Source organism: Eriocheir sinensis, chromosome 63, assembly GCF_024679095.1.
Source record: "Eriocheir sinensis breed Jianghai 21 chromosome 63, ASM2467909v1, whole genome shotgun sequence".
In the NCBI taxonomy this organism is placed as follows: domain Eukaryota; kingdom Metazoa; phylum Arthropoda; class Malacostraca; order Decapoda; family Varunidae; genus Eriocheir; species Eriocheir sinensis.
Window position 1 is genome coordinate 9734218 of NC_066571.1, and position 70895 is coordinate 9805112.

Here is a 70895-nt window from a genome sequence, read left to right on the forward strand (position 1 = left end):
AGGAGGAAATACAGAGGAAGGACAAGTATACGTAGTTATAGATGGGTGGTTTAGAGACTTGAAGGAGGAGACTGTTTGACTCTTCTCTTGGTTATGTGCTGTGTTAGGCAAGAAAAACGTGATAACATGAATCGCAAACACACACACACACACACACACACACACACACACACACACACACACACACACACACACACACACACGGTTCATGTATATGCCCTCTGTTCGTCTCTGTCTATTCCTTTACGCTAACACATCCTCTGTTTATCCTCCTATATTGCTTTACTAAAATATATTATCTCCTGTTTCTGTCCTACGAATCTTTTTTTAATCAGATATATTACGTTTGTCTCCTTAATTATTTTGCACGAGTATATCCTTAGTTATTTTTTTTTGTCTACATTCCTTTACTCAAATACAACTTTCTTTCTTTTGAGTTATTATCCATTTACTTTACTATGTCCTCTTTTTAATCTTTGTATCCTTTATCCTCGTCTCCTTCATTCCTTTACTCAAATACATCATCCCGTGTTCCTCTCCCTCCATCCCTTTCTCGAGTGCGATCTCCGTTTTTCTGCCTCGATTCATTTACTCAGATATATTCCTTTGTTTCTTTCCTTTCTTTCTTTCCTCCCCTTTCCTTGTCTCCCCTTCCCCTCCTTTTCCTCCCACATTTTACCTTCCCTTTCCCCTCCCTCTCCATTCCCTTCCTACATGCTGAATCCTTGTCCTCCTCTCATCCTCCTCCTCGACTCCTCTCCCCCAGTGGTAGACCAACAGAGCAAAGAGGAAACACATGTTGATCCTCACGAATGCAGGGCGTCGCGAGTGTGACCTTGCACGCAACACACACACCCAGGGCCGCCGTCTGCCGCCCCCCACCCCCAGAAGAGAGAGAGAGAGAGAGAGAGAGAGAGAGAGAGAGAGAGAGAGAGAGAGAGAGAGAGGGGGGGGGGGAGGGGGTTGGAAGGGGGGATTGTAAATGAAGAAAGCGAAGAAATGGGTACAAGGGAAGTGATTGCCAGAGAGAGAGAGAGAGAGAGAGAGAGAGAGAGAGAGAGAGAGATAAAGGAAGTGTACAATATCTTATTTATTTATTGATTGATTGATTTTTACGTTGCAAAATATTGCTATCGGTCCATCTTTTTCGCTTTTTTTTTATGATGTCACACACACACACACACACACATACATCCACACACACACACACACACACACACACACACACACACACACACACAGCAGAGAGGTCCTTTAAACTGTAGTGACGCCACCCTCAAACTAGGTTGACCTTATGAACACCCTCCCCCCCTCCCCCCTCCCACCACCCCCACCACCACACGCCACCTTCCAGCGTCAACCTCGGCCTAAAAGACACCAGCTGCACCCACGCCAGAGCACAGCAGGCCACCTTACCGCCACCACCAACAACAACGACAACCCCGATGCCTCACCCTTACAAATAGCCATGGCGTCGTGTATGACCCGAGTGTTTGCCGCGTGGGCCATCGTGGTGATCCAATGCCGTACACTGACTTGTTTGTGGAGGGAAACGTTTAATCTTCTCTTTGCATGCTTACTGTTAATGACTGTGATACGCAGTGTGACGCGACAGATCAATTCACGTGTTTTTCGTTTTATATTTCCTTGCTTCGCGTGTTGTCAGAAGTGCCAAAGCAGGTCTTGGAGTGCTAATAAATAAGAAAGGGCGGGTCTCAAGGCATGCGCTGAATACAAGGAAATAAGTCAACACTGCAGTCAACTCGAGTTCACCATCTTCCTTCTGCTCCCTATCATGACGCATTCTGTCGGACCTATACAAGAGCTGGTCATGCGTTGATAATAAATAATAAAAATCAATTTGGGGGTCAAAAGAACGCATGATGTATGAGGCGATGAAGCAATAATAAAACCAATTGGCTGCCACATAAATAAGTGGATCAAGTCGCTGACACCGTACCGCTACACCTGCAGTGGAGGCTCTGCAGGACCTTATTGGAGTGTGTGAAGCGTAGGTATGCTGCCAGGCACGATATTGTATGTAACACCACCAAGGCAGAGTGCACGGCAGTCATCAGCACTCATCAGCACGGCTCAATGGGTGTCGCTTACAATAGTGGATGGACTCACATACATGGGCCATTTCATTAGCCAGCGAATTACTGATGGTGATGACATGAAGACGCAGACCACCAAGCGCACGGTCAACGGCAACACGCTGCTGAGGAAAGTCTCCCTCTGCAGCCACGAGAAGTTGGAGTTATTCAGAATACAGGCACTGCTGTTCTCTACTGCACAACGCTGTGGGCGCGGTACAGGGCGGCCTCCCTAATCCGACTCTCACAGGATCCTCAAGACTGATAAAGTTGTAAGAGTGTAAATATTTCACGAGATTTAGTATCAAAACCAATTGATGTCCTGCAGTTATACTTTTTATACTTTTTTTTTCTTTTTTACTGTTGTCTATATGGCTTGGAACGAAATAAAATTATCATCATTACATTATCATTATTATTATTATTATTATTATTATTATTATTATTATTATTATTATTATCGTTAGCTATTATTATTATTATTATCATTATTAATATCATTATGTTCATACTGATAATTATAACCAGGGACTTTCATTAATAACAATTTTTCCCACTATCGCCGTGCCTTGTGTTGCTCATCGCTGGCCAAATATGTTTTCAGGAATCCCTCCTCTACGCAGTAACCCAAGACCCAATACGTATGTTCGGTTATTCTCTTTGTTTATGTATCCTGACGGCAACCTCAACCACTCTTTTCCTGCTATCCTCTTTCTCTACGCCGCCTGCATGTTGTTGCGCCCATACGTATTTTCATTTATTTCCTGTCTTTGTGTGTTATGACATTTGACCCAACGCTTCCTTCCGCTGTCTTTCTTTACGCTTTCTTTACTTGTTATTTATTCTGGTGCATCCTGACACCAAGCGACATGTTCTTCACTTCTATTCTATCTTTCTTTGTCTCAATTTACGTGTTCGTGACGCGAAACCGAAAACGTTTGTTAACCGGCTCCCATTATTGTGCATTCCCGTCCCACTTGAACACGTTTTTCCCTCTTTCATCCTCCTCGGCGCAGCTTAATGCAGCAAGGAATATATATCTCTTTGTGTATTATACTTTTTCTATGTCAAACCTTACATTTTATTCACTCACTTCCCGTCCCACTTCAACACGTTTTTCCTTCTTTCATCCTCCTCGGCGCAGCTTAATGCAGCAAAGAATATATATCTCTTTATGTATTATACTTTTTCTATGCCAAACCTTACATTTTATTCACTCATTCTACTATATGCATTTTTAATTAAGTTCTCTCTCTCTCTCTCTCTCTCTCTCTCTCTCTCTCTCTCTCTCTCTCTCTCTCTCTCTCTCTCTCTCTCTCTCTCTCTCTCTCTCTCTCTCAATACTGGAAAAACAAAGCGTTTCAAAAACGTTTCAAATTCAAATGTGATACGTTTCTCCCTCTATCTATCTATCTATCTATCTATCTATCAGTGTTTTGTTTTACTATAAATTTCCTAAGACTTTGATATAGCGTACCACACCTTGATTTATCTATGCGTTATTTTTTATATTTCTCTCCTTTCTGGATGACTATATATAAGCTATTTTTTTAACCACATTATTTTGCTGGTGATAACTATATATATTCACCTTGGAAACAACCTAACATACCTGAATATATATACCTGTGTTAATGACTAATCTTTTATACATCTTTGGGTATTCATGGCATTTTCTTCTAAACAATACCTTGCTTTAGTTTTGACTGCTGAGAATCTTTGAGGTGGACCCGACACACTACGTAAGGGAAGGGAAGAGCAGGATAGGCTGTGTTAGGTCAGGCAGAGGGATGGATGGACCGACCGATATATTTTTGCATACGAGACACCACCAAGAGAGAGGAAGCAGACAGGTCAAATTAGTGAAGGGAAAATGTGGAGGGAAATAAATTAAATAGTGGAAAGAAAAATGTCGAGGGGAATAAAGGAAGATAGAGAAAGGAAAAAATGTAGAGGAATATGAATAAGTGGAGTGAAGTGGAAAATTGGAGGGAAAAAACGAAATCAAGAAAGAGAAAAATGTGGAGGAGGAGGTAAGGAGAAGGAGGAGGTGAAGACAGGAAGAGGAAGACGAGGAGAGGAGGAGGAGGAGGAGGAGGTAAAGGAGAGGAGGAGGTAAAGACAGGAAGAGGAAGACGAGGAGAGGAGGAGGAGGAGGAGGAGGTAGAGGGGAAGGAGGAGATAAAGACAGGAAGAGGAAGACGAGGAGAGGAGGATGAGGAGGAAGAGATAAAGACAGGAAGAGGAAGAGGAAGGCGAGGAGAGGAGGAGGAGGAGGAGGAGAGGTTAGCTACAGGTGTTCACAGGTACATAGGGGAAAACAACAACAAAAAAAACAAAAAAAAACACACAATTAACAATAAAAAAAACAAGACCTCGTACCACACTGCCACATCTCTTTTTTTGTGTGTATATATAACGACAGGTGAGTTAGCTACAGGTGTTCACAGGTACATAGATGAAAACAACAACAACAGAAAACAAAAACAAAACCAACAATAAAAAAAACCTCGTAGCCACTGCCACATCTCTTTTTTTTTGTGTGTGTGTGACGACAGGTGAGTTAGCCATAAGTATTCACAGGTGAGGAAAACACACACAGGTAGCTCCTCCTTTTCACCTGGACGCAAACAACTATATTATCTTTTCTCCTTTCTTTAGCGCCTCCACGCTGGCTGTTTGTCCCTTCGCTTCCTTCACCTGACAGATTCTCGTTGTTTTTTATCTTTTTTTTTTTTTTTTGGGGGGGGGGATTGTTTACTCTATCGATTTGGCATTGGTGGTGGTGGTGATGGTGATGGTGGTGGTGGTGGTGCTTAGACTATTCATGTGTTTATGGGGATGATTTCATTTTATTTTTCTCTCTCCTTTGTATTTTTTATTATTTTGGAGTGAGTCAAGTTAGTATTATGTTGTATTTTACCACCTGTGTGTGTGTGTGTGTGTGTGTGTGTGTGTGTGTGTGTGTGTGTGTGTGTGAAAAACGTACATATGCCTCAGGGATATACAATGGAAGAAAAAAAAGTGAAATTCTGCATTACAGGAATTTCTTCGACTCAAGGTTATCGATCACACACACACACACACACACACACACACACACACACACACACACACACACACACACACACACACACACACACACACATTCGTTTTCGGTCACGTGCGTGCGCAGAAAACTCAATCAATTAAGAACAGAAGCCTCGAAGGGTGATGTCACGCGTTTAAATGCCCGCAGCTGGAGGAGGAGGAGGAGGAGGAGGAGGAGGAGGTGAAAATACAGGACGATGGGGCAGAGAAGGTAGACGCAGAGGATAATGGTGACGTAAAGGAAGAAGAGAGAAGAAGGACAAGGACGAGGAGGAGGAGGAGGAAGAGGAGGAGGACGAAGTAGAAGTGGAGGAGGAGGAGGAGGAAGAGGAGACAGGACGGGGAAAGTAGAAGAGGGAAAAGTAGATAAAGACAAGGAGATAGAGAAAGAGTGGGAAAAGAAGGAGGAGAAGGAAGAGGTAGAAATGGAGGAGGAGAGAGAAGAGGAAGAGGAGGCAGTAGAATTGGAGGAAAAGGGGGTGAAGACAGGAAGACGAGAGGGTAGAGGAGGAAAAAACGAAGAAGGATAGGAGGAAAAGGACGAGAAGAAGGAAAAGGAGAAGATGGAGGAGAAGAAGGAGGGGAAAAAGCAGGAGGCGATGGAGGTCACTTTGCATGATGGCGTCAGTTTTTGCCAGCAGGACCCACTTAGCGTTGAGGCGCGGCAGACATTGCGAGGCGCCGGGGACGTCAAACAACATTTCCCCTTGAAGGACAGGTGGAAAGGTCCGTAAGAAGGCAAGACTAAACCGCCGACGACGTGTGGCAACGAGACGGGAGGGGGTGAGTGGAGGATCTGCTATATAAATGAAGGAATCGTCGGGGCAGGCCACAGTCCCCGGTTACGTTCCCGCCTTGTAAGCGTCCAGCACCTCACACACACACATCACTACCATGAGTTCCGGTGAGTGCTAGCCTGTATGCTGCCGAGGAGTGCCTGTTAACTAGAGGCGTATGTGTGTGCGCGAGACTCAAAGTGCTGAAAGAGTTGAGTGCATCGGTTTGGAGTGAGTGGAAAGAGGCGTGTTATTCCTTTAGTTTCTTTATGTACGCAATACTTAATGCTAAAAGAGTTGAGTGAGAGGGAAAGATAAGAGAGTTGTGTACGTACGGTTGATATGCTATAAGATTATACATATTGCTTGATGCTTAAGAGTCGAGTGCATCGGTTTGGATTGAAAGGGAGAGTTGTGAGCGGTTGTTATTCCTGTAGTTTCTTATACATAATACTTGAAGTTATAAGAGTTTAGTGCACTGGTTCAGAATGAGAGCGAAAGAGGGGGAGCTGTGTGCGGTTATTTTTTTAGCTTCTTATACAGTATACTTTATCCAGACGATAGATGGAAGGAGAGTCGTGTGCGGTTGTTATTCGCTCAGTTACATAAATAAAATGATTCAAACTACAGATGGTTTACAGCGATTCGAATACGTATAAAACACAAGACATCAATTTAGAGGAGACACAATGGGGAACGTGCAGTCATACCAAGACAAATTGTATGGACATGTCATAAGAAGACACGTTGTAGACAAGGTTCAAATACTGTTGGATGCCTGGAGAGGTACAGGATATTCTCCAACCCTTTTGTATCTAGCGAACTTTTTGTATATTTTTCTTTTGTCTTGAGTCTTAAAGTTATTACCAACTCAAAAACTAACGGTAGCTTCAAAACTCTTTTCGCATTCGTTAAGTGCGATATTCTTTGATTCCAGTTGTATTTTTTTTATTTGACCTATGTGTGCAATACCATTTCTTACAACAACAAAAAAATAACGTTATATGTTGCCGATAATCGCGTCAAAGTGACCCATATGAAGCGCGCAGGGAACGGGGTCAGGCACACTGGTTGTTGTTGGAATTGGTCTCAGGGAATAGCGCCGGAGGGAGAGCTTGTAACATGGGCGTAAATGAAGTACCACGAAATTCGTCTTGCCATTTTCACAGGAATAAGAAGGAGCGATGATTGGAAGCAAAAAGAATTGAGAAAAATAATAAATTGTAACAAAAGAGCAATAGTTGAAATCTGAAAATAATTATAAACTATGGAAAATGGTTGAAAAATGCAGGTTGTGGTGATGGTCATGACTTGAGAAGAATATTGAAACTGAGAGTAAGAAAAAAATGTGTAGGAAAACAATGGGAAAACGAATAACTTAAACCTCGCCTCAGAGCACGTGGAGGATGGGAATGAAGGGAAATATTGTACTGTTTAATTACAGTATACGCGATGAAGAGGAATGAAGGGAAGAATGTTATATTTGACAGCAGAATACACAAATAACAGGAATGAACGGAAGGGTCGGAATGAACGGAAGGGTCGTTATGATTGCAAGGAATGAACGGAGGAACTGTAATGTTTGACAAGAGTGAACAGAAGTATTGTCATGTTTGAGGGCAGAATACGTGAATGACAGGAATGAAAGAAAGAAATGCAATGTTTGACAGGACTGAACGGAAGAATTGTAATGTTTGACAGGAATGAACGAAAGAAATTCAATGTTTGACTGCAGAATACATGAATGACAAAAATGAAAGAAAGAATTGTAATGTTTGACAGGAATGAACGAGAGAAATTCTGTCTGATTGCAAAATACATGAATGACAAAAATGAAAGAAAGAATTGTAATGTTTGACAGGAATGAACGAGAGAAATTCTATGTCTGATTGCAAAATACATGAATGACAAAAATGAAAGAAAGAATTGTAATGTTTGACAGGAATGAACGAGAGAAATTCTATGTTTGACTGCAGAACACAAGAATGACAGGAATGAACGGAAGAATTGCAATGTTTGACACGAATAAACGAAAGAAATTATACGATTAAATGCAGAAGACATGAATGACAAAAATGAAAGAAAGAATTGTAATGTTTGACAGGAATAAACGAAAGAAATTTTGTTTAACTGTAGAATACAGGAATGAACGGAAGAATTGTAACGTTTGACGGAAATGGACGAAAGAAATGTAATGCTTGATGACAGAATACATAAAAGAGGAATGAACGAAGCATTGGAATGTCTTGACTACAGAATACATCAAGGAGAGGAATGTTATAGTATAGCTTCATTTCCTTATACTCTGATTCCTCTAAGCCCCACCTTCTCTTCTTTTCCAACACTAACACATTGCAAGCTTTAGTAGATATATAAGATTGAGTGAAGTAACAGGATAGAAGGAAAAAAGTGGTATAGTTAATTTCAGTACAGGTTCGTATGTTACATACCGAACGAATCCCTTTGAACCCCACCTTCTCTTCTTTTTTACGTTATTGACACATGACAGGCGTTATATAGCACGTGTAATAGATGAAGTAAAGAAAATGAATAGTAAAAAAGGGTTATAGTTATTTTTAGTCTAGTTTAATTTTCTTATACAAGGCAGATTCCCTTGAACCCCACCTTCTTTTCTTTTTCACATTATTGGCACATGGCAGGCGTTATATAGCACGTGTAATAGATGAAGTAAAGAATGTGAATGGTAAAAAAAGGGTTATAGTTATTTTTAGTCTAGTTTCATTTTCTTATACTTGGCAGATTCCCTTGAACCTCACCTTCTTTTCGTTCTTTATACTAACACACGGCCAACTTCAATAGTTATCAGGAAACGTACAAAGAAGGAAACAAGAAGAGTGCATTACTTAGAGGCAGATGGCATAAATCGAGGTAAAGTTTGGCATATGCTATAGCTGCGCGTGGCCTCGGTACTAATCTCCGTCACATTGGGCCCTGTGTTTGTGCCGGGAAAGGGAGCAGCAGGATAGACTGTGCTAGAGCTGGCGGAAATATTGACAGATTGAACGATTTATATTTGGTTTGAAAGATACGGTAGTCTGTGTTAGGATTGATGGATGAACTGACTGATATTCACTAGGTTACGTCAATACTAGCGGATCAAAAGAGTATAAGACAAGAGTAAAATATATATACACTTAACAATTTCTTATGTGGCCCTGACTCCGGATACCATATGGAGTGATAAAGGAAAATAGAAAGAAAGAATAAAAGACGAAAAATAGATCAACACTTATTACCAATGGGGTTCAAAATCGTGACACCAAATGGAAAAAAACGAAAAAGAAGAAAAAAACACACATTAACACTTATTCCCAATGTGGTCCAAATTCCTGACACCAGATGAAGTAACGAAGGAAACATAAAGAAGGAAAAAAATATCGACAGTTATTTCCTGTGTGGTTCTAAATACTGACACCAGATGGAGCAATAAGGAAATAGAAGAGAAGACGAAACAACAACAAAAAAAGCATAAACACATACTCCCAAGGGTCATACTTCACGGCAGCCACTATAAATAAAATTCGTTTGCGCCACCAACAGGCTGGGTCGTCCAAGAGACCTCTCAAGAAAGCCTACCGGCGATATAGGCAACCCCTTAAAAAATATCTATAATTCTAACTCATAACATTAGACTGAGATGAAGAAAAAGCTGAATAAGGAAGGAAGGAAAGATGAAGAATAAGCTGAGTAAATAGAAGGAAGGATGGAAGGAAAGATGAAGAAAAAGTTGAGTAAAGAAGGAAGGATGGAAGGAAAGATGGAGAATAAGCTGAGTAAAGAAGGAAGGATGGAAGGAAAGATGGCGAATAAGCTAAGTAGAAGGAAGGAAAGAAGAAGGAGAAGGAGAAGACGCTTGCTCTGTCTGCCTGGCGGGGGAAAGAGGAGGACGAGGCTGCGAGGTCAAAGAATACCGGCGATACAGGCAACCCCTTAAAAAATATCTATAATTCTAACTCATAACATTAGACTGAGATGAAGAAAAAGCTGAGTAAAGAAGGAAAGATGAAGAATAAGCTGAGTAAATAGAAGGAAGGAAAGGAAAAAAAGAAGGAGAAGAAGGAGAAGCTGTCTGTCTGGCGGGGGAAAGAGGAGGATGAGGCTGCGGGGTCAAAGAACACGACCAGCCAGCCAGACAGTCCCCAAGGCCGTCAGCACGCATGCGGCGGCGCTGTCTGGCCCTAATGCTCTTGGCTGGACCTAATCAAGAATGCACGACAGTCTGAGGGGGGAGGGGACAGGGACAAGTGGAGGAAAGTGGGATATAAATAGTAGCAGTGGTAGTTGAAGTAATAGAGAGAAGAAGGAAGAGGAGAATTATTTATAGTAGAAGTAGTAGAAGTAGTAGTAGTAGTAGTAGGACGAGGAGTAACTGTAGAAGCACCAGAAGTAGTAGAAGTAGTAGTGGTAGTAGTAGTAGTAGTAGGAGTAGTAGTAGTAATAGTAGTAGTAGTTTTAGTTAGATCTTTAAAATACATTCCACTCCCAGTTTTTCATTTAACAGTTATCCTCATCTTTCTACCGAATAACAAGAAAATACACCAAAACTTCGCAGGAACTCCGTCTATCCATCAAACGTATTATAGGATCGCGTGAAAAACTCTACGGACATCCCTTTCCCAATTTCACACCACCTACTACGTCTTATTGTCAGCCAAGGATTCTTCTAAATGCCATTCTCGAGGCTGTACCATGTCGCAAGGGACTATTTTAACCTGAGTCGCCTTTCCTTCACTGATAAATAACTAGATACCAAGTAGCGTCAGACATACGGTTCTTACCTTTCAATATCTTCTTTGGAATAGGTGGATTTATAATATATTAGCTGTCTGCCTTTCTTCCTTCGTCGCTGACTCTCGTACATTTGTTTATTTTCCCTTTCACAACTCTCTCTCTCTCTCACACACACACACACACACACACACACACACACACACACACACACACACACAACGCCCTCCTATCAGAAAGGTTGCAAATAGGTCGTGAAAAATTAAAAGAATGTAACAGGCATAATAATAATAATAATAATAATAATAATAATAATTTAATCCTTTCAGAGGCCGAAGTCAAGGTTGCTGAGGAGACGAAGCAGGAGGAGAAGGAGGAGGTGAAGGAGGCGGCGAAGGAGGAGACCAAGGAGGAGGCGGCGAAGGAGGAGAAGAAGGAGGAGGACACGAAGGAGAAGGCGGCAGAAGAGACCAAGGAGGAGGCGAAGGAGGAGGCGAAGGAGGAGGTGAAGGAGGAGGCTAAGAAGGAGGAGGAGAAGGACAAGGAGGAGGGGAAGGACGGTGCGTGAGTATGAGACGAGAGGAGCGTCATCGGGTTGTCGTTTTTTTCCTTCTTTTTTTCCTTCCTTTCTTTTTTTTATAATCATTTTTTTCTCGTTATTTTTTCCTTCTTTTTTTTCCTCCCTTTCTTTTTTTATAATCATTTTTTTCGTTATTTTTTCCTTCTTTTTTTCCTTACTTTCTTTTTTTATAATCATTTTTTTCGTTATTTTTTCCTTCTTTTTTTCCTTCCTTTCTTTTTTTATAATCATTTTTTTCGTTATTTTTTTCCTTCTTTTTTTTCCTCCTTTCTTTTTTATAATTATTTTTTTCCTTCCCTTTTTTTATAATTATTTTTCTCGTTATTTTTTCCTTCTTTTTCCCTCCCTTTCTTTTCTTTATAATTATTTTTCTTGTTTTTTCCTTCTTTTTCCCTTCCTTTCTTTTTTTATAATTATTTTTCTCGTTTTTTCCTTCTTTTTCCCTTCCTTTCTTTTTTTATAATTATTTTTCGTTGTTTTTTCCTTCTTTATCCTTCCTTGCTTTATAAACTTTTTCTCTTTTACTCATTTTCCTATTTTTTTTTCTTATTTATTTTTTCCTGTAATTTTCCTTGTTCCGTATATTTTACTCTATTTTTATCTTTTTTTTTCTTCCTATTCTTTCCTTTATAACCTTTTCTTTTTTTATATTGATTTTCCTGTTATTTTTTTATGATCGTTTTCTTCCTTTTTTCCTCCAATTCATCTTTCTTATGATTTTCCTTTTTTCTACAAATTTTTGTCCCCTTCCTCTCCTTTTATGATCCTTTTCTTCCTTTTTTCTCTACTTTATCTTTCTTACAATTTTCCTTTTTCTACATATTTTTTTCCCTTTTCTAATAATACTCCTCTTTCTTTTCTTATTTTGTCTTCAGTTTTTTGTCTCCATCTTCCTCTTCTCTTTCTCGTTTTACAATTATTTTTCTGTTATTTTTGTCTCCTTCATTTATTTATAATACCGTAACCTTCCTCTCTTGTTTATAATCACTTCCCTGTTTTCTCTAATTTATCTATTTTTGGAACCTTCCTTTTCTGCATCCTTATTCTCTCTTTTCTATAATCATTTGTTTTTCTTCCTCTTCCTCCACTGCTTTTATTTTTCCCGCCTCTTTTATAGCTATAGATACCGTAATATATTTTGTTTCTTTACCACCTTCTTTTTTACTATATACTTTTTTCTTGTTTCTCTTCTCTCATTAAAATCACTAGATACTATTACTATGGCACCATTCCTACCGTAGTATAACATAACGTTAATATTACCTTGAGAACAGTTATCATTCACCGTTCAGTAATACTCGTCGTAGGTACGTTAACAAGACAACCTTAACCGAGTCTTATCCTCCTTTTTTCCGCCGCAGAGAGTGACAAGCCCGCTGAAGACAAGCCCGCCGAGGAGAGCCCGGCGGCCCCTGAGGAGACGAAGAAGGAGGTGGCGGCGGAGGCACCCAAGGCGGCGGCAGAACCCGAGTCTTAATACCGTCCCTCCCTCCCTCCCCCGCCACCCTTCCTCCCTACCTTTGGGCGCCACGAGCTGCTTTGGTCCCCGCCCTCACCCCCTGGGAAGGTCCTACGAGTCTACTGCTTCTTCGTCTTAGTGGCATCAGTTCGTTCTCAATCACTGCTGTTTGAGTTGGCGAAATTGTTCCTCTCTTTCGTTTTACTTATTATATTATCTGCTACTGTGATTCCCCTTTCCCTCTTTCTCCGGATCAGTCTCCTTCCCTCTCCCTCTTCTCCTCCTCCTCCTCCTTCCACTCCATACTCTCGGGCCTGGGAAGTCTATATATATATGTGTTAAGGTGAGGGATTCATAGACACAACACAATGCTTTGTAAACCCGTCATGCATTCCTGCCACATATAAACTCCTTCCAACCATACCTATCAACAACGGTGCTCTCTCGGACGTCGTTCACTACATACAGCAAGGTGAAAAAAAAAGGTTTTAACAGCAATAATCTGTCGAGCTTTAAGTAGGTGAGGCATTATAGTATTCTCCGTTTCCTTTATCCCCTCGTTCGCATTAGTCTAGGTGCTCAGATTAACTTGACAATCAGATCAATGGCTGTTAAATAGTCTTAAGTGTTTGTCCTTCCAGTAATATTATACCCGATTGCAACAGTATCACGTTTGCAAGTCTCGTTTAGCCAGTTTTCCTTGCTCTCATCGCGTGTTCTTGGCTTATAACAACACAGCACTGCCGGGAGGTCCAGTTCGTGGCCCCCGAGCGTGTGAACAGACTGAGGCTAGGCTGAGTGGTTCCTATGTTCTGATTGGTCAACAAGAGCAAAGCGTTTGTATCCCTGAACCGAGTGTGTCTTGAAGATTCCAGGTGTGAGAGGCGAGTCTTGATTAACTCTAGTCGTGTTGATGCACCAGTAAACACCCCACAAGTGTCTCATTTGCCTTATTTTGTCTATTTGTTTATACTTTGTAATTTAAATTAACAGGGCATAATTTTTTCCTTCCCTAGTTTTGAAAGATAAACTTCACCCTAAAAAAATATCAACTTAACTTCAGTAGAAAGACCATGTAATTTTCACTTCCCGATTTTCAAAAGATTGGCAATATAATATAAAAAACAGCTACCCCTGAAATGGCAGACGAGCGAAGTGGGTCTGCATATAGCGAAAAGTAATAATCTTTGAGCTTTGTTCGGTTGACAGTGTTTCGCTTTTTGGGACCGATACAGCACCCATAGATGGTGTTAACATCAGACCTGTGGCTACCGCAATAATATGGTTCCATAGTGGAGCAGGAATGTGGCTGGGTGTTTATTATGTCATAGTTCACAATTTACCTGCGGCAAAAATGTCACGTCATTCATCATGTATTGCGTCGCCTTAGAGAAACTGTACCATGGCGTTAGCTCGAGGACGAAATTTTCCCTGTCCTTTTACTACCTTCCTGTACTCAAATATTTCCCTCACACGGTCGAAAACACGGCCATGCTCAAGCCCTCACTAACCCCGTGACTGAAAATATACACTTTGCTTTATGAGTTCGTGTCACGTTATTTGTCAATCTGCTTCCTTTATATTACCTGTACCAAATCAATGCTGGTGTAAAATTTAATATTAACGTTGTGTGTGTAGGTGAGTGCGGTGCGCAAGCGATGGAATCTGAAGATGTGAATTGTGTGAGGTGGATGTTTGTTTCTCTCATGTTCTGCAAGTTTGAATACATAAATAACACTTCTTGTATGGGTGTGGTGAGAGAAAGGAATAAACACTGAATGGAAAACAAGTCTTCTGTGAGGTCATTATTTTTTTAACCTTACCCTTCCTCCCCCCCTCATCCCTTCCCTGACTAATCCTATGAAGGAGAGCTTACTGGTGAAAAAAAAAATCGAACTTCAAGTATTTAGTTATCGTATAAACCAGACAATAAAGACATTTCAAATATCTACAAATCAATGGTGTAAGTACAAGGGGGTGGGTTGGTGGAGGGGGTTCTGGATCCCCTTAAACCAGATATAGATTGGACCCAACCGTGGGGCCCCATGATAATCTGAGAGAATGAAAATGGAAGGTGATTCGGTATAAGTTGCATGATTGTCAAGGCACTGGACCCCACCAAAAATAAAAAGGGGCACCAAAATTATTAGGCTATGGCCCCATCGCTAACTGCGCCGCTGGTGTGTGTGTGTGTGGGGGGGGGGTAGTCCATGACATTTTCCCCGGCTGATGTGACCCCAGCATCCACCAGCGTCAGCCTCAAGTTCTGCGGCGGCTATGTTGATATGGGTCTGGGATTCACTATTAACTTTACTATTAAGAGTTTAGAAGTCCTCGCCAGCACTCCCAAGTTAATACCATAGTTAATAGTAGGTATTAGGCTAATAGTTGTTAAGGATCCACTTTGAGAGTGAAGTTAATACTAAAGTCGAAAGTTAATACCAAGTTTAGTTTTAATAGTTGTCGAGGATACGGGCCCAGGCTGTTCCTTTGAGAGTATGATCTAGCTGACTACGAGGGAATTTTTAAGACAAGAGCATCCATTCTAATTTGGCCAACAACCTCCCTAAACCCCACAAAAATAGCCTCGTAGAAGTCTTGTATCCCCGTCCTCCTCTCTCCCCCCCATAAAAATAGCCTCGTACATTGTTTTCCTGTTCCCCTCCTTATCCCCCACCCATGAAGCTAGACACGTATTATAGTTGTCTTGTAATTATATTCCCCTCCCCTCTACACTCAAACGAACTAAAGAAAAAGGAAGAAAAGATATTTAATGGAAGAAACCAATACTAAAAAACTGGAAGCGGGGACAACATACACATACAAGGAGTGGTGGACAGATACATACTTGTGGACACATCTGCAGCACTTAGGGGATTAGCAATTTAGCATGTATTTCTTTTCCTCCTTTAGGTATACCCGTGACATGCACTGCCTCGCCGCCTCCTGTGATCGTGTCGTCTGCTTTGCTTACACGCTTAATCCATGCCTGTCACTCCTCTTCACTTGTATTTCTGAGTTTTTAACACTCACTCCTTGTTCATTTTTCTGGTCTTTACGAAGGTTCACTCCCAGAGGTCAATATGTCAGGTCAGGGGTTCAGGAGGGCACACACAACCTTACTTCCTAAAATTAAATTCACTCGATCGTCTTCACTAATCAATCTTAACACTCACTTCATGTTCTCTTTTCTGGTATTTACAAAGGTTCACTCCCAGAGGTCAATATGTCAGGTCAGGGGTTCAGAAGGGCACACACAGCCTTACTTTCTTGAATTAATCCACTATCGCCTTCACTAATCTATTCCTCAGTTTTCATGTACACACTTCATGTTCTCTTTTCTGGTCCTTATGTAGGTTCACTCCCAGAGGTCAATATGTCAGGTCAGGGGTTCAGAAGGGCACACACAACCTTACTTTTATTAATCACGAAAGAGTTAGGGACACACCATCCTCCCCCACCTGGAGTAAACAATGCAACTCCGCCCTCGTATGGAGTATGCTTCTCACACAGCTCTTCGCCTCATCAGCTCTCCTCCTCTTACTGATAGTCTTCTACCTCTTAAATTCCACCGCCATGTTGCCTCTCTATCTTCTATCGATATTTTCACACCGACTGCTCTTCTGAACTTCCTAACTGCATGCCTCCCCCCCCCTCCCGCGGCCTCGCCACACACGACTTTCTAGTTTCTACTCAAGCTCATCCCTTTACTGTCCAAATCCTTTAGGCACGTTGCCAGCCAAAGTTTTCTGCCATCATTAAGAATTCCACACACTCTGGGACTAGTAAGACAGATGGGACCGCCGAGACCATGCAAAGGTATAGTGCAGGCCCCTCACGTTATCTTTACCACCTCCAGTTAGTATTGAAATGGGCCCTCCTTAGCTGCCCCCTTCAGTAGAAAAAAATAAAATAAAATAAAATAAATAAATAAACAAAAAAAGGTATGAAAAAAAAAAAAAGATAGATAGACTGAGACATAGAGGCAGGCATATATACATACAGCCTGTTAAAAAAAAAAAAAGAAAAAAAAAAGGATAGATACAGACTGAGACATAGAGGCAGGCATATATACATACAGCCAGTTAAAAAAAAAAAAAAAAAAGGATAGATACAGACTGAGACATAGAGGCAGGCATATATACATACAGCCTGTTAAAAAAAACAAAAAAAAACTTACCTGCTATTACTTTTCATGATGATGTACAAGGCAAGGGTAATGAAAGATATTATAAATATGATTAACAGATCAATTATGTCAAACCATATCAATTCTTGTCACTCTCCAACAGCATTAAGTTATGATGTCACAACCTTGCTTAACAAAATGGAAACTATGCATCCATCATTACAATAAGCTAGCAAAATATACATGTTCATATATTCACCTGCATACTGAAGTTTTCCCAACCATACAAAGACAAATATCAACAGTACACTTAGCAGTTTTTAACCCAGTAGCAGCGACGGGCCAAATTTTTGCCATGATATAAACCCCCAAAAATATATGATGCATAAACTGATCACAAATGCATTGATATATATTATGAAATGGTTTGCGTGAGTGATGATTTTTTCTCATTAATTTGCTTAGGTTAGGTTAGGTTAGGTTAGGTTAAGAAATATGATCCTCGCAGCTACCAGGTTAAGCTTACTTACAGAACTGCCGCTATATGAAAATATATACTAATACAATTGGAACCTTGCCATCAGCATTGATATTTTATTAAGCTAATGCAAAACTATAAAGTAATATACCTAAGAGGCATATATCAAATCATTGAGGTATGCATTTTGAGTAGAAACTTTTCATTAAGTACAATTCAGATACATTTGATTATAAAAATGTTTTCACCCACATGATGTCCGTCAGTTTGAGAAATATACACAACTGACTGTGACGGTCTCAGGGTTATGAAAGCTACATTATTTTTTGAGCCAGTGGTCACTACGCTACATGTGCTGCCGTCCAGCATCCTTCAAAAATATTCTGTATGGCAAGTTTTGTTCCTCAACCTCTGACCTGTGTATTGTGACAGCAGGAATCATGTTGGCAACTGTCATTATCTGTTTTTGTAATCACCAATAAATTACATGTTGATGATAAAGCATATTTAGTTCTTCTTCATCCTTGTCTAAGTTCATGTTGAAAGTCACGAGGAGCACTGTCTGGGCAGGTCAAGGCGGCCACAACAAGGCTGCTGCCATCTAGTGAGCAGAGGTCATGACACTCAATGAAGGTGTTGAAAGACCATTCCGTTATTATTTCATACCATAAGTGAACGCTTGTTTCCACCTTGCATCACAAAACTGGGTGGGAAGTCTTGTAGCCAAATATAAAGGTCTTTTGGTATTTTAAACCAGTAGGTAATGGTTTCTGGTGTCATAGTTTTTTGGCACCTACATGTTTTTTGTTTAGGACAATAACTACCAGGTGCAATGCATTACCAGAAAATTACAAATATGGTAAAAAAAATAACATACAAAACAGAATGTAACAATAATTAACCCATAAAAATAAAGAAATGATTTCATTATATTTTGGTTTACTTGTGAACACTCCACTAAATTAAATTAGAAATATATATCAATGGGTAATCAAGTACCACATAGGCCTGTCAAACCTCCCTCTCGTCATGGTCACACCCTGTCCCCTTTTCGTCTCAACATATGCGTGGGTTGCCTAAAATGACGTGAAAAAAGAAATCCAATGAAAAACTAGAAAAATTACACCCCTGCTTCATGCATAGCCAACACAAGACATCCAAATGAAACATGAAGAAGCATAGCCTTCACTCTTATGGCACTGTATAGTCACCTTTATCAATAAGCTAGAGATACAATCTTTGGTTAATGTTGCCCTACAGCACACCAATGTTAGACTTGTCATGTTCAGTCTGCACACGGTCTGTTAGTAAAATGTATATAAATAAGCAACCCAAAATGCCTACACTCGGCAAATGGGAAATAAACACTACCTCTGCTGAGTCCTGATACTTTTCCTTGCATCATACGCGTTACGATTTCAAGTATTCTATAAGTCATTATCCGCACAAACAGTCTGTCTGTACTTCTGTCTTAAGTAACCGAAAGTCATCAATTCAATCCAGACAAAAGAACTGTCCTTGATCCTCCCAATTAATCTTGTTTGAGAAAGAATCTTATGAATACAAAACATACAGATGATACAAGTGTTAGTATTCGGCAAAACCATCAGCAGTTAACAGTTATACCCTGTAGATATTGTGTATACTATTATGTATACTCGGTGTCATTCATGTGCAAGCTGACTCCTGCGTACTACTTGTGAGGATGCAGGGAACAGCCAGGCATCGAGGAGCAATGGTGGTGATGATAATGTAAATATATGAAGCAGTCAGTAGAAGTAGAAGTAGAAGATGAAAAAGAAAAAAGAAGAGCGAAGAAGGAGAAGAAAAGAAAAAGAAGGAAAAGGATAAGAAAAGAGAGAAGAAAAAGAAATAGAAAAAAAATAGAGAAAAAGAAAGAAGAAAATGGACAAGAAGAATAGAAGAAAAAGAAATAGAAAAAGAAAAGAAAATTAAAAAGAGAAAAAGCAGCTCTTGGCTAGTTTTCATGACCTGTCATTCATAAATCCCTCAAAAACTTCACTAACATACAACCCTAGAATGCAACGACTGCTCAAAGGACTTACATACATTGAAAATCAAGTCACTATAGAATACACTCAAGACCTTTTGCACTAAGAAAAATCGCAAGTAGATAATATTAACGTGATGGAAAATATACCTTGAAAATGCATCCATATAAGTGGTGTCAAAGCAGAGAGCGAAAGACATATAAAAAATTAATCTATCAGCAACACTTACCATCCTAACATTCACATTAATCTAGTGTGGAATCAGTATTTTCATGCCCACCATCCCTTCCCCTTGCATGATACCTTTGTGATTATTATTTAAGCTGTTATTTCAGTATCATGCTACCAAGTCCATAACACAGCAGACAGCCTTTGTTAACCCGTCTGCTGTGATTGGCACGGATTTCACCTTTACTGGTAGCCTGGTAATATATAGTTCCAGGTCTTATTGTGCCTCTGTGGTGGATAGTGGAGTGTTTCCCATGTGGTATTGGGGTGCTGGATATCCCCTCCCAAGGTGCATGACTTTACATTTTTCCTCATTGAATTGAAGCAGCCTTGGTGATGTCTTCTTGTAGGAAATTCGCAGTCACGGGGTTAAGGACCAAGAGGCCTTCTACTCGCCAGATGCTGGGTGGAATGTCAAATGATCAAGATAAACCTTCATTGAGGGCACTAGATGGATGTCGGTGGGAGTGACGGTCATAATGCTGTGTCTGCAAAAGAAAAACAAGCATAAGAACTAGAAACTTGAGCCTCTAAGACTTTCAGTGCCATTCTGAGTATATAACTTCTGTCTGTATTTACTGTATCCATAATGTGTACAAGTCTTGGTCATGTATTTCATTACATGCATTGCTAAGCTGAAGTCTATATCAACAACATCAAAGGGACAAAAAAGATCTCACAGGGTCACAAAATAGGCCATACTTACAACAAGGAACTGCATCACAAGCACAGGAAAACATTCACGCATAAATCATATTCATAATTTTTCCCTTTATAGAAATTTATTATAAAAAAGTTGGCTATGTGGTGTTCTCCAGGTATTGCTACACGACTGATCCAATACAGACTGCCGGAACATCTCTCCTTAATGATAAACAGCAACGGCCCAGCAACACTAAGTCGGTCCTCATGAAATCTCACACCTTGTCACTGCCTTGTCTTGTGATAGGGAGACAAAGATTCAAGTATTTTCAAGGTGATACTGCTTCAACATATTCATTCTCAAAGGAAAAATTTAGACAGGAATCCCTTCCCTGCCAATAAACACAATACTCGTGACACAAGCGGAAACATTCAGGCCACACCATGAACCATACATGGATGTTATTCACAGCTTGGCGCCAGGTAAGGATGTTATAAGATATATTAGCATCATCCACATCATTAGTCCCTTCCTGTAGCCACAAACAACACTGTATAAACATTCACACATGTATGCAACAATTCTGCATACCTAACCTAGATTTTATTTGTACATGAAAATTTTGTGGTTTCCTCAAAGTGCTGAAAATACAGAACATTTTGCTAATTTCTGAAAGATGCTTCAGGAATATGACACTCAGATACTTTGAGAAGGCAGTGATCACTTGCATCCCTTTGAACATTATTCAAGGTCCACAAATAATGATATGGAGACTACACTTCTTATTTCATGAGTACACACTTCATTCATGTTAATCTTGATATGCATCACAGGTTAGGGTCCAGGGAATATGAATAAATTTAATTTTCATTCACAGACACTTGTCAAAGGCTGTGTGCATGCATGCATCATCAAGGTCAAGTAAGCAGACTGGCAATCAGTGGCATAAACAGGTGGTCAGTCAGTGATTGGACTCCAGAGCTCACTCAGCCAAGTCCTTGACGACTGAGGGTTTAAACAATCAGGATGTCTTTCAGTGTCCTTAAAGATGATGCAATCTCCGGGAAGTCCATGATGATTAAGCAAAGAAAAGTGGCTCTTGTATATGATGTTTATCCTTTACTGTGAGCAGTGAATATCAAACCAAAGAATATTGTATTGACTGGACTGAGTAACTGACAGACCTAGGACAATTTTGTGAAACATTACATACCAAGAAAATATGAGGCTATTACTTGGTGGCTTTCTATCATATAATGCAGAAAAAAAACATTTGTTATTCAGAGTTCTCCCTCCATTAAATATTTCTGAGCCACAAACACACCATCATAACAATAATAATTCCTGCTTAGGATGATAAAGTCTGCTAAATTCTTGGTTACAATACAAACTAAAAACCAAGCGCCTGATATTATTAAAGTGACACGGAGTGAATTAATACTGACAGCGATGTAACAGTTATTGGTAAGCACACTCATGAGGGTGTTAGGGGCATTCCTTACTGAGTGATTCCCAGGCTCCATGTCAGCCGAAGCATTACTGTGGAGGGCTGTGTTCCATAACCTTGTCAAAACTGTATCACAACAATTAATCGACGTAGTGAAAACAGACAGCAGTCAATAAGAATGCATGGAACTCTTACTCAACAGAAATTAAGTATTAAATTAAATTGGCCATCACTGCAGTAAAGCTTAAGACTGGTTTACATGATGGACAGCCGACATGACTCACAGCCTGGCCACGATGGGTGCCACACAGCCACAGCGCATCACTACCAACATTACAGCTTCATTTTGTACAGTTAGTTGTTGGGGTTCACACAAGAAATGAGAATAAAAGAAAAAAGGATCTAAAGGAAACTAAACCACTGTAACATCTGAATTGCAAAGAAGTGGGATGTTCAAAGTGCCTTCCAGGGGCTGAGAAATCCTGCACAGCAGGCAGTGACGGCGAAGCACAGAGGTAAAGCAAATACAAACACTTAAGACGGAGGCTTGGAAATGTTAACTTGCAAATGACAACCAACCTTATAATCTTTACCAAATATCTCAACATGAGAAGCAGCATCACCAATCTTCATGAACACACAGCAGAGAGAAGTGCTGCAGGACCAACACCAAGAGGATCAATGCCTGGACCCTCCACAGCCCACAAGCTCACCACACCTCCCCCTCTTGGGTGCTCTCAGGATTAAATTCATAGCATACAAATGTTCTATTTTGATACTTCCCGCAATCTCTTCTGTATCTTTGAAGTAATGTATGAACTTTGAAAAAAAAGAAGAAAGATGAATGAAATCCTTAAAGCAGTCCCTTTGAGACCATTTTCACTTACTGATAAACTTGAGAAGAATTAACCCAACCCAATTTGTGATATGAGTCATCAGTTTGTTGGTAATTATCAGCAAATTCCAACAATAGAACTGGAATATGGAAAGCATTCTGTCTTTGGCATCAACCATGAATGAACGCATTTTTTGCTGTTCATTTCTACATAAGTGTGATGAGACTAGATATTGCAAATAGTAGCTGAATTTTAGCATATGGTTAAAATGGCTGTTTGGAGTGTGTGTGTGTGTGTGTGTGTGTGTGTGTATTTCTGCATGTATGTATAAGGCAAAACATTCACATTACACCTGCGTTAGAGGAGTTCTCGGCTCCCTCGTTCACGCTGACTTGCAGGACCCGGGTGGAGGCGGTGGTGGCGGTGGACCTCCTGAGGGCGGCACGGATGGTCCGGTGGGAACCCCCGGCCACGATGAAGGCCAGCAGCCCGGACAACACCGTCAGGATCCACACCGTCGGGATGGTCACGGAGTACCAGGGGTTCAGGAGGGTCTGGAAGGGGAGAGGAGATGGATTCTTTATCAACTCCATTATAATAAATTTAGTGCAATCACTTGTAATACAACTGGGTTATGTTTCTAAAAAATCAATTGTGAAGTGAAAGGTTTAATGGGATTATGATCCTAGCCATTCAAAATTGATGAGAAATTAAACATAAATGACCCCCCCATTAAACAAGTGCATTTAATTGAAATAATTGCCTAAACAAAATGAAAAACTGTTGAGTCCCAGGTAGCACGCCATGTTGTTCACTCCTTGATCTTCACCATGATGTTTTAGAATGTTCAGCTTCACCTGGTGTGTAAGACTCTTCCTTTGTCTTTTGCCCTGGACACTGACTGACACATTTAGATGCAAATACTACTGTAGCAGAAAAACAGACCTTTGATCAAACAGAAACACTTTGTGGCTGGAGAAATGCAAGAATAACGTATAGACGTGTTGGATTGCAAACCAAGACTGATACTAGCATGGGTAGGGAACACTCTCCAGCGTGTGGTGCAGCGATCATGTGACTGCACCGCCTCTCACAGACTGAATACACAAGAGATAGAAGTGGATCATAAAGGAGATTTTTGGTAGGAAACAGACACACAAAAAATAATGTAAACTAAAAAGTAAAGGTCACTGCTAAACAACAATAGTCAACAGCCAGACCAATCCAAGAAAAAAACAACTGTAAAAAATAGAGATAAAAGGTTACAAGTCCACTCACAATGCAGGAGGCCAAGAGGTGACACAGGATGACATAGGCCAGCTGTAGGTAGGCCCGGCGGTGGAGGGCATTGAAGAAGAGGATGCCCCAGAACACGTGCAGCAGGATGAAGGCCAGGCTGATGACGGCCGAAGCCACGAAGAAGTTGTGGGGGTCGCCGTACAGCCCAATGGTCCCAGGCCCCGTCATGTCAGCCAGCACGTTGACGAGGGAGAAGGCGCCAGAGATGATGCCGAACCCCAGGCCAGACACTGTGATGAGACCGCCTTGATGAGTCACTTCTTTTTGCTATCTATCTATTTATATCTCCAATGTCCTTTACCCGCAAGGGTATGGTAACAGTAAACAAGGGAGAACATGCCAGAGATAATGTCAAACCCTATGCCATCTTTTTTTTTAATAGAGTAAAGGAAACAGCTCAAAGGCAAAAACAAAGAAAAAAAAGCTGGCTAAGTGCTGCTCCTGCCAAGACAGCCTCACTCAGTTATTTCTTTCTTCTATCTATCTATCTATGTCTGTATTTCCATTGCCCTGTAACCTCATAGGAACTTCACTCGAGGGGATGGCTGAAGTTGAAGTCTCCATTTTCTCTTGTTCCAGCACTCCCTCCCTGCATGTTCAATCCGTCTTCCTCTTTCCTTAATACTCCTTCGCTCTGCTGATCCATCTCACTGGTGGTCTCCCCTTCACACCATTTCTCTCAATCTTGCTCATTTTGTATAGTCTGTCAAGTCTACCACTCTTCATCCACTCAACCACTCCACAATCCACTTCCCTTGCTTTTATAGCCACACCCATGCTCTCATACATATTATTTTCTACATTCGGCCATCAGTTTTTGAGTCTTCCCATATTCTTATGTTTACATGAAATCATTCCTTCATTTTTCTCATTCACACAGATAGATTATAAAATTTCTAAGTAATACATACATGAATACAAACTGTGTACTACTCACCGTATGCTAGAATGTTCTTGTTCTCCACAATCTGAACGTTCCCATCGCTGACCTTCTTCAGTCCACCCTCAGCCTTCTGGATGAGCAAGAACCAGAGGAACCTGCCAGGAGACAGTTTTCTTTCAGTCAAATTCAGTAACTCCTTGCCTTTCAAATCTGAAGATTCCTGTTGTTCTCTTGAAAATTATCAATTAATTTTTAACAATACCAAAATTCCTAATCAACTCCTGGAATACAGTTGCCTTTGATGAAATAAATAATTGTTCACAATCATGGATGTACCTGAACAGCTCCTGGAACAGGACTGAGAAGACCAGTCCAAAGGCGAGTTTGTCCTGCAGCTGCACGACGGCCGTGTACAGGATGGAGGAGAACAGCAGCGCCAGCAGCCAGAAGAATGCACTGAGGAGGAGAAGGGAGGGTGTGACACTCAACCCTTTCCATCCGTGACGCAGACGTCGGCGTCACAGTAAGGAAAGGGTCAAGAGGAAATGGAAGAGGATTAATCCCCTTCTAAACCTCTCAATTCCTCTTAATCCTCTTAAGAGGTTTAGAAGAGGATTAAGAGGAAATGAATAAGGATTAAGAGGTTTAGAAGAGGTAACCCTTTCCATACGGCCTGGGCTTGAATCTTAGGCCTGCGCATTTGGCGAGCAAATCACCCAGCTATACTAAGATGAATGCACAAAAAACTACTCATGCTCCAGAACTATCAACCATTATCACTGTTGCTAGAATTATGGAGAGAGAGAGAGAGAGAGAGAGAGAGAGAGAGAGAGAGAGAGAGAGAGAGAGAGAGAGAGAGAGAGAGAGAGAGAGAGAGAGAGAGAGAGAAAGGCTCCTCCCGCACCTGGCCACAAGCATAATGGTCCTGATGGGGTCTTTGGCGATGGTCAGGGCGAACATGGCGAGGGGCGGCCCGAAGGCGATGAGGCCGCAGCCGAAGAACTGTGCCACCGTCATGCTGGGGCGGCACCCTTCGGCGAGGCTCAGGGGGAGACAGTAACGGGAAGAGACACTCGCTGGGCCGCCCTGGGATGGTGCTGGTAGGCTCCCGTGTTGACAGATGACGTCACGACCTGCTCAGCCAATCAGGGCGCGGCTCATCCCGGACAAGACCAAGACCTTTGCGCGGACCAGCCAATCAGCGGAGAGTATTCGGCCTGTCATGCACCGTTGCCAAATTGTCGTACTCATCGTACTCAAAAGAAACTATTGGTCATTTAATTGTTGAGTGTTGTGCTTATAGGAAAGATAGAGAAGAGTTAGACAGAAGAGCAGTATTCACACCCCCAGCCCAGCACTGCCTTCCAAGCCCTCAATTAAGTGTACACGGACCTTCCCGCAGAAGTCTGGACAGCTTGACAGGATCTAGCCCCTGCCCATGTATGTAGGGGAGTAAAAATTATGAAGATTATAGTACCACGTCACTCTTGAAGGCTACACAAAAATCTCTTGGGTCTTTGTCGTGAGTGCCGTGTGGTCAATTATGGTTCATTACAGGGGTTATTACACTGGGCAAATTTTCCATGGATCTTCAGTCAAACCACGATTTCCGCTAGCGTGGTTCTCATCTGTTTCTTGTTATTGCTGCTGCTGATGATGGTGAGTAATACCGTCGTCCTTCAGTGAAATCTAATCTTGTTTTGGAAGATCGTGGAGACGTCAGAACACCACGGAAATATGAGAACCACGCCAGCGGGAATCGTGGTTTGACAGAAGATCCACGGAATATTTGCCCAGTGTAATAGTCCCTTTAGCTGGCACCTTCCCTCTTTCCCTTTCATTACTTGTTTTCCAGTCCACGAGCACACTCCTGTAGATTCCGTTCAGTTTTGGGGATGGCATGGAGAAAGAGGCTGCCGTGCGATGCGTGGAGTGGGTAGCCTTGACCCCTTCTCTGGAGCTTCAGTACTCGTCTTAATTAAGCTACCAAGGACCTTTACATAATGATCCTACATCTCTTGTTCTCCTTCCAATACTCCTCTCGATGCCCTCTGAATACTATAGCAACATAATTTCCTTTTTTATATGAATTACATAAACATTACCACTACTATTTCATGATCTAGTACACCATGGTCTTTGGCTACTACTACTACTACTACTACTACTTCAACTACTACTACTACTACTTCTACTTCAACTACTACTACTGCTACTACTTCATCTACTACTACTACTACCACTTCAATTATAATGCTGCTGTTACTACTATAATAGTGTTCTTCACCCGATAGGCATTATCATTTGTAGACCTTTACGATCCTCTTCACTTAAGCATCTCTCCCTGTTTTTATAAGTTCTTATTATTTCCAACAACCATCACATTCTACGAGCCATGTACTTGCTCCTGCTGGTGGCGTGCGCGTGTCTGTCCCCGGCAGCGGAGGCCAGGGCGGCGGGCTCCTCCTCGGGCTTGCAGCCGGTGACGGCCTCGCTGGCAGACACAGCCACGGCGGCGGTCGCCGCCAGGGGTTCGTTGGATATGACCAGTCTCCGCGGCTCAAGAAAGCAGTTGAAGAAGCACTTAGGTGTACAACCTCAAACTGCTCTTGAAGACCTTGATGGGCAGGACGCTGAACAGACGCAGGTGAAGGAGCCGACGGACCCTTCGAACTCGCTGCAGCCCGGAGGTGAGTTCGAGGATGACGGTGAGTGTGAGATGCACGTCGACAAGCTGGGCTCGCTGATGATGAAGAAGAATATCGGCGTCCACAAGATAAAGGCTTCGGAAAAGGAGCAGCTCCTAGCCAGCGGCTGGCACAAGGTTGACCCTGAGCAGCCCGGCGCCGTGAAGGTCGTGTGTGGCGACAAGGAGAGCCACCTCGGCCTGGCGGACCACTGCCTGCTGTGGAAGGACGGAGAGCCAGCCTTGAAAAAGGAGGAAGAAGTGGCGTCCTTGATGCGCACTGAATACATGAACAAGGACAAGGGCCCAGGCGTGCAGAAGGTAAGCTGTGATTACTTGCGGGTATTCTACATCGGCCCCAGGCCAAAGCCGCCCCCAGAGCCAAAGCCTCCAAAGGACGAAGGTCAGAAGCTCCCATTTAATATCCCAGGCATAGACTGGTCAAAGAAGCTGCCGCCAGGCATGAAAATAGTAGGCATGAAGCTGACGGGCGGAGACCAGCCAGGCCAAGGCACAAAGGACACGGACGACAAAGGGAGCGACGTTGTGGAAGGCACGCGGCCACGAGGCCACAAACGGAAGTGTGATTAACACGGTACTGCTACGAGACGCCAGAAGGCGTGTTTTCCTTCAAAATGGGCGTAGCTTATAGCAAATATGATGACCTTGCACGTTTCGTATTGTACTGCTACTTTTCTGTCAATGATTTTCGTTTCATAGTTGAAGTCCTAATGTAAATTTGAACCACCACGATACAAATCCTTATTGAGCAGTGACAAAAAGTTCAATACTTTACCTACTTATAATTTACCACTAAAACCAATGTAAGCCCTTAGTTCTGTTTCTGCCTTGTCGCTTCAGAGGCTTGTACTGTACAGTACCATTAGTTTTCCTCTTCCATCACCTCCTGACTCAGCGCTGAACCCTCGGCGGGGCTGAAGGAGCGGTGAGGAGGGGGCGGCGGGTCGGGGCGCCTGAGGGAGGAGCGCTGCAGTCTGCCGCAGTGTGTGGCGGTGAGTTGGTTGGTGCACGCGACGCTCTGCTCACCCTCGTCGCCGCCGTCTTCAGGCACCACGCCACGGGAACCCTCGTGTCCCGTCACCGTGTCTGTGGGGTCATAGCACCAAAGCAACCCAGCCCGGCCCCGCCACAGCTCCCCCCGAGGCACGTGCGGCGCTGTCCTCCTGTGGCCCAGTGTACCCAAGTTTGCCCGGTCAGTGGGTGGCTCCTAGTATTGATTTTTGCATGTGACGTCCACTTCACATCCTTGAGGACCTCTTGAGCAAAGGTGAAGAAAAGTTATAACGAACACACTTGGGAGAACTTGTCAGGTGTTCCTTCTGCCTTGACACTCTTCTGTGTGTCTTTCCGTGTCCGTGTTTGCGCTAGTCAGTGACCTTGTTAGTGACACCGATGATTTGACGCACCACGAGGAATATTAAGCAAGTCGAGTGTTGAGCGCGTGAGCGACTACTGGACATACAAAAATTACTATCATTATTTTTGTTTTGTTTCGTAATATGTGTGAAGAAGTTTTAATTAAGGGGTTATATAGTTTGGACTTTAGATGATTTGTTTTGTTGCTTTTATTTCCTTTTCAAATCTTTATCGCTACCGCTACCACCACTACTACCATCGCCTCAGCCTCCAGTAGTAGTAGTAGTAGTAATAGTAGTAGTAGTAGTAGTAGTAGTAGTAGTAGTAGTAGTAGTAGTGGTGGTAGTAGTAGTAGTAGTAGTAGTAGTAGTAATAGCAGTAGTAGTAGTAGTAGTAATAGTAGTAGTAGTAGTAGTAGTAGTAGTAGTAGTAGTAGTAGTTCAAGTTTCCCATTTGTCTTCACGCAAGGTTTTCCTCTCAACACTTTCTTGGCAAGCCTTCAGGGATCGAAGCCGCTGACTCAAGGGTCCTGTTTCGTGTGTGTGTGTGTGTGTGTGTGTGTGTGTGTGTGTTGGGGGGGGGGTATCATTGTTATATTTGTTGTTTTCGTCATTATTATTATTATTATTATTATTATTATTATTATTATTATTATTATTATTATTATTACTATTATTAATACTCCCTCCTTTTACTTTTGGCTTCTTATTTTTTTGTATTCTCTCTGTCTGTCTATCTTTCTATCTATCTATCTATCTACCAGTCCATCTTTCTCTCACCGTGTTATTTTTTTCCGCATAAACTAAATTTCATTGTTCCTGGTGTGTGCGGTAATAAAGCGGACTGGCACACGCGAGCTAGGGAAGGAACCACCACCCGTGCCAGCTTTTTCTTCCTCCTGTGTCGCCTCCAGACTTAACTCCTGTTCTCTGGTTTACGTAAAATGCCGAGGGTCAAATTCTTAAACCTTTCGCCCACACACACACATACACACATTTGTCAAGGCTTTCGTTTGGGGCTGTGGGCATTTCCCGTGGTAGTTTTATAACCCTGGTGGTAGTCTGACAAAGCTTCTATACCATGAAGGTGACAAGAACAGTCATAAAAATTCGACTAATCTCCTTTTCGGCCTTTGGATATTGTTGATGTGAGAGAGGAAGGGTCTATAGGGGCACGCACACTGGCAGGAACGTTCAAGATACGGTCCGGTTGCGCTCCAGTCGTGTTCCGTTCAAAAGACATCTTGACCGTACCGGGAGCCAGACGTGACCGAAGCGAACCCGCCAGTGTGGACGTCACCAACAGTTTCGCTCCGGCCTGCTTCGGTCCTCACGGAGAGTAGAGTATCTTTCAGCTTTAGATAATCTTGTTTTCAAACGTACGAATTGTCAGGAGCTGGAATATTATCAGAAGCGCAGACACACATGATAGTAAGATTTGTAACTGTAAAATGTTCTTTCATCGTCAGTCAAATGAGAAAACGGGGTATGTGACTCCCCATTTTACAAGATCGAAGGAACCCATACTCCATTCATTTTCCTCCTCCTCCTCCTTCTCCTCCACCTCTTCCTCCTCCTTCTCCTCCTCCTCCTCCTCCTCCTCCTACTACTACTACTACTACTACTACTACTACTTCCTCTATCCACCAGTCCCATCACCGACCCTTCCCCTATCCACCAGTCCCATCACCAGCCCTTCCCCTATCCACCAGTCCCATCACCAGCCCTTCCCCTATCCACCAGTCCCATCACCAGCCCCTTCCCCTATCCACCAGTCCCAAGGATAGGGGACTCAGGGAAAAGGATGCAAGTTAAATTAAAAACGATGCAATACACTAGGAGATGATGGCTCGAGAAATATACTCATGATATGTACCTTCCCTGGCTGCTCCCGTCCCTCGCATGCTTGCTAATAATTACGAAAATGTGCTGCGCTGGATTAGTATAAAAATAGATGAAAACGCGAGGCTTTGCGGGAGGCTTTGGGCAGACTAAAACAGAAAGGCAGCACGGAGGGAGGAGTTAATGGATCTGCGCCCATAATGTAACCCTCTGATATTCTTTTGTCTGTAGAAGCGACTAGGACTAAATGTTGTCTGATGTGTTAATCGTGTGAGGCGTTGAAGGGAGACTAAAGCAGAGAGGCAGCACGGAGGGAGGAATTAATGGATCTGCGCCCATAATGTAACCATCTGATGTTCTTTTGTCTGTAGAAGTGACTAGGACTAAATGTTATCTGATGTGTTAATCGTGTAAATGTGAGGCGTTGAAGGGAGACTAAAGGGGAGGGGCAGCACGGTGGGAGGAATTAATGGATCTGCGCCCATAATGTAACCCTCTGATGTTCTTTTGTCTGTAGAAGTGACTAGGATTAAATGTTATCTGATGTGTTAATCGTGAAAATGTGAGGCGTTGAAGGGAGACTAAAGGGGAGGGGCAGCACGGAGAGGAATTAATGGATCTGCGCCCATAATGTAACCATCTGATGTTCTTTTGTCTGTAGAAGCGACTAGGACTAAATGTTGTCTGATGTGTTAATCGTGTGAGGCGTTGAAGGGAGACTAAAGGGGAGGGGCAGCACGGAGGGAGGAATTAAGAAATCATCACCCCTAATGTAACCGTCTGATGTTCCTTTGTCCGCTCAAACGACAAGGACTAAAATGTGCTCTGTGTTAATCGTGAAAATGTGAGGTGCTGAAGGGAGACTAAAGGAAAGAGACAACATGCATGGAGGGACGATTTCTGGGATCTGCGCTTTTTAAATGTTCCCTGTTTTTGTGTCCGTTCAAATGTTCAGCTTTCAAGGCAGAGTAAAGGAAATAAACAGGATGGCGGGAAGAATTAAGGGATATGCGTCTTCTTAGTATTTCCCAAGTGTGTGATTTTCTTTTCTGTCCGTTCAAGCGACTGGGGCGATATGTACTCCGGCGTGTTAGTCGTGAAAATGTGACTCTCTTAGGACAGACTAAAGGAGACAGACTACATGAGGGATAAGTGCTGGGATCTGTGCTTCTTGAAAATTCCCCATGTTTTGTTAGGCCGATCAAATGACTACTCTATCCATGTTAAGTTGGCAGATAAGCCCCTCCCCCTTCCGCTAATACGTGTACATCAATTGCCAGCCGCCAGTCAAGCTACAACGCTCTTTCCACCTCGTTTCATATGATTGGCGGATAAAAGTTGAATATTTTTTTTACATTAAAGGACACGGCTTGAGAACAACAAAAAGAGTACACAAAAAAAGCCCGCTACTCACCGCTCCTATAAAAAATAAAAATAAAGAGTAGCCAAAAGAGAGGTCAATTCCGGGTGGTATTGGTGGTGGGCGAAATTGGTCGATGGTTGACGGGTGAGCGAATGGAAAACAGGGCGAAACGTGCTCCTGTGCATTAGTCGTGGAAATGTAAGGCTTTGAAGGCGGATTAAAGGAGAGAGATAGGATGAGGGAGGGATTAAAAGGGGTCTGCTCGGACAAAATTTGGGCCAAGACTACGCTCACAATATAGGTTCCTCACGTTCCCCAAGGCGATGGTTTTGGAAATTTGAGGCTCTGAAGGCGGATTAAAGGAGACAGATAGGATGAGGGAGGGATTAAAAGGGATCTGGTCGGACAAAATTCGGGCCAAAACTACGCTCACAATATAGGTTCCTCACGTTCCCCAAGGCGATGGTTTGACACGTAACTTTGACATATATTCATTCTCAGGGGGGACAAGAAATTGCAGTCATGTGTATATCTCTTTATCAGCGACACGATATAACTGGTGCATGATGGCCGATAAATAAATGACGCAGCTATCTCCTTCAGTGCTGTCGCGGTAAACGAGTTACAGTAAATTGAGCGAATCGCTGTATTGACGTTGATGCAGGAACATTGTGCAGTAGAAAATGTGAAAGGTTGCTAGTTTGTGAAGTAGATAGTTCCCCAGAGCTGGAATAGTAAAAAGCCTCAGAAACCAAGGCGAGTAATAAGAACAACAGACAAACTAAGAGACGGTGTATTATTGGAAGCTCATGCATTATTTTGACGGAGAAGCAGACGCGGGATGTTGCAGAGAATGTGAAATGTTGCTGGCACGGGAAGAATAATCGTCAGAAGCTAGACTGTCGTGAAAAGCGCCAAACACACACGAGAAAACATCAATAAACATAACCGTAAACTTAGCGAGTGTATACAGAGATTGTGAGGTGTTGCCGGTGCGCGAAGGGAATGTTATCATGAAGTGGAATAGTATCAAGAGCCTCAGACACAAATAAGAATATAAAAAGAACATGAAAAAATATCGCGCTGGTTATTTGTGTAAGTGCATAAAAGGAATGTAGCGGAGAATGTGAGATATTGCTTGCACGGGGAGGAATGACTGTCAGGAGCAAGAACAATATCAAGAGTGTTCAGACGCACGTAAGGAAGACAGAGAAAACAACAATGGCAGAAAACTTAACGATGGTCTTAGCGAAAGCGTTTACAGAGAATGTGAAAGGTTGCTGGTACGCGAAGGGAATATTATCATGAAATGGAATCATATCAAGAGCGTCAGACACACATAAAAAAAATACAAAGGAAAACCAAAAACAGTAAACGATGGGGTATTAGTGAAAGAGCATATTCATTATTTTAACTCGGGTGCAGAAACGGAATTTAGCAGAGAACGTGCAATGTTGGTGAGTGAGGGAATAATTGTCAGGCGCAAGAACAATATAAAAACATCAGACACACAAGGGAAGCAGAGGACCAACAATAGCAGAAAACTTAACGATGGAATTAGTGAAAGCGTGTACAGAGAATGTGAAAGGCTGCTGGTTCGTGAAGGAATAATATAGTCGGGAATTGGAATAATGCTACAACCGTCATACATAGGAATAACATAAGAACAGAACAAAATAACAGTGACATTGGGGAAAGTGCTTACATTGTTTTGGCGGGGACGGATAAGGAAAAATATGTATCAGAGAATGTGAAATCCTGTTGGTGTGTCCAGGGATAATAGTCACAAGGGTCAAACTAACGTAAAATTAACAAAAGAGCAAGAACTAAAATAAACGGTGGCATTGGGGAAAGTGCAGTGCCTATATTGTTTTGAGAGGGCTGCGGCAACGAGGTGTAATGTTAGGGGTGTAGTGGAAGGTTAATGGTGCGTGAAGGAAGAATAAATAAACAACTGGAACCTTACTATCAAACGCATCAATCTCACACATGAAAAAATAAAGTAATAACAACAACGAGAGAAGAAAAGTTAATGTTGGTATTAGCGAAAGTGTATACGTAATAACAAAAAGATGATAATGATGATGATGATGGTGATGATAGAGAACAGTTTTATGATCATTGTATGAGAAATAGAGGAGGACCAGAGGATGAAGATGAAGGAATGATACTTGTAATACTAAAATAAAGAGAAAAGAGGAGATAAAAGATATGTTTAGGGAGGAAAATAAAAGTTACTCGAATATACTCTAAAGAGATGAAACCCAAAAAAATATAGCCTACTGAAAGATACGAAGAAGGTAAATACTGACAATAAAATAATGAAAGAGAAAATAAATATACACAAAAAACATGCAAAGTCGTGCAATAGAGTAATGAAAAAAAACAACAGGGCAAAGATTACAATGCGAGATGAGAAATGTGTCATAATTTGCAACTTTGCGTGTATAGAGCTCATAAAAAAAGTAATGTAGGAGTAATTATGTGTGTGTGTGTGTGTGTGTGTGTGTGTGTGTTGATTACCGTGCAGTTTAAAAGAGCGTTAGCCACGGAGTAATGTAAACGCGGCTGGCTGTGTCCGTAGACTTTCACGCGTCACCGCCCAGGCTCCGCTCCGCCCATGACACACGCTTTTCTTGTGGGCGAAGAAAAGTTTGTGGCAATCTCGTGAACATTTTGCCAGAATAACTTTTGCTGGTCAATTTTCTGTTGCTAAATATGGCCTAAGATTTCCCGAGACTTTGTTGTTGAACTCTGTGTTAACATTTTCTGTATACGTTACGTAGGAGTTGCGTGTGAACCAGAAACCTTGTGTGTGAGTTATGAGGTTACTTCGGGGGACGGTGTGAGGGAATGTCTAGTGTTTTAACTAATTTATTTTTCATTGCTTTACCTTGCTTGCTCTTTTTTCTCTGGCCTACAATAACAAAATTAGACATGACTAATTTGATAGTTATAATTCTGTTATCAATAAATCATCTCTCTCTCTACGTGTGTGTGTGTGTGTGTGTGTGTGTGTGTGTGTGTGTGAAGCGGGGCAGGGGTGTGTGGAGGGGGCGCCACACCAACCTCCCCCACCCACCCCCACACACACACTCACACCCACAGCCACGCAGCACCATCGACCCGGCAGTCCTTGAGGCCCATCACGGCAGGTCAGGTCACGGCAAGGTCACTCACTCACCCTCCACAACTCACCGCCGTTTCACTTATCCCCGCTAGCTACTAACCTGCCCGTAAGGTATGACCTCCTCTATTACCATCACCACCACCACCACCACCACCACCACCACACGACACGCCTCACCACATCCAACAGTGCACATAAGAAAACACATGGCAACCCAGAGAGCTAAGCACAAGTAGTTCTTCTTTCCCCTTCCATTATTAATACGTTGTCTTCATTTGAAACCTGTTTTTCACATTATTGTTACAGAATTCTTGTCAAACTATCTTTAGGTTCATAAAACTACCCATGGAAATACCCGCAAATTAAACGAAAGCCTTACGAAATGTGTGTGTGTGTGTGTGTGTGTGTGTGTGTGTGTGTGTGTGTGTGTGTGTGTGTGTGTGTGTGTGTGTGTGTGTGTGTGTGTGTGTGTGTGTGTGTGCGGCAAGATTATAACGATGCTTCTCTTCTCTCGGTTATATACAGTGAAGACGAGTTCGTAGGAAGGTGAGTGTGTACTGGAGGGAGATCATATCGTTTGTGGGGAGAGTTAGTATGAGGTGTGTTGGTACATGGGGCGACTTGTATCATCAGGGTGACTATGTGTGTGTGTGTGTGTGTGTGTGTGTGTGTGTGTGTGTGTGTGTGTGTGTGTGTGTGTGTGTGTAAACCCCGAAATGGCTGAGAATATCATAATATCATTCGTATTTGCATCAACATGACATCTGGTTAGTTTATTACATTCATTTACTATCCTATTCTGAAGCAGTTTTTAGCAATATCCTTAAAGGTAAACTATTCCTCTTTTTACCCATTGATGCGAGTCCTCTCACATCTGCTAAATTTGTTCCATTCATTCACTATCCAATTTCGAATTCTTGATCTTAAAATTGTTCAAGTTGTATCCATTGGTGCGGGTTCTATCACATTTTTCTTCAGTACAGTAGCATATCACTGTACTCAGCCTTGTACCAACCACCCTCTCTGCGCCCTTCCCTCAACCCCCTTATCATCATCATTATGCATCACACACGCGTCTATCCTTCACCAGCTCTTAAGCATCCATCTTGCTCCTTTCTCGTTTTCCTCAGACACATTCTTCACATTCTTTCACCACATTCTGCCATCTTTTACGTCTTTCTCGACCTTGACTCCTGCCTGCTCTCCCACGCCTCCAGCTCCGTCAATCTTTGCCTCCCTCCCCTCTCCGTGGTGAAAGCAAGCCGCCTCACTCCTCCCCTCTTCCCTGTCCTCTCTTCTCCTTCCTCCCTCTTTTCTCTTCCCTCCCGCTTTGAGGATAAAGTATTGTGCATTCTTTCCGCCAGTCGCCTGCCGGAAATGGACAGGAAGGATTGAAGGCCTAGGGGCGGAAGACGTGTGTGTGTGTGTGTGTGTGTGTGTGTGTGCAAGAGAGAGAGAGAGAGAGAGAGAGAGAGAGAGAGAGAGAGAGAGAGAGAGAGAGAGAGAGAGAGAGAGAGAGAGAGAGAGAGAATGTATGTTGTTGGAGAAATTCATCTATGTAACATTGCGTATCATCATGACCATAACTATCATTACTCAACATATACATCATTTCTCGCGTTCATTTACACAAAATATATCAACCGGGGTCTTTTCTGGACTAATGTGAACTAAAACCCATACTCATCCTTACCATCAACTAGAGAACTATTGCAATTTACTAACCTTCTGATGTCCTTCTCCTTTAAGACCATGGAAACCTGAGACTGAGGAAGTACGACTGGAGACGAGACGCAAGCACAGGGACACTCACAAGATGGCAGCACCGGGGTGAAGGGAGGAAAGGAAGGACGGGACGCGGCATATTCCCAATCTCTCTACGGGTATGTGGTCTCTGAGTGAAGACGCCTGGGTGTGGCTTCGAAACTAATCACGGGGGGTTCTGCAAAACACTCTCATTGTGATTCCCACTCAAAATTACTCTACGTGACTCCAACTAAACCTAACCTAACCTAACCTAACCTAGCGTTATGGATTCCCACTCAAAATTATCTTATATTACTCCAACTAAACCTAACCTAACCTAACCTAATCTAGCGTTATGGATTCCCACTCAAAATTATCTTATATTACTCCAACTAAACCTAACCTAACCTAACCTAATCTAGCGTTCTGGATTCCCACTCAAAATTTCCCTAAATGACCCAACTAAACCTTACCTAACCTAACCTAACGTAACTTGACCTAACCTAACCTAACCTAGCGTTCTGGATTCCCACTCAATATTACCCTAAATGACTCCAACTAAACCTTACCTAACCTAACCTAACGTAACCTGACCTGTTTAAGAGCTGGGAAATACTCGGGCAGCGACACTTCAGCACACACGTATACACCCCTCAGGCGACCCCAAGGAAAGACCCGGCAAGATGCACCTGTTCCTGAAGACGCTGTACATGCTGACGGTGATGGTGACGACGGCGATGATGATGGTCGTGGTACTGCTGTCCACACCCGACATCCACGCCCGCCTCACCACCAACGGGATGTACCAGCGCACCGACCTCGCCTACAACCAGCTCGTTATCCAGAGGTAGAGATAGTTAGGTAGTTAGATAGATATTAAGTTAGTGATATAGAGAGTAAGATGACCTCGCCTACAACCAACTCGTTATCCGATGTTAAGTTAGTAATATAGAGAGTAAGATGACCTCCTCATACAACATAGTTAGGTAGTTAGATAGATGTTAAGTTAGTATAGAGAGAAGAAAGATGACTCCGCCTACAACCAGCTGATGACCTCGCCTACAACCAGCTCGTTATCCAGAGGTAGAGACAGATAGTTAGGTAGTTAGATAGATGTTAAGTTAGTGATATAGAGAGTAAGATGACCTCGCCTACAACCAACTCGTTATCCAGAGGTAGAGACAGATAGTTAGGTAGTTAGATAGATGTTAAGTTAGTGATATAGAGAGTAAGATGACCTCGCCTACAACCAGCTCGTTATCCAGAGGTAGAGATAGTTAGGTAGTTAGATAGATATTAAGTTAGTGATATAGAGAGTAAGATGACCTCGCCTACAACCAGCTCGTCATCCAGAGGTAGAGATAGTTAGGTAGTTAGATAGATGTTAAGTTAGTAATATAGAGAGTAAGATGACCTCGCCTACAACCAACTCGTTATCCAGAGGTAGAGACAGATAGTTAGGTAGTTAGATAGATATTAAGTTAGTGATATAGAGAGTAAGATGACCTCGCCTACAACCAACTCGTTATCCAGAAGTAGAGACAGATAGTTAGGTAGTTAGATAGATGTTAAGTTAGTGATATAGAGAGTAAGATGACCTCGCCTACAACCAGCTCGTTATCCAGAGGTAGAGATAGTTAGGTAGTTAGATAATTATAATAGTTAGTGATATAGAGAGTTAGATAGATAGATAGATAGATAGTTAGAGAGTTAGATGATTGGATAGTTTGATATATAGCTAGTTAAGTAGATAATAGACAGGTAGTTAGGTAGTTAGATGGTTAGAATGTTAGATAGTTAAATAGTAAGATAGATAGATAGATATTTGGATAAGTAGATCAGTAGTTAGATAGTCAGATAGTTAGAGAGTATGATAGTTAGATAGTTAGGTAATTAGTCAGATAGTTAGTTAGATAGACCGATAGAAACAGAGAGAGAGAGAGGACTTGTTTTCCTTCTCATCAAAACCATCAATGCATAACTCAAACATCCCTCAATTATCTTCCTTTCCTGGGTCATATAAGAACGTAAAACAGGAACGGGAATGTGGGAATGAAAATAAGAGCATACATTCCTTCCTTAACTTACTTGAAATGAATAAGAATGCGAATAGAGGTGGAAACAGGAATAAGAAATGACAAACAAGAAAAAGCAGTGTAACAAGGCCACCTACCATTTCCTCGTCCCCAGCCTCGACAACCCTGGAGTGTTTGTGGCGGACGAGACGAGTGACGTGCAGGAGGAGGACGAGGAGGAGGAGGAGGAAGCAGAGGAGAAGAAGAAGGGTGCTGGGGAGGAGGTGAAGCAGAGTGGAGGAGGCGAAGATGAGCACCAGAGACAGCGAGGCCCCGTGAAGCGAGAGGCAGCTTGGGACTACTCGGGAAACAACACGGGTAAGAGAGAGGAAGGAGTTTTAGGCCCGTACGCTCTCGCCTCTCATAACACATATTTCCAGAGGGGCCATAAAGGAGATTAGTCGTGTTCTCAGGAGTGTTTTTCCTCCCTCCTCTGACTTATTTGAGTTTATGTTGATATCTTTCTTTCCGTCACTCCAAAACATCTGCCTATCAACCTACCTAACTCTATATTATGACGTGAGGATTAAGTATGTATTCTCTAACGCTTTTGCCACCACAACATATATTTCCAGACGGGCCATTAAAGAGATTAGTAAAGTTCCCAAGAGTGTTTTTCTTTTACGTTCAGAGTACAGAGGTCGTCTTAAGCTACCCAAGTTACCCCTGGAAAGCCTTAGAACGTCCACGAAAGCCTGTTCCTGTTCTTTTTGTTCTTGTTCTTATTCTCATTCTCGTTCTTCTTGTTCTTCCTCTTCTTCCTTTCCCACCCGCTTCACCTCACCCCCTCCCTCTCTCCACCGCGCAGGTCACCTCAAGATCCTGCTGGACTATGGACGGCCGCAGCACGAGCCTTGGCCGGGGCGCGTGGGCTGTGCAGGCCTGCGCGTTGCCTTCGCCCGCCGCCTGACGCTGCCCAGGACCGCGCTCGCCTCCTTCCCCGGCTCCGGCAATACGTGGCTTAGGTGAGTAGGCGTATGTATGTATGTATGTATGTAGATATGTACGTATTTTTTCTTTTTAGTGAAGGAGGCAGCTCAGGGACAAAAAAAAAAAAGTGAAGGAAAAAACTTAATCACTGCTCATATAAAAGAGAGTAGTAGTGTATGTATGTATGTATATATGTATGTATGTATGTATGTATGTATATTTTTACAGTAAAGGAAGCAGCTCAAGGGTAAAAATAAATAAGTAAAAAAACGCCCACTATCGCTACTCCGGTTAAAAAAAAGTAGAAATGATTGCCATAAGTGAGGTTAATATCGGGTGGAAAGAGCTGTGTCGGATGTAGGTAGGTAGGTAAGTAGGTAGGTAAGTAGATAGGTATTAGGTAGGTACAGGTAGGCTAGTCTCTTGAATCTCCTCCATTACTGCTCTGTTCAAAGTAACCCGTCAAATAAGCTCCGCCCCTTTCCCCATCAAGTATATATCATTGGCTCGTTCATACGCATGCCACACCCCCTCCCCAACTCAGGGCTGCATGTTATTGGTGGATGCTGGTAAACCCTCATTGATGGATGCTTGGGTGGAGTAGGCGGGGCTTACTTGCAATATTACCTTGAATAGAGTATAACCTCACATCCTGGTCTTCAACTCTGGCTGCATGTGATTGGTGGAGGCTAGGAAAGGTTCAGTTTTATTGGTGAAGTAGGGCGGGGCTTGTGCGCCTTAATAGCTTGAAGAGTATATAACCTCAACCTCATATGATCGTCTGGCGTGAGAATGTTTATATCATGTTGGTGGTTCTCGGAGTGGCGTGAACAGAGTCTAACCGCGTCTCTCCCTCTCCAGGTACCTCATTCAGGGCGCGACGGGTCTCTTCACCGGCTCTGTGTACCTGGACCGTGAACTGGCGACAAAGGGTAAGCAATTAGGGACACTCACCTGCCCTTACCTGGAGAACTCTCACCATAAGTATATAAAGTGGTAGTAGTAGCAGTAGTAGTAGTAGTAGTAGTAGTAGTAGTGTAGTAATGTAGTAGTAGTAGTAGTAGTAGTAGTGATAGTGGTTGTTGTAGTTGTAGTAGTAATGATAATAGAAGGAAAAGGAGGAGGAGGAGGAGGAGGAGGAGTGTTGTGATGGGGAGGTAACAGCTGAAATAATGCTAAAAGCGTGACCTCAGCGTGAATTCCTTTTAGTCACGCCACGCACAACAACACGTAACGCTCACAATTAACTAGAAAATATCGACTTTGCGGCAGTGGCTGCGGCGGCGGCGGCGGCGGCGGCGATGGTGGTAGAGGTGGATGTATTTGTAAATGTTTTTGTTACGCGTCTTTCTTTCTTTCGTGTTTATATTAAATTTTTAGTGTCACGATACCTAAGATAATTATTTATGGTCATTATACTATTTCACTCACTCACTAAATAACTAATTAACTAACTACGTAACTGACTGACTAACTAATTAACTAGGTAATGAACTAAATAGAAATCTACCACATCTAACTAATCAGCTAAATAATAAACTTGCTAGCTAATTGACTAACTTGCTTTCTATACAACAAACTAACTTCCATATCTAACACCCCATCTACCTACCTACGTAACTCTCACACAGACTAAGTAACCAGGAGTCGCTGAGGGCAGGGAGGGCGGTACAGGGAAGAGGAAGGGTGACGGTAATGGCTGTTCATGGCTCGTTTCAGGATTTTACGGCGAGAACGAACCTCCAGAGTGCGGCTGCGCGGTGGTGGTGAAGACACACGGATATTGCTTGGCGGGGCTGCCGGCGACCAAGTGAGTGTGTGTGTGTGCGTGTGTGTGTGTGTGTGTTAACCCCTTGAATGCGGATTTCCTATAGTTAGACCTCACCAAGCTACTGGAATGGAGCAAAAAGTGGCTGTTACAATTCAATGAAGAAAAATGTAAAGTCCTGCACCATGGGAGGCGATATCCAGCACACCAATACCACATGGGAAACACTCCACTATCCACCACAGAGGCAGAGAAAGACCTGGGAGTATAATGTTACCAGGCTACCAGGGAAGGCCAAATCCGTGCCAATCGCAGCGGACGGGTTAAGTTCTGCAATACATATGGATCTTCTTTGGAGCATCGCATACATCCTCTCTATCACACAAGATTAATAATGGTGACGCCTGGTATCTCCTAACACGGGCTATTGAGCAACTTCCCTCACCCCCTACAAATACATCTAGTAACCTTCAATCCAGTAACCTTTCAATCGTATTTATATAAACTCCGTATTTGCTTAATTTGGCTCAAGAGGTTTTTTCGTTCATAGTGCAGCAGCCCTATCACAATGCCGCTATACCCCCGAAATCAACCTCCACGAAAGCCTGATCAAATGTGGGCCAGGGAAGGAAAGGTATGGGAAGGGTGGAGAAGACAAGGGAAGGGAAGGAAAGGGAAGGGACAGGAGGCATAGAGAAGGAAAGGGAAGAGAAGGGATGGGATGGAAAAGGAAGGGGAAGGGAAAGGAGGCGTAGGGAAGGAATGGGAAGAGAAGGGATGGGATGGAAAAGGAAGGGGAAGGGAAGGAAAGGGAAGAGAAGGGATAGAAAAGGAAGGGAAAGGAAAGGAAAGAGAAGAGAAGGGATGGGATGGAAAAGGAAGGGGAAGGGAAGGGAGGCATAGGGAAGGAAAGGGAAGAGAAGGCATGGGATGGAAAAGGAAGGGGAAGGGAAGGGAGGCATAGGGAAGGAAAGGGAAGAGAAGGGATGGGATGGAAAAGGAAGGGAAAGGGAAAAGAGGGGAAAAGGACGGGAAATAGTTGCGAATATGAGTTAAGAAGAGTATCAAGACACCTCTCCGCCCTGAACTGACCTCTCTTCTGGACACTCTTTGCTGTTAACTTTTATAGGAGCGGGGAGTAGCGGGCATTTTTTTTTTTTACTCTTTTTTATTGCCCTTGAGCCGTGTCCTCTGACGATAAAAAAAGAACAGTATAATCAAGGCGGGGTCGAACCAGTGCCAGATTCTATACAAGGATAAGCTCTGCGCCTCCCTCACTGACGCTTCGGGAAATAACAAGGAAATAAAAAAATCCCTAAGACTGTTTCCGAGGTTCATGGCGATATCATTGACCGTTTTGTATTCCTGCCTCCGTTTCCTCTTCCTCCTCCTCCTCTTCTTTTTTTTTTTTCTTCTTCTTCTTCTTCTTCTTCCTTCGCATTCTTGACCTCCCGGTTCTCGTGATAAGAAGTCATCGTTTTTCGTCTGGTGTCCTCATTCTCTCTCTCTCTCTCTCTCTCTCTCTCTCTCTCTCTCTCTCTCTCTCAACTTACGTACCTTCGGATGAAAGTTACTGCTTGCGGTTTATGGAGGGGCGAGGTGCGTTAGGGGGGGTGGGGGGGGAGGGTGGTGAAGGGGGGAGGGGGTCTTAGTGGGGGGTGACGCTCCCTTCCTTTAAGCTGAGTGGCAGAGCAGAATACTTACCGGGGCGTTGGTGGCGGCGGAACATGGATGGGGAAAGTAAGTCACGGAAGAAAGGGAAGGAAAGGAAAGGGAACGGAACGGAAGGAAAGGGAAGGGAAGGGAAGGATATGGAAGGGAAGGGTAGGGTAGGGTAGGGTAGGGAAGAGTAGGGAAGTGAAGGAATGGAAGGAAAGGGAGGGGAAGGGAAGGATATGGAAGGGAAGGGTAGGGTAGGGTATGGTAAGGAAGGGTAGGGAAGTGAAGTGAAGGGAAGGGAAGGGAAGAGAAGGAACGGAAGGAAAGGGAAGGGAAGGGAAGGATATGGAAGGGAAGGGTAGGGGAGGGGAGGGTAGGGAAGGGTCGGGAAGTGAAGTGAAGGGAAGGAAAGGGAAGGGAAGGGAAGGATACGGAAGGGAAGGGTAGGGAAGGGGAGGGTAGGGAAGGGTCGGGAAGTGAAGTGAAGGGAAGGGAAGGGTATGGAAGGGAAGGGAATGGAAGGGGAAAGAGGGGAAGGAAGGGAAGGGAAACTGAATGAAAGGAGAGAATGGAGTTTAAAGGGAAATGAAATGAAATGAAAGGGAAGGGTATAGGGAAGGATAGGAAATAAAGGGAAGGGAAGGGAAGGGAAGGGAAGAAAGGGGACGGGGAGGATAGGGTAGTAGATGAAAGGGAAGGGTAGGAAAGGAAAGGGAAGGGGAGGGAATTGAAGGGAAGGAGAAGCACTTATTTTCCCTTCCCTTCTCTTTCCTTTCTCTTCCCTTCTCTTTCTTTCCCTTCCTTTTCTTTCCCTCCCCTTCTCTTCCCCTTCCCTTTCCTCTCCTTGTCTTCTCCTCTCCTTCTTTCCCTTCCTCTTCTTTCACTCATTTTCCCTTCCCTTCTCTTTCCTTTCTTTCTCTTCCCTTCTATTTCTTTCCCTTCCTCTTCTTTCACTCATTTTCCCTTCCCCTCTCTTTCCTCTTCTTTCTCTTCCCTTCTATTTCTTTTTCTTCCTATTCTTTCCTTCATTTTCCTTTCCCTTCTTTTCCCTTTCCTTCTCTTCTCCTCTCCTTCTTTTCCTTCCTTTTCCTTCACTAATTTTCCCTTCCCTTCTTTTTCCTTTCCTTCTCTTCTCCTCTCCTTCTTTTCCTTCCTTTTCCTTCACTCATTTTCCCTTCCCTTCTCTTTCCTCTCCTTCTCTTCCCTTATCCCTCCTCCTTCACCTCTTCCTTCTCTTCCTCCTTCTCTTTCTCCTCTAATTTCTCGTCCTTTTCCTCCTCTACTTTTTTCCTCCTCTTTTTCCTCTACTTTCTCGTTCTTCTCTCCCTCCTCTGTTATTTTTCCTTTCTATCCCTCTCTTTCCTTTCCCTTACTTTCCCTCCCCTTCCCTTCTCTTTTCTAATCTTTCCTTTCCCTTCCCTGCACTTCCTTCCTTTCTTCATCCTTTCGCCTTTTCTCTATTCCCATTTCTTTGTATATTTGATCTCTCTTTCTCATTATTCTTAAGAGGGAATCATGCTGAACCTCTTGACTTCTTCCTTCCTTCCTTTATTTCCTCCTCTACTTCCTCCTTCGCTTCGTTCTACTTTTCTATCTGATCCTACTCTTTCTCCTCCTTCTCCGTCTCTTCTCTTCTTTCTCCTCTTCCTCCTCCTACTCTTCCTCCTTTTCCTCCTTCTCCTTTTTCTCCTCTTCGTTTTTCCTCCTTCTCTTCCTCCTCTTACTCTCCTTCTTTCTTATCTTCCTCCTCTATTTCTCCTCCTTTTCCTCTTCCTCCTCCTACTCTTCCTCTTCCTTCTCTTCCCCATCCTTCTTCTCTTCCTCTTCTTCAATTCCACTATTTCCTCCTCCTTCTCTTCTTTCTCCCTCCCTTCCTCCTCCTCTTCCTCCTGCTCTAACCTTCCTCCTCCTCTTCCTCCTCCTCCTCTTCCTCCTCCTCTTCCTTCTCTTCCTCCTGCCTCCTACACATTTAATTTTTGAGGTGGAGGGAAGGAGGGAAAGAGACAGCGGATCGTTACTCACTTCTCTCTCTCTCTCTCTCATTCACTTTCTCTCTCTCTCTTTCTCTCTCACTCACTCACTTTCCGTCTCTCACTTTCCCTTCGCTCACTCATGTTCTCTCTCCTTCTCTTTCCTTCACAGTCCCTCCCATCACTCATATTTCCTCTCCCTTTCACTTTCTCTCACTTTCCTCTCTCTCACTCACCTTCCTTTCACATACTGTCACTTTTTCTCTCCACTCCTCTCCCCTTTCACTCAGTTTCTCTCCCATTCACCTTCTCTCTCTACCTCACTTTCCCCCTCTCACCTGCCTTCTCTCTCCGACCCAGCATCCCGTATTCACTTTCCCTCTCCCTAACACACCTTTAATCCACTACCTTTCCCCCTCCTTCGTACTCATTTTCTCTCTCCCAGTCACTTTCCCTCACCCTCTCCCCCCCTCTCACCTCTCACCCCTCTCCCCCCCCGTAGAGAGGAGCGCTTGCGGGACTTGGAGCGGTTCTACGGGCGCGGTTTGCTACTGCTGCGGAGCCCTTACGACACGCTGATCGCATATCGTAACTACCTGACGGCCGGACACCTGGGCGTGGCGGGACCCGACGCCTTCAGGGGCACAGGTGAGGCGGAGAGGCGTCACGCTACCTGGATGACTTTCTCTTTCTTTTCCTGTTTGTTTGTTTTTTGCTTTTTGCTTTCCCTTTTCTCTGTTTTTTTTCGTATTTTTGTTTTTGTTTGTTTGTTTGTTTAGTTGTTTGTTTGGTTGGTTGGTTGCTTCTTTACTTCATTCCTTCCTTCCTTCTGTCCTTTCATAATTCATTCTTTCTTTTTTCTTTTCTTCCTTCCTTTTTATTGCTTTCTTTCTTTCTCTCCTTTTTTTCTTTCTTTCTTTCTTCCTCCCTCCTTCCCTTCCTTCCTTCCTTCCTTCCTTCCCTCCTTCCTTCTTTCCTTCCATCCATCCTTCCTCTTTTCCTTCCTTCCCTCCCTCCTTCCTTCCTCCCTTCCTTCCTTCCTTTCCATCCTTCCTTTCTTTTCTGAGGCAAATGAAAAACGGGCGTCAGTCAGTTCTCCTCTTTATATTTATTTTCATGAGGCGAGGGAGCTCTGGGTTTCTGTTCTCTCTCTCTTTCTTTCTCTCTCTCCATTTTTTGAGGTGGGGGGAGGGTGCTGGCTGCGGCGATGTCTCTTTTTATTTATTCATTTATTATTTTTACGACCCGGGTGCCGAGGGGGAGAACAAAAAGGAAATAAAAAGAGAAAGCCAATGCGCGCTGCTGCTAGAAAAATAAAAATAATAATAAAACTACAGAGAATTTAGAAAGCGTGATTTTTCAAGTTTCCAGATAGATTTTTATGCTTCTTTTTTTAAATTGTCGTTGGAAGAAGGAAATACAGACAAAGGAAGGCTATTCAAGAGTTTACCAGTGAAAGGGGTGAAGGAATGGGGATACAGGTTAACTCTTGCACTAGGATGAAGGACTGAAGATACTGGTTAACTCTTGCATTAAGTTAACTCTTAGGTTGAGGGAATGAAGATACGGGTTAACTCTTGCATTAGGTTGAAGGAATTAAGATACAGGTTAACTCTTGCACTAGGATGAAGGACTGAAGATACTGGTTAACTCTTGCATTATGTTAACTCTTAGGTTGAGAGAATGAAGATACAGGTTAACTCTTGCATTAGGTTGAAAAAAGGAAGATACGGGTTAACTCTTGGATTAGGTTGAAGGAATGAAGATATACGTTAACTCTTGCATTAGGCTGAAAGAAGGAAGATACAGGTTAACTCTTGCATTAGGTTGAAAGAAGGAAGATACAGGTTAACTCTTGCATTAGGTTGAAGGAATGAAGATACACGTTAACTCTTGCATTAGGCTGAAAGAAGGAATATACAAGTTGACTCTTGCATTAGGTTGAAAGAAGGAAGATACAGGTTAACTCTTGCATAAGGGAATTGGACGACATAGGGATGGGAAGTCTTATGCAGCGAGGCCGAAGAGAATGGGAGGAGGCAGATGAAGAAATGAAGGCACAGGTTAACTCTTGCATTGGGAGTTGGATAGCGTATGGACGATTCAGTATTAAGTCTTGTCTAATGAGGGCGGGGAAGGGGATGGAGGCTGCAAGTTTTGTATTGCCCAAAATCCGCTTCACCATACCTCCACACAACCACAGTGCGCCACGAAACACAAAAAAAATAATCCAGAGCAGGAAAGGGCTTCACCGGCGTCGGGGGCTCAAATCCGCGACCAACGAGATGGGGAAGCCTCTCCTTAACCAGACGTCCAAAGAGGTACCCCACTCGCAGAGGCTTTCCCATCAGGCGGGTTAGGCACTGCAGTTTGAAGTAAAGTGCGCAGAGCAGCTAGCATGGAAATGTCGATAGGAAATGGAATGGGAACGTATCCAGGTGGAGGGATTTAGTGGGGAGAACGCAGTCAGAAGAGGGTGGGTGGCTGATGGAGCGAAAAGCCTTTGACTCCACTCTGCTTAAAAGGACTCTGTGTGTGTGTGTGTGTGTGTGTGTGTGTGAGGCGTGGACCCTTTCCCTCCATCCAACACACACACACATGCACACACACACACACACACACACACACACACACACACACACACATGAGATGCATACTTTATACAGGAGTGAAGAAATTCGTCGTATATAGTTTGCATTACTTATTTTCTTCTCTCTCTCTCTCTCTCTCTCTCTCTCTCTCTCTCTCTCTCTCTCTCTCTCTCTCTCTATCTCTCTTCCTATCTATCTATCTATCCTTCCTTACATCTGTCTCTTTTTTTTTTTTTTTAGCAGAGTGAAATATTTCGTCGTATTAGTTAACAAAAAAAAGTAAGTGTATTTTTTATTTGTCTTTTTTTTTATCCAATTTATATTCGCGTTTCTTTGTCTTTATTTGTTTTTGTTTATGATGTCAGCTTTATGGTGTAGTGTGCGTGTGTGTGCGTGTGTGTGTGTGTGTGTGTGCGTGTGTGTGTGCGTACCTTAAAGCTGACAGGTGGCGGTGGAGGGCAGGTGTGTAAGGCAGGTCACGTGTTTGCAAGTCACTCGTTGGGGATCTGACTTGTTCTGTACGTGTATTTTTTTTGTATCTTTATCTTGTTTTGTTTTGTTCTTCGTCTTTGTTTTCTTGTTCCTGTTCTTCTTCTTGTTATAATTCTTCTTGTTCCTCTTGTTCTTGTTCTTTTGGTTCTTCTCTTGTTCATTCTTCTTCGTCTTCTTCTTCTTGGGTCAAAAGGAACAATCGGAAGAGAGAGAGAGAGAGAGAGAGAGAGAGAGAAGGAAAAGAAGATTAAATGATGAAGCAAAGTAGAAAGAAGAAAGGAGAGGAGAGAAAGGAACAGAAGAGGAAGAGAAAAAGAGAAATAAAGAGGATAAACCAAATGAAGGAGATGAAGAGTAAGAAGAGAAATGGAAGGAGGAGGAGGACGAAGTTAGTGAAGGAGAAATAAAAGGGAAAATGAAGAAGATGGAAAGTCAAAGGAAGAGGAAGAGGAGGAGGAGGAGGAGGAGGAGGAGAGAAAGATCAAAGGAGAAGGGAATGGAAAGAAAAGAAAATTGAGATTGGAAAGAGGGGAAGAAGAGAAGACCGGATGAAGAAAGGAAGGAGAAAGAAAATAAAAATAAAACTGTAAAATTGAAGAACAGAGGAGAAGGAGGAGGTAAAATAAACTAAAGGAGAAAGGCAAGAAAAGGAGAAGGCATAGAGAGATGGAGGAGAATGAGAGGAGAGGAGGAAGGGAATAAACAGGGAGAGAGAGAGAGAGAGAGAGAGAGAGAGAGAGAGAGAGAGAGAGAGAGAGAGAGAGAGAGAGAGAGAGAGAGAGAGAGAGAGAGAGAGAGAGAGAGAGAGAGAGAGAGAGAGAGAGAGAGAGAGAGAGAGAGAGAGAGAGAGAGAGAGAGAGAAGGAAAACATGTAAGGAGGTTGAAAGGGAAAAAGGGAAAGGAGAGAAGAGAATAAAAGTTAAAGAAAGGAAGTAGGTGAAGAAAAAGAGAAAGGGAGATGGAATGAACTTAAAGAGGAAAGGAAGAGAGAACGAGAAGAGAGAAGAAAGACATTAAAGAAGAACTGTATGGAGGAAGAAAGGAAGAAGGGGGCGAAGAAGAAAGGAAGAAGGGAAGAGGGGAACGGGAGAAAGAGAAAGAGAAAGAGAGGAAAGAAAGACTAAAGATGAACCATATGTAGAAAGGAAGATAAAGGAAGAGGCGAAGAGAAGGACAGAGACGAAATGAGGGAAGAAAACGAAGAGGAAGTGGAAGAAGGAGGAAGAGGAGGAGGAGGAGGAAGATACTGATGGAAGGAAGAAGAAGATGCAGAAGAAGGAGAAGAAAAAGGTAGAAAAAAGACAAGAAGAAAAACATACGAAGAAGAAAAGAAGAAAATCGTGAGACGGTGAAGAAAAAGAAGAAGAAGAAGAAGAAGAAGAAGAAGAAAAAGGTAGAAAAAAAGACAAGAAGAAAAAACACACAAAGAAGAAAAGAAGAAAATCCTGAGACGGCGAAGACAAAGAAGAAAATGAGGTCAGATTTGAGAGCATTGCGTTGGCTGTGTTTCTTGTTTGTTTCTTCGTTATAATCTTCGTGCGTGTGTCGGAACAATGAGATATAATGACCCTCTGTCTGGCTTGGTCCCAATGGCCTGGAGAGGGATGAAGGGAAGGAAAGGGAAGGGAAAAGAAGGGGAGAGAGAACATGACAGAGAGAAAATGAGGAGAAAGGTCAGAAAGGGGATTAAAAGAAAGGACGTGAAGATTAAGAAAGACAGATAAAAAGGGGGAAGGAAAGTGAAGGGAAAGGGAAGTAGACGGCATAGAGAAAAAGGAGAGGGGAGGAAAGACGGATGAAGGGAAGAAAAGGGAAGGGACAGAAGGGGAAAAAAGACAGAAGATGAAGAACAAGAAGAGAGAGAATAAAAGACGAAGAGGAGGAAAAGAGTAAAGAAGAGAGGAAGGGAAAACGAAGAAAATGTAAAGAAAAAAAAGAGGAGAGGAGGAGAAGGGGGCATGAAGAAAAGGGAAGGAAATGCAGAAAAGGAGAAAAAGAAGAAAATAAGAGAAATGAGGAAGGTAGAGGAATTAAAAAAAAGAGGAGGGAGTTGAGGAGGAGTAAGAAAAGAGAGAAAATGAGACAGATAAGAAAAAAAAAATGATGGAAATAGAAAGAAACAAAAAAAAAAGAGAGTAGAGAAAGGGGTCAATGGCCGGGAGGGGGGAGGGGGGGGGAAGGGGGGAGTCCTAAGCAAAAAAAGAGAAAAAGATAAAGAAAAATAAACAAAGGGAAAGGGGAAGTCCTAAGCAAAAAAAAGAAAAAAAAAAAAAGATAGAGAAATATAAAAGTCCTACGCCGCTTTTGTTGCAGGATGGAGGATCAATAGGACTCCCCCCGAAGGAGTTATTGTCCCGTGAGATTACAGTGTGGAGGCAATGAGGAAGAACGGAATGGCTGCCTGAGGTTCATAGGAAGAGGATTGCTTATTTTGGGGGTTGAGGGTGAGGAGGAGGGATTGGGGTGAGGAGGGGTTGGGATTGGAAGAAGGGGGGGAAGGGGAAGGGGGGTGGTTCTGATTTTTGCTGTTGTTGTTGTTGTTGTTGTTGTTGCTGTTGTTGTTGTTGTTGTTGTTGTTGTTGTTGTTGTTGTTGTTCAAAATGTGGTGTAAATATGTATGAGTTTTTATTAGTGAATTTTGCCTTGCTCTTTCTTTTCTCAGCTTTTTTTTATGTCTATCTTTCTATCTATCTATCTATTTATTTATCTATCTATCTATCTATCTATCTTCCGTTCGTCCTTTCGTTTTAACTTTTTCACTATCCAACTGACTAACTGCTTAACTGTCTGTCTATTTATCTAACTCTGTCTAACTTTCTAATCTCTGACTATCTAACTGTATCTAACTATCTAACTGTCTGACTTTAACTATCTAACTGTGTAACTGTTTAACTATCTAAATTCCTAACTATTTAACTGTCAAAATGCCTGACTGTCGACCTATCTAACTCTTTAACTATCTAACTGTCTATCGATCTAGATATCTAACCGTGTAACTATCTATCTAACTAACTATTTAACAAACTGTATAACTATCTACTTGTCTAACGATCTAACTCTCCAATTCTCAACCTCTCTAACTATCTCTCTATCTAACTATCTAACTAACTGTGTAACTATCTGCTTGTCTAACGATCTAACTCTCCAATTCCCAGCCTCTCCAACTATCTCTCCACCTAACTATCTATCTAATCATCTAACTTGTCTAACCGTCTCACCGTTTCGGCAGACTGGGAGCGGTTCGTGCGTGGACAGACGGAGATGTGGAAGACCTACGCGATCGACTGGCTGACGCAGGGCAGGTGAGATGAAGCCCCGCCCTCACCAGCTGAAAAAGGGGAGAGGGGGACGGCAGAGGATGGGGAGGGGCCGGGGCAAAGAGGGAGGGAGGGGGAGCTGAGGTTGAGCAGACGTTTTATTACTACTTCGGTGTGTGTGTGTGTGTGTGTGTGTGTGAGAGAGAGAGAGAGAGAGAGAGAGAGAGAGAGAGAGAGAGAGAGAGAGAGAGAGAGAGAGAGAGAGAGAGAGAATGAGGTAATATGCCTTTCCATTCACCGCTTACCGAAGAATCCTTTACCAAATCCCTTCCTCCTTCTGCGTCACCCTAAAGACCAACCCTGAGTCCTTTATCGCCATCCTTCCACCTCCTACGTCACCTCCTTCAGCAGTCCTTCTTCAGAGCGTGTATCTTGCAGGAGCGTGTTGCTGATTCACTACGAGAGGCTGCTGCAGGACCCCCAGAAGGAGCTGCTCAGGATCCTACATTTTCTACGCCTGCGGGTGGACCAGCGGCGCCTGAAGTGCACGCTGCAGAACCTCGACGGCGCCTTCAGGAGACCCACGCCCGATAACATATCCTACAGGCTCCGGTAAAGCGTCCCTCCTCTCCCCTCTACCCCTCTCTCTCTCTCTCTTTTATATATAGGGCCTGTGTGGTCTGACTATCTATGTAAGTCTATGTAAATCTCTCTCTTATGTTCTCATGTTCTTATGTTCTTATGTTCTTTCTCTCTCATGTTCTTATGTTCTTGTGTTCTTTGTTTTCTCTCTCTCTCTCTCTCTCTCTCTCTCTCTCTCTCTCTCTCTCTCTCTCTCTCTCACGAATGACTAACAAACTAATCAGGAGGTTCTTAGGAAAGCTTACCTGGATAACCTTTAATTAGTTCGAAATCCCTGCACCTGTTAGGACGAGAGAGAGAGAGAGAGAGAGAGAGAGAGAGAGAGAGATGAAAGGAAAGTGGAAAAGTTTGGGTACATTTCCATTCTCTCTCTCTCTCTCTCTCTCTCTCTCTCTCTCTCTCTCTCTCTCTCATTTTTCTTTTTTTTCCCCTTTTTTCATTTTCTTTTATCTTTTCTTTACCTTTTTTTCTTTTCTTTTCTTTCTTTTCATGTTTTCTTTTCACTTTTTCTCTTATATTTCTCTCTCTCTCTCTCTCTCTCTCTCTCTCTCTCTCTCTCTCTCTCTCTCTCTCTCTCTCTCTCTCTCTCTCTCTCTCTCCCCTCCTCTTATTACCCTTACCCCAAAAAGTCGCCGAATCTGATTAAAACTTTGCATCTATTCTTGATTGGAAAAAGAAGAAAATCGTAAAGCGACTCGGACCCGTATTCTAAAACGCTTTCGACTCACAACACATATTTCCAAAAGCCACAAGGGAGATAGTCGGTTTATCTTCAGTGTTTTGTCACGTTAATGAAGCAGAGGCCTTGTCAAACTATCGGTGTGTTTGACTGTATCTGTTTACTCACCTACCTGTCTTTTTTCTGTCTTTTCTGCCACACCTCATACAATCTCTACCACCACCACCACTAACAACACTTACAACAACAACCATCACTACCACCACCACCACTACCATCACCACCACCACTAACAACACTAACAACCCCTACCACTAACACCACCACTATCACCACCCCATCTACTACTCCATATACCACCCCATGGAAATACTATCACAACCCCTACGAAAGCCTTACCAAATGTGTGTGTAATGTTCTCAGACGCTTTGGATCTCACAACAAATATTTTCAAATGCTACAAGGGAGATTAGTTAGATTATCATGAGTATTTTGTTACGCTCATGATGTAGAAGCCTTGTCCAACTATCAATAGGGTCATAACACTTCACATGGAAATACTAAGACAGCTTCCACGAAAGTCTTATTTAATGGGTGGGTGTGAGCCCCGAAAAGTTTGGGAAAATGGGTCTTGGTCTTTGGTCTTGCATGTGTTCCCCCTTCCGAGGCGAGATTGCACTTCGAGCGGGCGAGGCGTCAGGGTAAAGCCGGTTAAGTCTTCGGGGTCACTGTGATCTTCGGTTCCTAAGCTGCTGGATTAGATTTCGAAGCCCCCTTTATGTATCTCATCGTGTTTTTACAAAGGAGAATTAGATACTATATAAAAGATGCGAAATACTACCAATCAGCGTTGTCAAATTGTCGTACTCTGAACACTGCATTTATCATATTTAGGCTCCAAGACTGTCGTAACTACCCAAATAACGCTAGAAAATTAAAGTTAGCGTTAAAACTGTAACTTATTGATGTTTTTAGTGTTTTCTGCTTTAGTCATCGGTCAGAAACTTCAAAAATGCAATGCGATGAGTACGATAATTTGGCAACGCTGCTACCAACCCAAAAATCAACCGTCTCAGCATTCATCAACAATCATCAATCAGCAATAAAAAATGAGCACATAAAGGGGAGGGGAGATCTTGTTATAAGGGCGAAAGAGATTTTTATCTTAACCTTTACCAGAAGAGACGCTTTCCCTCTTTGACTGTGTTTGTTTGTTCACCAACCTGTCTTTCTCTGTCTTTTCAGCCACACCTCACACTACCATCACCACCACTACCACCACCACCACTAACACCACTAACATCACTACCTAACCCCCTTACCACCACCAACACTAACCCCAGTACCATTCCCCTGCCAACTACCCACCATCGTTACCACCACTAATACCACTACCGTCCGTCCCCCCCACCATCAACACCCCCCTTAACACAATGTCCTCCCCGCAGAGACCCGTTCACCCCTGCTCTTCACGTCGTGGTGGAGGCAGCCATGCGGGAGGTGGACGAAGCCCTCACCAAGCTTGACCGAGAGCCACTACCCGCCAACTTCTACAGCTACCACCACCACCACCACCACCACGCCCACCACCACACCCACCATCACCATCACCACCACAACACCACCACGAGAAGCCCAACGCACGGTGACACAAAGCAGATCAAGAAACAAAAGAGCAGCGGGAGTGGTGTGAGTGATCCGCCGAAGAGCTCTGTGGCGGGTGTTGTGAACGGTGCTGAACGGAACTCAGTGTCGGGAGGGGAAGGGAAGGGAGCGCCGGAGCCTCCAGTCCTTCAGCTAAGTCCGTGGGTGAAGGGACAGTGAGTGCGTGAGTCTGGAAAGAGAACCTTGTATTGTTGTTTCTGAATCGGGTAGTGTGTGTTCCGTGTGAAAGGCTTACAAATGAAGTCGTCTCCTTGGTCTTGGTCTGGGTTGGGAGTCTCCTTCGTCGTGAGTGCGTGCGCATGGATGGAAAATAACCCAGTGTTGTTGTTTTACCTGTAGTATGAAGTGTGTGTTCCGTGCGAAAGGCTTACAGGTGAAGTCGTCTAAATGGTCTTGGTCTGGGTTGTGAGTCTCCTACGTCGTTGGTGATTGCGAGTGGCCTTTGATTCGGCGCTCTCCCACTCTCGTCTAACACCAACTCGCCAACGTACCAACTCGGCCCTGTGCTAACTCGCCCCAGTACAAACTCGCCCTCATACGAACTGGCCCTTCTGATGAAACCATAACAGCGGCAAGATTATAACGATGCTTCTCTTCTCTCAGTTATATACAGTGAGGACGAGTTCATAGGAAGGTGAGTTTGTACTGGAGGGAGATCATATCGTTTGTGGGGAGAGTTAATATGATGTGTGTTGGTATATGGGGCGACTGTGTGTGTGTGTGAGTGAGTGTGTGTGTGTGTGTGTGTGTGTGTGTGTGTGTGTCCTTTTCAAGTAAAGGGATAACCAAGGTTCAGAATTAACCTGAACCTTAACAAAACAATAAAGAAACACAAAAATCTCACGCGACGCTCACCTCACCCTACCCACACCCTTACCACGCCCACACCCTCACACCCACGCCCTCACACGCCCACGCTCTCATCACCACATCCTCACCAAGCCCACCGAAGAACTATCAATACTCCACAATTATCTCAACCTTCAGAAGTGACGGTCCTCCTAAAGTCTGACCTACCATGACTCTTTAACTGTCTATCTGTCTACTTATCCGCCTGTCTATCTGTTTATCTGTGTCCTTTTTGCTTCGCCTCGCACTGCCGCCGCCCGTCCGTGTTCCCCGTGCTTTGTTTCTTCTTTCATTACTGGAGTCTGCTGAGTGGGTGGATGTTACCCTGTATTCGTTATGGTGCGGCCACACTGCACGCGGGTTCCTGGGAGGGTAGAGGGTAGCGGGATGCCTAGCGGGTCAGAGGCAAGAACAAACACATGTTATCTAATAGGAGTGGCCATACAGGACGCGGGTAGCGGGTAAGCTTGGAGGGAACCCGCTACCCGCGTCCTGTATCGCCCCTCGCATTAGTGCAGTGTGGCCGCACCCTAATGGAGGAAAGGGAAGGTATAAGACAAAGATGATGGGATACTCTTCAGCTTCGCGTGACCTCAGTGCTCATCTCCGTCGCAGTGCCTAGTCTGTTTTTCTCCTTGGTCTCTGTACGGTGTGTGTCGGCGGCTCTGTGTGCAAGAAGACTTAAAGGCAGGTATTCTTGGACACTTTCGGCGGTCACAACAACTATTGCCAAAGCCCAGCAAGGAGGTCAGTCGGGTTCTCATGAGAGTTTTCCGCATTCACGGTGCAGAGGCCTCGTTAAACTATCACTAGGCTCATAAAACTATCCATGGAAATACTAACACAACCTCTATGGAAGCCTTATTGAATGTGGGTGTGTGAGGTCCGAAATGCATCAAACTATCCATGGAAATAGCCGCAACAGCCTCAACGAAAGTCTTATTGAATGTGTGTGTGTGAGCCCCGAAATGTATCAGAAGCCTTGTCAAACTATCACTAGGCTCATAAAACTATCCATGGAAATAGCCGCAACAACCTCAACGAAAGTCTTATTGAATGTGTGTGTGTGAACCCGGAAATGTTTGAGAGTATGGGACTTCCTGTAACGCCTCACCGTCATTCCTCTTTCACCCATGTTCTGTACGCGGCGCTGTCATGCTCTTTACCGTGTGGGACTTACTGTAACGTCTCTGTGCAATCAATCTTTCGTCCATGTTCTGTATACGCGGCCCTGTCATGCTCTTTACCGTGTGGGACTTACTGTAACGCCTCACTGTCATTCCTCTTTCACCCATGTTCTGTACGCGGCGCTGTCATGCTTTTTACCGTGTGGGACTTACTGTAACGCCTCACTGTCATTCCTCTTTCACCCATGTTCTGTACGCGGCGCTGTCATGCTCTCCTTTACCTTGTGGGACTTGCTGTAGCGTCTCTGTGCAATTCATCTTTCGCCCATGTTCTGTACGCGGCCTGTCATGCTCTTTACCTTGCTCTGTGTGACCTACGCAGACTCCCTCGTCCTCTCCCTGCCCCGCGCACCCTCCACCCCACAAGCCTTTCGTCCACGTGCCCTCCGCGGCGGGTCTCGGGAGGGTCCACTGTATCTAGCATCTAGACGCCAACTGTGTACGGGCAGGTGCATTGGTGCCACCCGTGTCATCTGTTCCAGGTAATATTCGGTTGTGTTCTGACAAAAGTGATCCCGGGTACCTAACGTAGCTGTTGGTTTGCGTGATCCAGAACAGGAGTTACTATGGTGCGAGGTAGGGGTCGAAAAATCTTATTCTTCTTATTCTTATTTATATTCTTATCCTTATTCTTCTTATTTTTATTCTTATTTTTTATTGTTATTGTAGTTGACGTCTTGCTCCATCGTCTGCACCAAAGAGCGAGTCAGTGCGAGTAATGAAATCCGTAGAAAATCAAGAGTTTGCCTAATGGATGAAGGGACAGGCGGCGGTTCTAACGGAGCGGCAGCGAATGTTGTCATGCGCGGCTGTCTCTCAGGCGTGAAGGCTTATTTGGGGGACGAGGAAGTGTGGCTCGACGGTACTGCTCCGGAATATCTGGCTGAAGGGAAAAACAAAGTAGCAGCGTGGAAAGGTTCTTGTACACTTTGAAATATAAAGATGTTATACCTCAGAGTTTATTTATTTATTTATTTTATTTTTTTGCAGCAGAGGAAGCAACTCAGAGGCAAAAACAAATAGGGAGAAGCAACAAAAACAAAAAAAAGCCTTCTAAGCAAATGTTATGATAATGCTGCGTATGGAAAGATTGTTGTACATTTTGAAATATGAAAATGTAATACTCAGAAATGTTATGACAATGCTGTTGAAAGATTATTGTACATTTTGAAATATGAAAACGTAATACTCAGAAATGTTATGATAATGCTGTGTATTAAAAGATTGTTGTACATTTTGAAATATGAAAACGTAATACTCAGAAATGTTATGATAATGCTGTGTATTAAAAGATTGTTGTACATTTTGAAATATGAAAATGTAATACTCAGAAATGTTATGATAATGCTGTTGAAAGATTATTGTACATTTTGAAATACGAAAATGCGATACTCAGGAATGTTATGATAATGCTGTGTATTAAAAGATTGTTGTACATTTTGAAATATGAAAATGCAATACTCAAAAATGTTATGATAATGCTGTGTATTGAAAGATTATTGTACATTTTGAAATATGAAAATGTAATACTCAAAAATGTTATGATAATGCTGTGTATTGAAAGATTATTGTACATTTTGAAATATGAAAATGTAATACTCAGAAATGTTATGATAATGCTGTGTATTAAAAGATTGTTGTACATTTTGAAATATGAAAATGTGATACCCAGAAATGTTGTGATAATGCTGTGTATGGAAGGATTCTTGTACATTTTGAAATATGAAAATGTAATACCCAGAAATGTTATGATAATGATGTGTATTGAAAGATTATTGTACATTTTGAAATATGAAAATGTAATACCCAGAAATGTTATGATAATGATGTGTAGGGAAAGATTATTGTACATTTTGAAATATGAAAATGTGATACCCAGAAATGTTGTGATAATGCTGTGTATGGAAGGATTCTTGTACATTTTGAAATATGAAAATGTAATACCCAGAAATGTTATGATAATGATGTGTAGGGAAAGATTATTGTACATTTTGAAATATGAAAATGTAATACTCAGATATGTTATGACAATGATGTGTAGGGAAAGATTATTGTACATTTTGAAATATGAAAATGTAATACTCAGATATGTTATGATAATGATGTGTAGGGAAAGATTATTGTACACTTTGAAATATGAAAATGTAATACTCAGAAATGTTATGAAATTGCTGTGTATGGAAGGATTCTAGTACATTTTGAAGTAAGAAGAAAACGTAATATACCAAAATGTTATGCTTCTGCTACGCATGGATAATTCTTGTACATTTCGAAATATGAAAATGTTTTACTTCAGAGCGTTACGATAATGCTGGATATATTACTGTACCTGTAACTTGCAGTGAAGGGCCATTCTCTCAACCCAAATCAATAAAAAATGGCCCAAGTACAGGAGCGTCACAAAACAGATCAGTTGGATATGTTATTGAATATGATCTGTAACTTGCAGTGAAGGGCCATCCTCTCAACCCAAATCAATAAAAAAATGGCCCAAAGTACAGGAGCGCCACCAAACAGATCAGTTGGATATGTTATTGAATGTGATTTGTAACTTGCAGTGAAGGGCCATTCTCTCAACCCAAATCAATAAAAAATGGCCCCCGTACAAGAGCGTCACAAAACAGATCAGTTGGATATGTTATTGAATATGATCTGTAACTTGCAGTGAAGGGCCATCCTCTCAACCCAAATCAATAAAAAAATGGCCCCCGTACAAGAGCGTCACAAAACAGATCAGTTGGATATGTTATTGAATATGATCTGTAACTTGCAGTGAAGGGCCATTCTCTCAACCCAAATCAATAAAAAAATGGCCCAAAGTACAGGAGCGTCACCAAACAGATCACAGTGGTTGTCCTTGATGAGTAGTGATTCAAATGTTTAGCGCAGATGTTGTCAAGACTTTGCCGCAAGAAAGGACACCAAGGCGCACTCATGATGTTAATGTTATGCTTTTCTATACAAGGTCAGCTTCATCATCGTTAAAAGTTCGTCTCCTCAGTTTGATGTCGTAATACAGGTCTGAGTTGATGGTTTATATATATACTGACGTGCTGAACTATAATCATCCTTATTTAAGAGAATGTTATGTATGATACGAATAATTTCAGTACAATGAATTATTTTCTGAACTATGCTAATTACCCTTTGGATTTGAACTAGTGCACTCATACTGAGCTGAAAAGACTGTGTGGATGTAGTACCAATATCATAACAGGACTATTTATATATTTATCTGTCTATCTATCAATCTGTATTCATCTATCTGTCTATCTATCAATCTGTATTCATCTGTCTATCTATTAATCTGTATTTATCTGACTGTCTATCTATCTGTCAAGCTTTATCACTATCTTCATTAATCTGTATCTTTATTCAGCTATCAATCTATCTTCTATCTGTCGATCTTTCAATCTGCATCACCGTCTTCATTGATCTCTATCTCTACTCAACTATCTATCTGTATCTGTCTTTCAGTCTATTTCACTGTCTTCATTTATCCCTATTTATCTCTAATTATCTTTGAATTGTATATCTACCTGATTATCTGTTTATCTATCTATCAGTCTATATCACTCTTTAATTATCTCAGTTTATATCTATTCAACTATTTATCTGTATCTGTCTGTCTGTCTGTCTGCCTCCTCGACTCTGAGAATGAGAATGTCTGGTCAGGTGATGTTAGTTTGGCCAGGGTCGGAGGAGGACACAGGGCACCAGCCGCCAGCCCAGGACGCGGGGCAGTTCTCATATCACACCAGGCAGCTACAGGCAAGGAGGTAATGTATTGGCTACACTGGAGAGTGGAGGCGAGGAGTTGACCCTGACTGCCACGGCATTGACAACATGTATGACAGCTTGCCAGTATGGAGAAAAAATACTGATAGATGAGAACGCTTTGTTTGCCTTCAACTTAAAGATCAGCGAGTGTCTGTGTTTCAGTTTATATATTAATGTATACAGGCTATATTCTTCGACTTTCTTGTAAATGATTATATAATTCGTAATGATAATCAGTATTTTGTACCTAAACACATTATTTTTATTACGTGGCTTGTTGTGAACCCAATAGTCTCAGTAGCAGTCACCGAGCGTTGAGGCATTGTCACCATTTTCCTTTAAATAAGAATTAACCAACTTGTGAGGAGGATTCAGCTTGTCTCCACCATGCAGAACAACAGGACCTTCGTAATACATCTTAACACAGAAGTTTGAGACGAAGCATTCATACCGTGTCAAAGAATATTAAATAAACTATAGTGATATAAATACTCACTGCTTTAGACATAGCAAACGAAGCTTCAGTGACAACGTTCGAAGCCTCCACACACACAACAACACCCAGAATGAAAGCTCAGTGGCTCTTGGCGAAGTGGTGAGGATGATGGTCGGGACACACACACACACACACACACACACACACACACCTGAGAATCGGAAATCGGGTGAGATCAAACGAGACGACATAAATAACAGTAAAGGAGATGAAGAAGAAGAAGAAGAAGAAGAAGAAGAAGAAGAAGAAGAAGAAGAAGAAGGAGGAGGAGGAAGAGGTCACTCACTCCTCACATCCAAGGCTGCGTCAGTGGATCAAAATAAACGGAAGGAGAGAGGAAGGAAAATACGATAATGACGAAGGAAAACGAAGGGTAACTAGACGAAAGAGGAGGAGGAAGATAAAGAGAAAGAAGAGGGAGGAGTACGAGAAAAAAAGAAGAAATTGATGATGAATAAAGAAAATATAGAAAAACAGAAGATTAGCAAGAGAAGGAAAAAATAAGATAAGCAACAAGAACGGAACTTAGAAACAGGAACAACAAAACAAAAAGAAAACAAATAAAACAAAGCAAAATAAAACATAAACAAACACAAAATACAAAAACAAAAAATAAAAACGAAACAACAGCGAAAACTAGAAGGAGAAGAAGAAGAAGAAGAAAAAGAAGAAGAAGAAGAAGGAAAAGAAGAAGAAGAAGAAGAAGAACACCACCACCACCAACAACAACAACAACAAAAAGAGGAGGAGAAGAAAACGGCAGAAAACACTCGCGGCGGTTTTGATCACGACAACAAGACTCTCCTCGGCCGGGCCTCAGGTGAGCGGGGAGAGTAATTACCTGTGTTATTGTATGGCCTTTGACTCCCTCCTCGCAGGTACCTGTTGGCACTTTGATCCTCCTTTGTGAGTAGGTTCGAGTCCCTTTGTGTGTGTATGTGTGTGTGTGTGTGTGTGTGTGTGTGTGTGTGTGTGTGTGTGTGATTGTGTGTGTGTGTGTGTGTGTGTGTGTGTGTGTGTGTGTGTGTGTGTGTGTGTGTGTGTGTGTGTGTGTGTGTGTGTGTGTGTGTATAAAGGTTGCTGTTCCTGTGTTTCTCTCTCTCTCTCTCTCTCTCTCTCTCTCTCTCTCTCTCTCTCTCTCTCTCTCTCTCTCTCTCTCTCTCTCTCTCTCTCTCTCTCTCTCTCTCTCTTCCTTCCCTTTCCCTTCTAACATGTCAATGCATATTTTTCACGGTTCCCCTCTCTCTCTTTTCTTTTTTTTTCTCTCTCTCTCCTCTCCCTTCCCCTTATTCTCTCATTCCCTCCCTGACAAGCTTTCTCCTCTTCCCTCTGATCCATCTCCTCCCTTCCCTTCGTCTATATTCGCTGTTTTTCTTTCTCTTCCTATGACCTTTTTTTTCTCGTTCATATTTTTCTCTGTTATTTGTATGTCTTTTTTTAATCTTTTGTTCGTGTGTTGGTTGCTCTTTTTCCTCTCTCTCTGTTTGGTTCTTTCTCTCCTCTTTGTTCTTTTAGTATATGTGTCCATCTTTCTTTCTCCCTTTCTCTATTTCTGTTTTGTGTTTTACTTTTTTGTCTCCTTTTGCGTTGGCCGTTTTTCGTGTGTTTTTGTATTTATGAGGTTGGGTGGTGTGTTTCTCTCTCTCTCTCTCTCTCTCTCTCTCTCTCTCTCTCTCTCTCTCTCTCTCTCTCTCTCTCTCTCTCTCTCTCTCTCTCTCTCTCTCTCTCTCTCTCTCTCACTAATGGAGGACGTCCTTCACCCCGCCTGCACACCGGCCACATTTTTCACTCTCTGAAGGCCCAAAATACGTTAAAGAAAATAGCGAACGTTCTTTCTCGCGGTGGAAGCAAAATAGAATATTGTTATATGCTTTCTCTTTTATTTTGTTTTGCTTTCTGAAGGCTACCTCGCGTTCCTTTTCGTGCTTGAAGCGAAGGAAAATGTTGTTATATGGATTTTTTTTTTATATCGTTTTGAAGGTTTTAAAAGATGGTAAGGAAGTTAGGGTTCGTTACTGTGGAAAGGGACAAGGAACAGAATGGTAATATTTGTCTTTGTTTTCTTTACTATAGTTGCGTGTATTTTCTTGCTGGTTAAAACAAAAGAGAATGTTGTTATACTTATGTTTTTACGTTCTGAAAGCTTAAAAAGATTATGAAGAGGATTGGGATTCGTTGTTTTGAAAGAGAATGATGGAAAGAACACTGATATTTTGCTTATCTTTCTTGACGGTTTGAGAAATTTGTCAAGCTGGTATTTTTCCGAATCCATACTTATATTTATCGAGTTTATACTTAAACTTGTATACCTCTTTCCTTTTAAACCTTTCCCTTGGTGAGTATTTATTTGTGTGTGCAGTGTTCTTTTGAATTATCTACCTGCAAGTATCTATACATGCAAAGGAAGATATCTACCCCCACAGTAAAAGGCGAAACATTCTTGAACCTTCAGTGACAGTTTTACAGCCCAACACCGTGGCTTTGTAATGTCCCAAGACCCAAATAATACCATTCAGTCTTCTACACCCCATCATGATTAGGCTTTCGATGCAACACCAGATACACAAGAGGTTCCTCGTGTGGTGCTCTCAGATTTCTATCCTTAAATATGAACACAAAACAATACACAAGGAATTTTCGAAGTCTTTGGAGTTTGTTCGGAGGCTTACTAACCCATCATGACGAACTGTGAAAGTGGCCCTTAGTGTCGTTGAAAAAAGGTTTGGAAACAAGTCTGCGAGAATATCTACATTATTAACTTGATGCGAGACAGTCTGGGGGCTTCAGGAATATGAAGAGAGAAAAGAATACCCACAACATTTTAATTATTTACCTATACAACAGTTTTGAGCCCCTATAGGATACCACTTACTAGATTATAAACAAGCAAAAACAAAAAGTCATCGGTAGAGCTAAGAATTTTTTTTTCTCTCGAAAGATTTTACACTGAGGAAGGAGGGGAAGAAGGGGAAGGGAGGGGAAAGGAATTTAATAAAGAAGTATAAAAAAATGTATGAATTTGACAAGTGCTTTCCCGTGTTCTAAAGAAATATGGCAGAGGAGGAGGACGGAACAGAGGAAGACATGCTTTTCTCAGTAATAGCTAAAAGTAACCGAGACAATCGTAAAATCGTAAAAAAACTATAAAAAAAGAAGTAAGCATTGCGCGTCTCTCCATTCATCTGTCTTTTTTGCGTCGCGCTGTGCAGCAGTTTTCATTCGGCGCTGGTTGGTGAGTCGCATTGTAGAGGCCGCCCTCATTTTGCCCGTGGAAATAACTAATACTTCATGGCCAATGCGCTGCTATAGTGTACACTGAAGGGTGATGCTGAACTTTCCCAAGAGGACGCGTTTTCAAAAGGTAGGTACAGTATGGAGGGGAGAATGCCAACCTTTCATCCCCTTACCATCTTGCTTCACAGAGTGGCTAATGATGATAAATTATAGTGTATGTTCGCAGGCAGTGGCTTATAATGATATAGTGTATATGTTCGCAAGCTATTTTTTTTTCCCCAAAGCTGTTTCCTTTACCGTAGAAATAATCTTATGTATCATTCGATATAAAACTCAAATTCAGGAGAAAGTAATAGGCCTACTGGAAAACGGAATAAGTATAGCAATGAACACTTGTAATAGAAAAAGTTTACCTCAGCCAATTTTTTTTCCAGATATCTTTTTTTTTTTTCAGTAGAGATAGCGACAACTTCAAACAAAAGGGCTGATAAGTATTACTGATGTTACTGCTAAGGTATTACTAAGATATTACTGCCTTTAAGATATTACTGCCCTCTTCACACATACATACACACACATAAAAAAAAAAATACAGCCAGTGCGATAAAACAGACACACTAACGCACACACCCAATACCCTATCCCCTATACATAAGTCAAGCGACCCCGTTCTCTCCCTTCACCCTGCGACGCATTGAAACCTAGTCGGAAGGGGCGGTGTAGCTAAGGGCTATGATGTTCCCCCGTCCTGTTTGCTGATCTCCTGCCTCCCCTGTCGCTTCTGATTGCCGGTTTTAATTAACCTTTGTGGCCGAATATTTTTACTCCGGTACAGTGATTAGGCTCGGCAAAAATCAGGTCGCAGCAAGCATGAAGCCGGGTCAGTCACGTCCCAGCCCCGACACTCATTATTTTCCCCTCCCTGGTGCATGAGGAGACTGTGTAATTACCTCTGACCCTCTGCCTTACTGAATGACGTGTGTAAGGGGAGCCATTCTACTTTTAAGGCCCATAGTCAAACATTTCGGGGTATCAAACTCTTGTCCATCCGAAATTGACCTCTCTTTTGGCCATACATCTCTACATTCTTTTACAGGAGAAGCACATAGCGAGCATTTCTGTTTTTATTTATTCTTGCCCTTGAGCTGCTTCCTTTACTGTAAAAAAAAAGTATAAGGACAAAGCCTGACTTATGGGAAAAGAGTAAAGTTTGCGTTGGCGGAAAGGAAGGAAATAAAAGTGATTCCATTGGCTTTTCGTGCTTATGTGTCCTTATTCACAAAAATTTCTGGGCTCACGGACTCACATTTGAAAAGAGTATCGTTGAGGTTCATGTGGGTGTTTTCATGGGTAGAATTATGAGTCTGGTTATAGTTTGACCAGGGTTCTTTTGCACCGTGAATTCCATAGTCATAAGAACGCGACTAGGCTAATCTCCGTTGTGGTCTTTGGTATAATGAGAGCCATTAGCGAATGAGAATATATACAGGCTGAACAGACGGGAAAAAATACATAGATCTTGGTACCGTTAAAAGTCATGAAGATAATGAAAAAAAATAATTGCAATAAAGGTTTGAAATCACTACTGTAGAGACGAGTGTAAGCGTCGCCTAATGTTTGCTGTCAACTTGTAATTACGGTTCAGCGTCAACATTGCCACGGAAAAGTTTGCAGGCCTGTTTCTTCTCTCTCTCTCTCTCTCTCTCTCTCTCTCTCTCTCTCTCTCTCTCTCTCTCTCTCTCTCTCTCTTCGATCTTCAGCTTCAAGGGATAATCTGAGGTTTTCTTCATCGGTATTTGCATAATATTATCAGGAGCTTCACCATTCCTTCAAAATATATATATAAAAAAACGTTATAAACAACATATTCCTTCCATAATTTTTACCTCAACATATTTCATTTTGTATTTCGCATTTTCCACGGTCAGCTCTCCTCTGTGGGTTAAGTATTTTTAAATATGTTCTGATTAACCTCGAAGATAAGCCTCGCCTCCTCCCCCCTCCCCTCCTCAACATCATCAGTCTGTGTTCTTGAATCGTATCTTACGACGCCATAATCTTATTTTAGGTATTTTCCTCACGACAAGCTTTCGTGGTGCAGTGGTTAGCGTTTCCAACTGTGAGTCTGCAGGGCTGGGTTCGAATCCGGTCAGGGCAGTCGGCGTACAGTCTACCCACCTGATCAACCATCCTTTTGGGCTGGTTGATAAATTTGTGGCTGATGAAACCTGGGTAAGCTAAACTGTGGTGACCCGGATGTTACACTGGCCCTGTGTCGGGTTAACGGGTTCACCCACCATGAGCTCAAAGGGTGAACGGGGCGGAGATGACCACTGGAGGCACGCACAGGTTTAGAGTATGCTGCCAACTTTGTTTTATCATGGACGTGGATCGAGCCTCGCACGCAGACCACAACCTGCACCACGCACCAGCCAATCACAAAAAGGCATCAGTGAGGTCGAGGGTCATGAGTGCAGCCGTCATGATTACTTAAAGAGGCTTGGGTGGAAAAAGGGAAAAAAAAGTATGTGATATGAAAATTCAATGAAAGGAAAAATTAACTCTTGATAACTTTATTTCCATTTCCGTGAACTAGCAGGCGGTCTTCAGAGAGAGAGAGAGAGAGAGGGGGCGAGTTAGGGATTATAGAGAAAACGTTTCCAGAAGCCGAAAGAAAATCTAGAAATTTGAGGGGAAGCTCTGGAAGTTAGAGGAAAGGAAGCTGCTCTGAGAGAGAGAGAGAGAGAGAGAGAGAGAGAGAAAGCAAATACGTAAATACATAAACTAATAAATGAAAAAGTGGAAGGAAAAGTAAAGCAAAAAGCAAAAAAACAAAAAAATATATATAAAAAACATGGAGAAAAGAGAAAAGAACGCAAAGGCTGTACACAAATATAAGGAAAAAACACGAATAATAATAATAATAATAATAATAATAATAATAGTGATACTACTTCGGGTCGAGGAAAGAAAATAACAACCGAGTAAACAGAATTATTTAAAAGCCTCGGAAATATTTACCTTCGAGCTGCACTGGAGAAGAAGAAAAGAACATTAGACGGAGAAAAAGAGAACAGGCCCAAGAAGAAAAACTAAAAGAAAAGAAAGAAAATTTGTGGGAGAGTAAAATGTGGAAATACAAAAATATGAAAAGGTACGAAGCAGCGTAAAAGAGCAAAACATTTTACACTAATTGAGAAAAAGAAAAATAGAAAAAGAAGTAAAATGATGAAGAAGTCGAGGAGTAAGAGGAGGAGGAGGAGGAAGAGGAGGAGGAGGAGGAAAATAAGAAAACGTAAGAAGAACAGAAAAAGAGCAAGAACACGAGAAAATAAGAGAAGAACACACACACACACACACACACACACACACACACACACTATCATCACCACGACCCCCCCCCCCCCCCCAACACACCACGACCGCAACGACAACCACCACCACCATCACGTTTAGCAGAATCAGTTTTATCTTCTTAGCAAACTATTTTTTTTTACGTGACGAAAGTTGGTCCGCCAAACTAAACTTGTTACCAACTCCGTAATGAGGCTTGGCACGGGTTTAGGCGCGGGTTCCTGGAACGACTTACCTACACACGAATACACCGGAGAGGGAGAGGAGGTGCAGAAAGGGTCAGGCGGGCAGCGGAAATAGCAAAAATTAGTGATGATAATATTACTACTACTACTGCTACTACTACTACTACTACTACTACTACTACTACCACCACTACTACTACTACTACTACTACTTATAATAATAATAATAATAATAAGACGAAGAAGAAAGACAAAAGAAAATGTGAGAAAGTATATTGATGAGAATGGAAGTAAGATAGAAAATGAAGATATAATGATAATGATAATAAAAATAATATCAGTGAAAATAATAATGATAAGACAAAGAAGAAAGAAAATGAAAATGTAAGAAGGTTTTGACAAGAATGGAAGTAAGATAGGAAATGCAAATACGATGATAATAATAATAATAATAATAATAATAATAATAATAATAATAATAATAATAATAATAATAATAATAATAATAATAATAATATTATTATTATTATTATTATTATTATTATTATTATTATTATTATTATTATTATTATTATTATTATTATTATTATTATTATTATTATCATCCTTCTCCTTTTGCTTTGATTCTGAGCTTTTGTTAATTTTTTCAAGTTCTTCTAATTGCCGTCTGACCGTCAATCTGTCATGCGTTTGATGGTTGGTAATTCTTTCCTCTACTTTTTGCTTTGATTGACACTTTTCTGTTATTTTTTCCTCTCTTCTGATTGCTGACTTGCTGCGAGTTTGTGATGTGCTTGGTAATTTTTTTTGGCGTTATTTTTTCTCTCAGTAATTACTTGCTCGGGGGTGGGTCGTAGTTTTTAGCTATAACTTAACTCTCTCTCTCTCTCTCTCTCTCTCTCTCTCTCTCTCTCTCTCTCTCTCTCTCTCTCTCTCTCTCTCTCTCTCTCTCTCTCTCTCTCTCTCTCTCTCTCTCTCTCTCTCTCTCTCTCTCTCTCTCTCTCTCTCTCTCTCTCTCTCTCTCTCATTTCCATTTTTAGTCAACTGTTCTTTTTTTTTTGTCTCTATTGTAATCTTCTTTTTTCAGTCTCAATCAATCTTTTTCCCTAACTATTTTTTATTAACTATTCATTTGCGGTGAGGTTCGAAGATATTTGATTATGATTTTTCTGTTTGTCATTTATTTCCATTTTTATTTTATTTTTTCCGTGCACCATAATTTTTTTTTCTGCTTGGAAGTCTTTTCTGTTGCTGTTTTTATTGTTTTATCTTTTCTTTTCTTCCGCAGGTCATCTTGAGACTACACATTGGTCTGGGACTTATTCGTGGCGTGTACCGAAAGTTTTTAATTTTTACTGGTTTTATTATTTTTGTACAGTATAACTTTCCTGTCTCAACGCATTTTTATTAATCTATATTTTTTTTCTATATCGTAAGGCATCTTCCGACTCATTCTTATTCGTGGTGTGTATCGTAAGTCCTTCATTTTTGTTTATTTTCTGTCTTAATGCAATTTTATACCATTTTTATCGTTTATATATTCTATCGCAGTGTATCTTCAGACTCCTTATTGGTCTCATACTTATTCGTGGTGCGTATCGTAAGTCCTTCATTTCTTTTTGTTTATTTACATCCTGTAATCTGTCCCTACTTGTTCTGCTTCTCTTTACTTTCGGTTGCTAAAAAAAGGAAGAGTATCGTAGCTTCTCTTTCTTTTTCAGTATCTTAAGTTATTATTTCTGTCGGACATTGGACGCGAAAACAACTAAATCGTACTTTCTTTTTTTCTCTCGATCCTAATTTAGTTTTTTTGTTCTGTTCTCGATTCTTTTGACTGTTTTGGTTCAGCCTCGGACACGAAAAAAAAGAACATCGTCATTCCTCTCTCTTTTTCAATATCCTAAATTATTGTTTCCGTCGGGCATTGGACTCGAAAACAACTAAATCGTACTTTCTTTTTTTCTCTCGATCCTAATTTAGTTTTTTTTTGTTCTGTTCTTCTTTCTTTTTGACTGTTTCGGTCAGCCTCAAAACAAAAAAGAACATCGTCATTCCTCTCTCTTTTTCAATATCCTAAATTATTGTTTCTGTCGGGCATCGGACGCGGAGTCATCAACAAGAGCAACAGCTGTCCAACGCGCGCCGAGCAGGGAGGAGTAACGCGCCCCGCTGCCCTGGAAGTTGAGTGACGTTTTCAACTCTCGTCCGTTGCGTGAAATTGATGCAGGAAAGTTTGCTCGCCGGAGAGTGAATTGCGAAGCGCTCTATTCACTTCTTTTGCCCTCCCCTTTCCTCCTCCCCTTCCCCTCACTCTTCAGCTCCTATCCTCTCTTCATCCTAACTCTCCAGCCTCTCTCCCTTTTCTCTCCTCTCACGCTGTCGCCCTATCCCCTCCCCTTTCCTCCTCTCCTTCCCCTCACTCTTCCGCTCCTATCCTCTCTTCATCTCACTCTTCCGCTCCTATCCTCTCTTCATCCTAACTCTCCAGCTTCTCTCCCTTTTCTCTCCTCTCACGCTGCCGCCCTGTCCCCTCCCCTTTCCTCCTCTCCTTCCCCTCACTCTTCCGCTCCTATCCTCTCTTCATCCTAACTCTCCAGCCTCTCTCCCTTTTCTCTCCTCTCACGCTGTCGCCCTATCCCCTCCCCTTCCCTCTCACTCCCCTGTTCTTTCCCCCTCTCCCATTGAATTTCCTTCCCATTTCCCATTTCCTCCTCTCCCTTCCCCTCACTCTTCCGCTCCTATCCTCTCTTTTGTCGTCTCTCTCACTCTCCAGCTCCTCTCCCTTTTCTCCCCTCTCACGCTTCCGCCCTCTCCCCTCCCCTTTCCACTCACTCCCCTCTCTTTCCCCCTCTCCCATTGAATTCCCTGCCCATTATCCCTCTTTTTTTTCTTCTTCACTCTCAATCTCTGCCAATTTCCTCTTCCCCTATTTCCTTTCACTTTCATGTCCATTTCCTCCTTTCCGTTCACCCTTCCGCCCCTTTCCCATTTCTTTTCTCTCATGCTCCGATCCTTTTCCATGCCCCTTGCTTTCCCATTCCTTCCCTCTTCCCTTTCCCTCACATTCTCTCCCTTTCTCTCACGCTCCTACCCTTTTCCCATCCCTCCCCTTGCTCTCCCGTCCTTTATGATTCCCTTTCCTTTAACTCTTTCGCTCATTGGGGTAAGAAAGGGTCGTAAGTCTTTGATTTTGAAGCCAGTGAACTGTCACTCTAGACTTTCAATTGGCCTGTC

General features: G+C 42.4%; 3 protein-coding genes across 7 annotated transcripts; 2 read left to right on the top strand and 1 right to left on the bottom strand.

Annotated features, from left to right (window-relative positions):
- The first annotated feature begins 5924 nt into the window (after window positions 1–5924).
- Window positions 5925–14541, top strand: LOC126987013 (gelsolin-related protein of 125 kDa-like). Of its 2 annotated transcripts, none has more exons than XR_007740124.1 (3): window positions 5925–6090; window positions 11041–11275; window positions 12653–14541. XR_007740124.1 is itself a non-coding variant. In XM_050843647.1 (3 exons), the coding sequence occupies exons 1-3, from the start codon at window positions 6081–6083 to the stop codon at window positions 12766–12768; spliced, it is 357 nt and encodes a 118-aa protein (XP_050699604.1). In that variant the 5' UTR covers window positions 5925–6080; the 3' UTR covers window positions 12769–14541. The 2 variants fall into 2 exon arrangements, 1 of the variants encoding a protein (XP_050699604.1); XM_050843647.1 differs by having other exon boundaries at window positions 11041–11271.
- A 2445-nt stretch (window positions 14542–16986) lies between these two features.
- On the bottom strand, window positions 16987–25840 carry LOC126987012 (gamma-secretase subunit Aph-1-like). 3 transcript variants are annotated; one of them, XR_007740123.1, is made up of 7 exons: window positions 25610–25840; window positions 25042–25161; window positions 24760–24860; window positions 23802–24052; window positions 22876–23077; window positions 22267–22342; window positions 16987–20085 (listed from the first exon to the last, which is right to left on the bottom strand). XR_007740123.1 is itself a non-coding variant. In XM_050843646.1 (6 exons), the coding sequence occupies exons 1-6, from the start codon at window positions 25720–25722 to the stop codon at window positions 20072–20074; spliced, it is 801 nt and encodes a 266-aa protein (XP_050699603.1). In that variant the 5' UTR covers window positions 25723–25839; the 3' UTR covers window positions 16987–20071. The 3 variants fall into 3 exon arrangements, 2 of the variants coding, with proteins under 2 accessions (XP_050699603.1, XP_050699602.1); XM_050843646.1 differs by lacking the exon at window positions 22267–22342 and having other exon boundaries at window positions 25610–25839; XM_050843645.1 differs by lacking the exon at window positions 16987–20085 and having other exon boundaries at window positions 20361–22342.
- Window positions 25841–28242: 2402 nt separating this feature from the next.
- LOC126987014 (uncharacterized) lies at window positions 28243–59739 on the top strand. 2 transcript variants are annotated; one of them, XM_050843649.1, is made up of 12 exons: window positions 28243–28604; window positions 36852–36985; window positions 37452–37695; window positions 39039–39241; window positions 39732–39888; window positions 40715–40785; window positions 41573–41663; window positions 45753–45898; window positions 51563–51635; window positions 52029–52202; window positions 54360–56308; window positions 56387–59739. In XM_050843649.1, exons 3-11 carry the CDS (start codon window positions 37532–37534, stop codon window positions 54733–54735), a joined length of 1455 nt encoding a protein of 484 aa, XP_050699606.1. In that variant the 5' UTR covers window positions 28243–28604; window positions 36852–36985; window positions 37452–37531; the 3' UTR covers window positions 54736–56308; window positions 56387–59739. The 2 variants fall into 2 exon arrangements, with proteins under 2 accessions (XP_050699606.1, XP_050699605.1); XM_050843648.1 differs by having other exon boundaries at window positions 37506–37695.
- The last annotated feature ends 11156 nt before the right edge of the window (window positions 59740–70895 follow it).

Excerpts from the sequence above, each read along its gene's own strand:
- LOC126987013 (XM_050843647.1), top strand. Across the intron at positions 11,272-12,652 it reads CAAGGAGGAGGGGAAGGACG|AGAGTGACAAGCCCGCTGAA; the intron begins GTGCGTGAGTAT and ends TTTCCGCCGCAG.
- LOC126987012 (XM_050843645.1), bottom strand. The coding sequence starts at position 25,722 with ATGACGGTGGCACAGTTCTTCGGCTGCGGCCTCATCGCCTTCGGGCCG. Across the intron at positions 24,053-24,759 it reads CAAGAACATTCTAGCATACG|TGTCTGGCCTGGGGTTCGGC; the intron begins GTGAGTAGTACA and ends GTCTCATCACAG. Across the intron at positions 23,078-23,801 it reads ACCTCTTGGCCTCCTGCATT|ACCCTCCTGAACCCCTGGTA; the intron begins GTGAGTGGACTT and ends CTCCCCTTCCAG.
- LOC126987014 (XM_050843649.1), top strand. The coding sequence starts at position 37,532 with ATGCACCTGTTCCTGAAGACGCTGTACATGCTGACGGTGATGGTGACG. Across the intron at positions 39,242-39,731 it reads CTACTCGGGAAACAACACGG|GTCACCTCAAGATCCTGCTG; the intron begins GTAAGAGAGAGG and ends TCCACCGCGCAG. Across the intron at positions 39,889-40,714 it reads TCCGGCAATACGTGGCTTAG|GTACCTCATTCAGGGCGCGA; the intron begins GTGAGTAGGCGT and ends CTCCCTCTCCAG.